The sequence below is a fragment of the Dendrobates tinctorius genome, unplaced genomic scaffold (genome assembly GCF_039654945.1).
Source record: "Dendrobates tinctorius isolate UK_male_01 unplaced genomic scaffold, ASM3965494v1 ptg000017l, whole genome shotgun sequence".
In the NCBI taxonomy this organism is placed as follows: domain Eukaryota; kingdom Metazoa; phylum Chordata; class Amphibia; order Anura; family Dendrobatidae; genus Dendrobates; species Dendrobates tinctorius.
Window position 1 is genome coordinate 1664381 of NW_027361685.1, and position 72089 is coordinate 1736469.

General features: G+C 47.0%; 1 long non-coding RNA gene and 2 other non-coding genes across 3 annotated transcripts; 1 reads left to right on the top strand and 2 right to left on the bottom strand.

Annotated features, from left to right (window-relative positions):
- The first annotated feature begins 11484 nt into the window (after positions 1–11484).
- Positions 11485–32288, top strand: LOC141082206 (uncharacterized). Its single transcript, XR_012230457.1, has 3 exons — positions 11485–11908; positions 22441–22591; positions 32144–32288. It is a non-coding gene; the product is annotated as an uncharacterized lncRNA (long non-coding RNA).
- TRNAL-CAG (transfer RNA leucine (anticodon CAG)) lies at positions 24683–24765 on the bottom strand. The gene has a single exon. It is a non-coding gene; the product is annotated as a tRNA-Leu (tRNA).
- A 1782-nt stretch (positions 32289–34070) lies between the features above and the next one.
- TRNAL-CAG (transfer RNA leucine (anticodon CAG)) lies at positions 34071–34153 on the bottom strand. The gene has a single exon. It is a non-coding gene; the product is annotated as a tRNA-Leu (tRNA).
- Positions 34154–72089: the final 37936 nt, after the last annotated feature.

Genomic DNA, 72089 nt, shown 5'->3' on the forward strand with positions numbered 1-72089 from the left:
TAGTGCCCGGAAGAAAAGAGACCACAAAATCAAAACGTGTGAAAAACAAGGCCCACCTAGCCTGTCTAGGGTTCAAGCACTTGGCCGATTCAAGATAAATCAAATTCTTGTGGTCGGTGAGGACCACAACTTGATGTCTAGCTCCCTCCAACCAATGTCTCCACTCTTCAAATGCCCATTTCATGGCCAACAATTCCCGATTCCCCACGACATAGTTACGTTCAGATGGGGAGAACTTTCGAGAAAAGAAGGCACAAGGATTAATTTTAGAAGTCACCGGATCTTTTTGGGACAAAACAGCTCCTGCACCAATCTCAGAAGCATCTACCTCCACCTAAAATGGAAGTGAGACATCAGGTTGCCGTAGAACCGGAGCAGAAGTGAATCTCCGCTTAAGCTCCTGAAATGCCGAGACAGCCTCTGGAGACCATTTCAGCACATCAGCGCCCTTCTTGGTCAGATCAGTCAGTGGTTTGACAATACCAGAAAAATTACCTATAAATTTACGATAAAAATTAGCAAACCCCAAAAACTTCTGGAGAGCCTTCAAAGAAGTGGGCTGAACCCAATCATAAATGGCCTGTAGCTTGGCCGGGTCCATTTCAATAGTCGACGAAGACAAAATAAATCCCAAAAATGAAATCCTCTGTACACCAAAGAGGCATTTCGATTCCTTAACATACAGGGAATTTTCCCTCAAAATCCGGAACACAGTCCGGACATGTTCCACATGAGAATCCCAATCACTGGAAAAGATCAAAATATCATCCAGATAGATGATCAAAAACTTATCCACAAAGTCCAGAAAAATATCATTCATAAAGGATTGGAAGACAGAAGGGGCATTAGTGAGCCCAAAAGGCATCACCAGGTACTCAAAATGTCCCTCAGGAGTATTAAACGCTGTCTTCCATTCATCCCCGTGCTTGATGTGAACAAGATTATACGCCCTCCTGAGGTCAAGCTTGGTAAACCAGCAGGCACTTTTAACTCTGGAAAATAAATCAGAAATCAGGGGTAACGGGTACTGATATTTAACTGTAACTTTGTTAAGGGAACGATAGTCAATACAAGGTCTTAATGAACCATCTTTCTTGGTAACAAAAAAACCCCAGCACCTAAGGGTGAAGAGGATGGTCTAATATGACCCTTCTCCAACGACTCCTTGATATAAGATCGCATAGCCTCATGTTCGGGTACAGATAAGTTGAAAAGCCGACCCTTGGGAAAATTACACCCGAGCATCAACTCAATTGCACAGTCAGAACTCCTATGAGGAGGCAAAAATGCAGACTTACTCTCACTAAATACATCAGAAAAATCAGCCAAATAATCAGGAATATCATGAGACTGAGGAGAGGTGGAGAAAACATGAGTGTCACTAAGAACACACTGACAACGCCAACTCACCACAGACACAGATGTCCAATCCAAAACTGGATTATGAGTTTGCAACCAGGGAAAACCCAGAACAATAGTATCATGCAAATTGTGCAGCACCAAAAATTTACAATTTTCTTGGTGTTCTGGGGCGACCCGCATTATCACCTTGGTCCAAAACTGAGGTTTATTCTCCGCCAAAGGAGTAGCATCAATACCCCTCAAAGGAATAGGCGTCCGCAGAGGTATCATGGGAAAACCATAACGTTTAGCAAAGTCCAAATCCATCAGATTCAAAGCTGCTCCTGAATCTACAAAAGCCTTAGCGGAAAATGTGGATAAGGAGCAGATCAGAGTAGTTGCCAAAAGGAACTTAGGTTGTACACTGCCCACAGCAAATGTGTGTGCAAAATGTTTCTCTCGTTTAGGGCAGACAGAAATAGTATGAGAGGCATCTCCACAGAAAAAACACAGCTTATTACGCCTTCTAAACTCCTGATGTTGCGCCCTAGACAAAACCCTATCACATTGCACAGGTTCAGACGTTTGTTCAAAAGGCTGCAATGCCTCTCGTGTAGTTTTATGTTCACGTAAACGCCGATCAACTTGAATGGCCAATGACATAGAATCATCTAGACCAGAGGGAACAGGAAATCGCACCATAACATCTTTTACGGTTTCTGATAAACCCTTCCGAAAGAGAACTGCCAAGGCACCATCATTCCATGTAGTAAGGACCACCCACTTTTGGAATTTTTGACAGTATAACTCTGCAGAATCCTGACCTTGGTTCAATGCCAATAGGGTTTTCTCAGCTTGATGAATAGCATTAGGTTCATCATACAACAACCCCAAGGCTTGAAAAAATGCATCCACATTAGTCAGAATAGGATTTCCAGGTGTCAGAGAAAAAGCCCAATCCTGGGGATCACCGCACAGCAAGGAGATGACAATTTTAACCTGCTGCAAAGAGCTCCCCGATGAGTTAGGCTTCAAGGCAAGAAATAATTTACAATTATTCTTAAAATTCAAAAATATATACCGATCCCCAGAAAACACATCAGGAGTAGGGATTTTTGGTTCAACAGCATGTGATTGAGCGAGATAGGTGGAAATTCCCCGCACTTCAGCAGCGAGCTGCTCAACACGATCAGACAATTGCTTTATCTCCATTAAGGAAGAAATCCTCCCATGGCCCCAGAGAAAAAGAGGAAAAAATACATATAAAGAAAAAATTCTGACACTTTTTTTTTTTTCTACAATTCTTTCCTGCTTTTGAGTACCCTAGAATCTGCGGTTTAGGCTGGTGATTCTGTTAAGATTGGGTCACCGAGGAGGAAAACAAGCCCAGGCTAAGCCACAGAAAACCAGAGAGGTTGGTAACTAAGCAGATTGCAGACCCCTGATCCTACCCACACAACTAGCAGCAGCCGTGGAGCGTACCTACGATGATTCTAGATGCCTCGACACAGCCAGAGGACTAAATAAGCCTAAAGCAAGAAAAGGGGAAATGTAAACTGCCCCAGAGCAGACTCCAAAGGAATAGATAGCCCCCAAACATATATTGTCGGTGAGACAAGATGAAAACACAAGCACAGGCTGAGCAAACGATGGGGCCCACACTAACTAGAAAGGACAGGAAAGGAAAGATACTGTCTGCAATCATGCCAAAAAACCCTTCAAAAATGTCCAACACTTCAGATAGCAAAAAATACCCTGAAGTCACTAGACTTCTCCCACTATATCAGCACTCTGGCATATTCTGAAAACAGAGCAAAAAGAGGCCAATCTAATAAGGGACAAAAAGCAAACTGGCACAAACAGTAACATAAGAATGGAAATTCAGCACAGCCCCAGTCGGGGCTGACTGACCACACAAAACTGAATAGACAAAACCAAATCGATGTGAACAATAGCAAAGAACACTTAGCATGAGAATGCAGGGACTGAACTGGAAACTAAGACCTCAGGAGGCAGGAAAAATCACCAGCATGGAAAGAGGGAGTCGGCTGTCTTAAATCCAGTCAGAGACTCCAGATGTCTAATCGTCGTCCTCATTATCAGGCGCCAGGTCTCTGTTAATTAGATAAGCTTCATTACCTCCTGCAACCACCAGAGGGAGCCCAGAAAGAGAACTCATGACTCCTCTGTCAATACAACCAGCTCCACCACCCCCACCAGCAACCAGAGGCAGACCAGAAAGTGAATTCACAACACCGAGCCTTCCCTTATAATGGACTAAGGACTCATCCACGCAGATGTCCATTTTGGGCATGTACACTTCAGCAAATTTTTTGTTGAAGCGTTCGATGACCGGCCGAACTTTGAACACACGGTCAAAGTTGGGGTCATCTCGCGGGGGACACTGCATTATCAGTATAGTGAAACACAAGAGAACACAAAAAGACAAATTTGCAAAAATACTCTGCAGTAAAAAACATAACAGTGATCAGCAAGTGCTGTATAACAAATACAGGGTATTTAGTTGATACGTTTTTTGCAAAAAATGTATGCCAAGCCGCATACCGCTTCACCACGTCACAGTAACCCTTCATGAAGCAGTCCCTATTTAATGTATTTAAAACCTTATTATCAGTATAGTGCAGAAATTTGTGGATGGTCTCAAAACGCTTCCGGGCCATGACCATTCTGAACACTGAAGTGTTATATAAAATATCAACACTCTAATATTACCGAATTTCTGGCTTCTTCAGGATCCCCATGTGAAGGACCAGGCCCCAAAAATGCATCATTTCAACTGCGTCTACAGGAGACACTAAATGTGATTCCTGATTCTGCCACAAAATCAGGAATCAGTGGCTCGTAATTTTTCGGGGGGGCGAGGTCCATACGGGGTCCACAGTGGAGTGCGCTGGTTCATCTTCATCATCTGGAATGGTGGGCGCTGCCTTATCTTCTGTCCTGGGACATCTGCGTGGCGGTTCCGAGGACCTGAGGAGGAAGATGAAGAATCAGAAAAGTTTAGAAATGTGGGATCCTCTCCCTCGCTATCAGTGGCGGAGGCAAGAAAAACATATGCCTCCTCCAATGAATAGCACTGTTGGGACAAATGTGACAGGTGGGACATTTTTTTATGAGTATGGTGCTTGGGTGTACTTTATTTATAACTGTATGTGTATGTATGGGGGGATAGTGATTGGTGCAAACTATTCTGAAAAGAAAAAGCTAAAAGAAAAAAGCAAATAAGGAGAAAAAAATGCCTGTGAAAAGAAAAGTGTAAAACAGCAGGCCCTAGCTCTGATAAGTGAACTGTGTCACTTATCAAAGTTCGGTGGCTGCTGGATGTGCCCATGGAGGTCGCGAAAATAAAGTGTCTAAAACAGTAGGCATGTGCTCTGATAAGTGAACTGTTTCACTTATAGAAGTTCGGCAGCTGCCTTATGTGCGCACGGGGTGGCGCAAGGGGGGTGAAAAAAATGGAAAACGGCAGGAACGAGCTCTGATAAGTGAACTGCGTCACTAATCAAAGTTTGGCGGCTGCATGATATATGTACAGATTTGGCGCAAAGAGGGTTGAGAAAAAAGCGAGCACGAGTGTTGATTTGTGAACTACGTCACCAATCAACGCTCGGCAGCTGCTAAATGTGCGCACGGAGGTGGCGCAAAGGGGGTGGAGGGGGTAAAAAGAAGGGGATGGGGAATTGGGGTGGATGAAGAGAGATTGGGCAGGGGGCCGCTTCAGGGATCAACACTTAAGGTTGTAGTCTCTCTTCTTTCTTCTTTCTTCAGCAGGAATTGTGGTGTCACAGGTTTCAGTGGCACAACAAGACCCAGCACAGGAGGGGCTCTGGCAGTGTAATTGATCTGCAGGAATCCTCAGCTAGTATGAGGACCTGCAGTGCGGTCACAGACAAGTCAGAGACAGGTCACAGAGCGGTCATACCGCTGCTGTGAGCTGTCATTGGAGGGGTCGATGATAAAATCAATCCCACCAATCAGTGCTGGTCCTGGTGATGCCGGTGTTTCTAGGCACCGGCCTAGGATCGGAGCTTACAGCTTCAATTCTAGGCCAGGTCTCCGGCAGGTCACCAGCAGGGCACAACGCGGTCACACGGCAGCTGTGCCCTGTGATTGGCACGATCGATTACATTGATCGTGCTAAGCTTCAGCTGCAGGCCATACCAGACCTTTCCTAGGCACTGGCCTAGGATTGGTGCTATTACAGCACTGATCCAGGCAGATACCGGCAGGGTACAGCGCGGTAACACCGCTACTGTGCCCTGCGATTGGTGCTATTGATTGTGCCAATCTAAGCAGTTTTGGCCAATGCCTGGCGTTGCCAGGCACCGGCCTGGGATCTAATACATCAGCACTCGATCCTAGCCTGGGACCTCACTGTTTCAGCCAATCTGATTGGGGGAAACAATGAGAAAGGCTGTGATTGGCTATTCAGAATTGAACCGCCAATCACAGTGATCGGGAGGCCGGATGGAGGAGGACGCAGCCCAGGATGCCGACACCATCTTCCTACAGGTAAGATGACGTCGGAATTTTAGTATTGCATTAAAGTGCATGATGTACTATTCTGTCCATGGGAATTAAGTCCCAGGTCATATAGACGGAATAGTACATCTGAGGTCAGAGAGAGGTTAAACAGCTCTGGTGAAATGAAAGATGCTTAGTGTTTGGTTGCTATGTGGAGTGGGCATGGATATATATATATATATATATATATATATATACACATATACACACACACACACTCACTGGCCACTTTATTAGGTACACCTGTCCAACTGTGTGTTAAGACTTAATTTCTAATCAGCCAATCACATGGCGGCAACTCAGTGCATTTAGGCATGTAGACATGGTCAAGACAATCTCCTGCAGTTCAAACCGAGCATCAGTATGGGGAAGAAAGGTGATTTGAGTGCCTTTGAACGTGGCATGATTGTTGGTGCCAGAAGGGCTGGTCTGAGTATTTCAGAAACTGCTGATCTACTGGGATTTTCACGCACAACCATCTCTAGGGTTTACAGAGAATGGTCCGAAAAAGAAAAAAAATCCAGTGAGCGGCAGTTCTGTGGCCGGAAATGCCTTGTTGATGCCAGAGGTCAGAGGAGAATGGGCATACTGGTTCGAGCTGTTAGAAAGGCAACAGTGACTCAAATTGCCACCCGTTACAACCAAGGTAGGCAGAAGAGCATCTCTGAACGCACAGTGCGTCGAACTTTGAGGCAGATGGGCTACAGCAGCAGAAGACCACACTGGGTACCACTCCTCTCAGCTAAGAACAGGAAACTGAGGCTACAATTTGCACAAGCTCATCGAAATTGGACAGTAGAAGATTGGAAAAACGTTGCCTGGTCTGATGAGTCTCGATTTCTGCTGCGACATTCGGATGGTAGGGTCAGAATTTGGCGTAAACAACATGAAAGCATGGATCCATCCTGCCTTGTATCAACGGTTCAGGCTGGTGGTGGTGGTGTCATGGTGTGGGGAATTTTTTCTTGGCACTCTTTGGGCCCCTTGGTACCAATTGAGCATCGTTGCAACGCCACAGCCTACCTGAGTATTGTTGCTGACCATGTCCATCCCTTTATGACCACAATGTACCCAACATCTGATGGCTACTTTCAGCAGGATAATGCGCCATGTCATAAAGCTCGAATCATCTCAGATTGGTTTCTTGAACATGACAATGAGTTCACTGTACTCAAATGGCCTCCTCAGTCACCAGATCTCAATCCAATAGAGCATCTTTGGGATGTGGTGGAACGGGAGATTCGCATCAGGGATGTGCAGCCGACAAATCTGCGCCAACTGTGTGATGCCATCATGTCTATATGGTCCAAAATCTCTGAGGAATGCTTCCAGCACCTTGTTGAATCTCTGCCACGAAGAATTGAGGCAGTTCTGAAGGCAAAAGGGGGTCCAACCCCTTACTAGCATGGTGTACCTAATAAAGTGGCCAGTGAGTATATATATATATATATATATATATATATATATATATATATATATAGAGGTCTGTTGTCCCTGGAAGACAGCTCCTGCTGATGAACACTAATAATGGTCCCTCCTCTAGATACCATTGATAAGATACATGGTGCTTCACGTCCAGCAGTTATGGTGAATAGCATATATTATTATGGGCAGTTGTTCTTTGAGATCGGTAGATTTAACATATGTCAAACTAAAAAGCGGGTCTGTAATATCCAGAAGTTTCAAAGGTCCCGGTTACAATTGATAACTTCCTTGTCAATTCCTGAACCTTAATGGTGTGAAAATTATATTTCCTCCTTATTAAAACCAAGCCAGGTATATATTGAGCCTAATATGAAAAACATACCCCTTTTTCTTTCCGTCCCAATTTTTTCTTTTCTTTTTTCCATAAATTCCTTGATATTCGTGATTTCTAGTTTTTTAACAGGACTTTGGGGGCCGATATGTCCTGGAACCCATGTTTCTCTCTGTGGCCCTGTTACACTGTGGTTCTGGTCTCCTGTCAATACTGTTTGTGAGCAGAATGGATTCCCACAATATTGAACTATGTTCACTTTCTGAACTCAGTAGGAGCGGATTCCCAGCTCTAACGCAGAATTCGGCTCATTCTGGTGGATCAAGGAAATGCTGTAGATATAGTATATCTTGACTTCAGCAAAGCATTTGACAAAGTGTCTCATACAATCCTTATTGAAAAAATGACTAAGTATGGAATGGACAAGGCAACTGTTAGGTGGATTCATAACTGGCTTAGTGATCGGACCCAAAGAGTGGTCGTAAATGGCTGCACATCCAGTTGGAAGAATGTCTCAAGTGGGGTACCACAGGGCTCTGTCCTGGGCCCTGTATTGTTCAACATCTTTATCAACGATTTAGATGAAGGAATTGAGGGTAAACTGATTAAATTTGCTGATGACACAAAGCTAGGAGGGATAGCTAATACTAGAGAAGAGAGAGAGAGGACTCAAAAAGATTTAAATAAACTGGAGAAGTGGGCAGCAACTAACAGAATGGTTTTTAACAGGGAGAAATGCAAAGTACTACATCTGGGCAATAAAAATGAAAAAAGCATATATAGAATGGGAGGAATAGGGCTAAGTGACAGCACATGTGAAAAAGACTTGGGTATACTAATAGATCACAGACTGAATATGAGTCAACAGTGTGATGCAGCAGCAAAAAAGGCAAATGCAATTCTAGGATGTATTAACAGAAGCATACAGTCTAGATCACGTGAAGTCATTATTTCCCTCTACTCCTCTTTGGTCAGACCTCATCTGGAATATTGTGTCCAGTTTTGGGCACCACATTTTAAAAAAGACATCAACAAACTGGAGCAAGTTCAGAAAAGAGCGACCAGAATGGTGACCGGTCTGCAAACCCTGTCTTATGAGGAAAGGTTGCAGGATTTGGGAATGTTTAGTTTGCAAAAGAGAAGACTGAGAGGAGACTTAATAGCTGTCTACAAATATCTAAAGGGCTGTCACATTGTAGAAGGATCAACTTTATTCTCATTTGCACAAGGAAAGACTAGAAGCAATGGGATGAAACTGAATGGGAAGAGACACAGATTAGATATTAGAAAAAACTTTTTGACAGTTAGAGTGATCAATGAGTGGAACAGGCTGCCACGAGAAGTGGTGAGTTCTCCTTCAATGGAAGTCTTCAAACAGAGGCTGGACAGACATCTGACTGGGATGATTTAGCGAATCCTGCTTTGAGCAGGGGGTTGGACCAGATGGCCCAGGAGGTCCCTTCCAACTCTACGATTCTATGATTCTATATTGCTGTAAAGTCACCGATTTTGTGACGTTGCAGCGATATTGCTAGCGATATCCCTGCATGTGATACTTACCTCCGACCGGCTCCCCCGCTGGTTATCACTGATCGCGCGAGAAGCTCCTGGTCCATTCCTCGTCGGCCACTTCCTGCTGGGCTTCCTGTGGCGCCCAGGGCGGGAGGACGCAGGATCGCCGCGTCTGACAGGTAAGTAGCGATCCCCGTCCCCAGCAATGTCGCTGGTGAGATCTGCCTGTGTAGCAGCTCACTAGCGACCACCTAGCGATGCACCAGCGATCCTGACCGCGTCATATCGCTAGTCGGGATCGCTGGTGCATCGCTAGGTGTAACGGTACCCTAAGTGTTACAATGAGTCACTTCTAACTGGCTAGATAGAAAAGTTGCAGACTCTGTAATCTCAGGATAAATTACCGTATTTTTCGGACTATAAGATGCAACGGACCATAAGAACACCCCAATTTTCAGTAGGAAAATAGGGGGAAAAAAAAATAATGTGTCAAATGGGGGTCCGTCTTACAGTCCGAATTCAGCTTACCTGGGAAGGGATCTGGCACAGGTGAAGTAGTCACAGGGGTCATTCAGTGGTCCAGGCTCGTGCGATGGCGGCTCTGTGCTAGGGCAGGTTGGTTGTGCTGGGGCAGCTGCGCTGGGGGGAGAGGCAGCTGCGCTGAGGCAGGGGCAGCAGCAGCGCTGAGGCAGGGGCAGCAGCAGCGCTGAGGCAGGGGCAGCAGCAGCGCTGAGGCAGGGGCAGCAGCAGCGCTGAGGCAGGGGCAGCAGCAGCGCTGAGGCAGGGGCAGCAGCAGCGCTGAGGCAGGGGCAGCAGCAGCGCTGAGGCAGGGGCAGCTGTGCTGGGGCAGGGGCAGCTGTGCTGGGGCAGGTGGGATCTGTGGTGGTGGCAGCGGGCGGCGCTCTGCGGTGCGGTGATGGCAGCGGGCTGTGCTCCGGTACAGGGACGGCGGCTCCTCCGCGATTTCTTCGCAGCCCGGAGGCCCCCGCACTTCCCTTGCTGGCCGCCGCCATGTTGCAGTGGCCTCCGGGAGCATGGACGCCGGAAAGAATCTGCCGCAGACCTCAAAATTTGAAATCTCATTTTCAAAAGTGAGAGCCGGCTAATGGTGCCAAAAATGAGAGCAATAGCTTTAACAACCGGTTCCACCGAACCGGGGAGAACCCGCTGAATCCCACCCCTGGCTGCGCCCCGAGGGCTCATAGTGCTGCGCTGTGTGGAGTGGGATTCGAACCCACGCCTCCACGTGGTGACTGCAGACGCTGAACACGCTCCCTGGTGCACAACAGCTTGCACCTCCAGGGACCAGTACTGCTGCTGTCAGGAGTGGGATTCGAACCCACGCCTCTACGGGAGACTGCCCCGAGGGCTCATAGTGCTGCGCTGTGTGGTGCGGGGTGGGCAGGGTCAGCGCTGCGCCCCCAGGGCTCATAGTGCTCCGCTGTGTGGTGCGGGGTGGGGTCAGCGCTGCGCCCCCCAGGGCTTATAGCGCTGCGCTGTGTGGTGCGGCGTGGGCGGGGTCAGCGCTGCACCCCCAGGGCTCATAGTGCTCCGCTGTGTGGTGCGGGGTCATCTCCCATCTCCTCCCTGGCTCTGTGCTGCTGTGTAAGATCGCTTAGTGGTGGGGGAGGGGCGGCAGTGACTGGCCGGTGGGCAGGGTCACTGTGCTATGGGAACCAAGATCCGGCCTGCATAGAAGGTGGAAGAGGGAGGAGTCGTGTGACACGCCGAGCTGCCTGTGACTCATCCCCTGGCTCGGGGGGCGGAGTCAGCGCCGTGCAGCACACAAACAGTCTCTCCCTGGCTTGCAGTACAGTGAGGCTGGGGGATGGGCGGCCGGGCTCTGTGTCACGTGGCTCCGAGCCCACCCCCTGCTTTCTCGGTCTAACTGCAGCAACAATGACGTCACCTGAGCGCCAGATTTGAACCTTGGAGCTGCCGGCCGGTAACTGTATGCCTGTATGGGGTCAGCTGTGGGGGGAGGCAGGGGGTCCCTGCAGAGTGTATGGGGTCAGCTGTGGGGGGCACTGCGGGTAGACAGGGGGTCCCTGCAGAGTGTATGGGGTCAGCTGTGGGGGGCACTACGGGTAGACAGGGGGTCCCTGCAGAGTGTATGGGGTCAGCTGTGGGGGGCACTACGGGGGAGACAGGGGGTCCCTGCAGAGTGTATGGGGTCAGCTGTGGGGGGCACTGCGTGGGAGACAGGGGGTCCCTGCAGAGTGTTTGGGGTCAGCTGTGGGGGGCACTGCGTGGGAGACAGGGGGTCCCTGCAGGGGGAGGTGAGGACAGTGTATGGGCACAGCTGTGGGGGGCATGGCGGGGTACAGGCGTTCCCTGTGGGGTAGGGGAGGGTTAGGGGGGCTGTGTTGTCACTCTGCTGTGAACACTAATTATGAATGCAATATTTCCCTTATTAATTATTGTTTTTTTATTTCTCTGTCTCTCAGTAGGTAACACTTGGGGCAGTCGCCCGCTCTCTGTGTGTCTGCTGGCAATATACGCTCGTAGAAAAAGGGGTTAATGTACCAGTACAATTCATAGGACTTAATTTTTATTCTATGTCAAAATTCAATAATTTCCTTTTCCCTTTTTTTTTCCAATAGGTAACAAGGCATCGTGGACACTAAACTGGCTCAAGAACTGGCGGGACAAGGACACCAAGTTTGCCTAATGGACGACATCGCTATGGAGGAACACAGCTCTCCGGCCACCATCATCATGTGGAGCAGCTAAGCCTCTTCATCCTCGGTTTGGGTAAGTGACAATCCATGTATGTATGGTCTAAGGAGCGGTCATGGCACATGTACATACATGTATGTGTAAACATGTATATACAGTCAGCTGTCATGGCACTCGGGAAGTCACACCAGGGGGCTGTGTGGCCCTGTAGGCCTCTACACCACCACACAGCCTCCCGCAACCCGCTCTACAGCACCACACAGCCTCCCGCAGCCCCGTCTACACCACCACACTTCCTCCTCCAGCCTCTGTCTCCCCCCTCCAGTCCCTGACGCCCCCCCCCCTCCAGCCTCCTTCCTAATTTAGAGCTTTTGGTTTTTTTTATCAGCATAAATTGTCATTTAAGAAACGATTGTCCATTCAAGAAGAGATTTGTGTTGGCAGATTATCCTAGGAAAGCGTGTTAGATGATAATAATCGTGCTGCCCATCTCACCCGACGAGCAAGCAGCACCAGGGTGGATAAAAATCTTGAATTTTTTAAAAAAATCAAAAAAATCAGATTTTTTTGATTTAAATCATTTGATTGCAGTTTTCATAATGTGATTTCAAACGGCAAACAAGTCCTTGGATATCCTTTTGACAGTATTTGCACTTTGCTCTTGCACCTTTCTTTCCAAGATCTGCTGCTGGCATCTCAACAAAATGAACCCAAATAGGGTCTCTCTTACGACCTGCTGCCATGGCTCACACAGATCACTTATGAAGTTTGATTGTTACTACAGCCTGAGCCAAGCACTGCTGATGTTACTACAGCCTGAGCCAAGTACTGCTGACTATCCAACAAGTTTGGGCATGTCAACTGAATGCAGGGAAAAAGAAACTAAACCAAAACTGAAACCAAGCTAGAAGTGTGGAATTAAAGGGGCAGTATGAACAAAATGTGGAGGCTATTAATAGTTTATACAATTAAGACATGCTGCTTTTAAACACCTACCTATTGCCATATAGTAAAACAAAAAAGATTTTTACTTACTTTGGGGTCCCCCCCTCACCCTGGCGTTAGATCGTTGCCCCTACTTTCGTCCGTGTAACTATGGGCGCACATGCACACTGCTCTCACTTCTCATTTTAATCGTGATTTATATTAAAAAAAACCTTTTGATTTAAATCAGTGATTTAAATCATGATTAAAATCATGATTTAGGCTGGTTTCACATTAGCGCTTTTGTGCGCAGCGCATCGGGCGCACCAGTGCGCATGCGAACTGCGCACCTATATTTTACATGATGTGCGCATGGTCTTGCGCATATTTGCGCTTTCGTGCGCATGCGTTTTTTTGTCTTTTGCGCCAGGAGCTTCAGACGCAACATGTTGCATTTTTGGTTCCGCCCTGTCTCGTTAAAACAACGCATGCGCACGGAATGCGCACGGAATGCGCAAAAACACCACATTGGAGCCTATGGGAGCGCAATACTTGCGCATGGTCTTGCGTTTTTATGCGCATGCGTTTTTTACATAAACATGACTGAAATTTGGTCTAGACAGTAAAAAAAAAAAATTGAACCAAGGTGATAAAATGGTGTGGGCACTGGGATTCCACAATACTTTAAGGATTGCTCACGAGTGGACACACAGCACAAGCTGCACCAATGTAAGTATGAAAAACCTAATGTCTGGCTGAAATTTCAATACATTTCTATGTACTTATGTCTTTTTTTTTTTTATTGCAGCATGTCTTCATCTGGTGAAGAATATGTCCCCGGGACAGGGCAAGAGGCAGAAGAAGTGAGTACTATGCTTCCGTATGGATTTGAAAAAATAAACACATGTGATTAATTTTTTTGGTTTAATTTTCAGAGCTCATCCTCCATCACGCCACCACCACCGGAGGAACGGCAGGAGCAGCAAGGCCAAGTGCGGGCGGGTAGACGTGATGTAAGTACAGACGGACTGTTTTTTTTTTTTTTTTACTTATTTTCTAGTCTGGTTTTTTTTTTTTGGTATTTTTTAGTTTTTTTTTTTTAAATTTTCATGGTTGTTTTTTTCGATGTTTGTTGTTTTTTTTCCATTTATTTCCATTTAAAACAAATAATTTTTTCATGGATTGTTTATCAATATCTAGGGCTCAAAGTGTGTATGTGTGTGTGTGTGTGTTTTTGTGTGTGTGTGTGTGTGTGTGTGTGTATGTTTGGGTATATGGGCACGGGACTATGGGATGGAGGATATATATGATGGGTATATGGGCACGGGATAGAGGATATGTATGATGGTATATGGGCACGGGACTATGGGATGGCGAACATGTATCATGTGTATATGGGCACAGGCATATGAGATGGCGAATATGTATGATGGGTACATGGGCACAGGACTATGGGATGGAGGATATGTATGATGGAATATGGGCACGGGACTATGGGATGGAGGATATATATGATGGGTATATGGGCATGGGATGGAGGATATGTATGATGGTATATGGGCACGGGACTATGGGATGGCGAATATGTATGATGGGTATATGGGCACAGGCATATGGGATGGCGAATATCTATGATGGGTATATGGGCACAGGACTATGGGATGGAGGATATGTATGATGGAATATGGGCACGGGACTATGGGATGGAGGATAATTTTAAATTTATATAACTAACCACAGTTAGTTACTATGCCCGGGCAGCGCCGGGCTCTTCAGCTAGTTATCGATATTTTTTTTTTTTAAATCTTTCAAAGATTAATGTTTGTCTTTCTTTTCTAGGCTCCACAGCGGGAGGAGGACCTCGCCCTGGACAACGACGAGCTCATCCGTCTAGTCCAGGAGCGAGTCCCGTTGTGGGACACCCGTCACCAACTGCACTCGGACAACGTGGTGATCCGGCGGCTCTGGAACGAGGTGGCCGCATCGCTGATGGATGGCTGGGACAACGCCTCTCCCCGGGTCCGCAAGGATTTTCGTAAGTATTTAAATGCAGTGTGATGCAGCAGTGATCTTGGCCGGGATCACCCAACTGTGTGTGATGCTATTAACTCCATGGAGTTTCTATCATCACACACAGTTGGATGATCACAGCCTCCAGTGCATAGTCTTACTTTTTTTCTTTTTTTTTTTTTTTCCATCACAGTGAACAAAGTCAGAACCCGTTGGCGCTCGATGAAGGACCGCTTCAACAGGGATATCCGTCAGGAGAATAAGGTTCGCAGTGGTGCTGCGGCAAGGACCGGCACGAAGTACCGATACCATTGTGCCTTGGCATTTTTAAGACCGGTCCTTGCCTCCCGAACGTAAGTATTTTCTAGTTGTATTGTGTTTTATTCTGTGCTTTTCTATTCCACAGGAGTTGGCGATTGTTAATTTATGGTAGTAATTTCTTTCTTTTCTTTTCACAGCACCTGGAGCAGCACCCTGCAACCTGGTCCCGAAGCGGTCCTTCATCAAGCTGCCCCGGACCCCTCCCAGCCATCCATCAGCGAGGAAGCACCTTGCAGGTCTGCACCACAGTCATCTGGAGACCAGGAAGCTGGTCGCTCAGGTGTTCCCCTGTCCCAGGTCTCTGCCACTGGTTTTGCGGGCACTTCCCGCCAGCAGCGGCAGAGGACCTTGGACAGGCCTCTCATGCCCGAGTTCGTTGAATTGAGCTCGGTCTTTCAGAGTAGCCTCAAGGCACTCTCCGATAGACTTGAGAGTGGTTTCCTCCTTTTGGACCAACGCTACAAGTCTATCGAGGGTCGCCTTGAGCGCCTGGAAGTCGACCTCGCCAGACCAGCGCATCATTTTTATACCCAAATAGCTCGGGACACGGCGGAACACCTTACCCCTGACCTCCAGTTGACTGTCATGCAGGCCTGCAACAATGCTTTTATGCAGGCTATGCAGCAGAGTAGGATTATGCAGCAGTCAGTGGTGGCATTTCCACCGGTGCCACCACTGACTCGTTTTACAGCATTACCTACTTCTGCTGCATATCACTGCACAGCCACCACACTTCCAAGCCTCGCCGGACACCAATATACCGCCCCAAGTCCGAGTGCAGCTGGACACTTACCCGCCAACACCATGCCAAGCGCTGCTCCTGCCTGGCCCACCACTGCTGCCGCCACCACCACTGGATGGCCCGTCGTCACCACCCCTGCCTTGAGCGCCGCAACCACCACCACCAGCGGGAGGACCACCCCGGTATGGACCGCCACAGCCACCACGTCTGCATGGACCGCCACCACCACCACCACCACCACCTCGGAGCAGCATCAGCTGGGGGACCCGCATTCAATATTTACGGCCCCTGCCAGGACATCCACCACCTCCAGCATGCCACAGCTGGAACAAGATCCTGGCAGGCGGTCAACAAGTGCCAGGCGGTCCCCCAGCTCCAGCCAGTCCCCAGCCTCCAGGCGTTCCAGAGGCTCAAGGCAGTCCAGAGGCTCAAGGCGGTCCAGAGGCTCAAGGCGGTCCCCGGGGTCTAGCCAGTCCTCAGGCTCAAGCGAGGACAGCAGGAAGACGACGGGCCACCGTCCTAAAAAAACAAAGAGGAGGACTCTTACCCTCCCTCCTCCCTCACCTCCCACTTCACAACTTTCCTTGCCTCAGCTCCCTTCCCCCACTTCTTTGGTTCCTCCTTCCCCTAGAACCCCTTACTCCACCCAAAGCCGTTCCTCATCCCTCCACACCCCCCAGTTTCCAGCAACTAAAAAATAATTTAAATAAATGTTATATTTTTTTTTCAAAATAATGTTTGGTTATTGTGTCTTTCGCCGCCTGCACACACTGCGCCCTACACTATGGTTTGTTTTTCTTTACTTACTACCGGATGGTCAGCCATCCAACTCTGAAAGGGATACTATATTTATTTTTTTTTTTTTTATATATATATATATATATATATATATATATATATATATATATATATATATATATATATATATATAAAACAAAAATGAAATATAGTATCCCTTTCAGAGTTGGATGGCTGACCATCCGGTAGAAAGTAAAGAAAGGGAAACCACCAAAAAAAAAAAAAATTATATATATATATATATATATATATATATATATATATATATATATATATATATATATATATATATATATATTATATATAAATATTTTTTTTTTTTTTTTTTATGGTGGTTTCCCTTTCTTCAATTTAACCTGGGCAGATGAGTAGTGGAGTTTATTAAGACACAGTACACTGGGTACAGGTATAAAAAACCATGTATTTTATTTTTAACAAACAACAAAACTATTAAACCATTTGATCCTGCCATGCTACACGACCAACATCGGATAAAAAGTAGTCCGCAAATTGGTCCCTCATTTGGGCAACTTCGACTGAGGACCGAAGAGGGTGCTGAGTAAAATCTGGCAAAGGGTTGGCAGCAGGCTCATCCATGTCAAAGTTCGGCCGCTCCTTTGCCATAACAAAATTGTGGAGAACCACGCATGCCTTCACGACCTCATCAACTGTTTCCATTTTGAGATTGATGGCGGTGCTGAGAATTCGCCATCTGGACACTAGAATGCCAAAGGCGCACTCTACAGTCCTGCGAGCCCTCGTAAGCCTGTAGTTGAAAATTTTCTTGCGGTGGTCCAAGTCACGGCTGGAGTACGGCTTCAGCAGGTTTGGGCACATCTGAAATGCCTCATCCCCAACCACTACAAATGGCAGTGGTGGAGTTTGGGTTTGGGGAAGAGGCCGTGCCAGTGGAAAATTGAAATGGTTGCCGTACAACCTCCAGCCCATATCAGAGTTCTTAAAAGTCTGTGAATCGTTGCCCCGTCCGAATGCCCCTATGTCCACCGCCACAAACCGGCAGTCTGCATCCGCAATGGCCATTAGGACTGTGGAAAAGTACTTCTTGTAGTTGTAGTACTCGGAGCCACTTCTTGCGGGTTTTGTGATGCGGATGTGCTTCCCGTCCACCGCTCCTAGGCAGTTCGGGAAATTGCAGACTGCCCAGAATTTCTCCGATATTTGAAGCCACTTTTCGGCAGTGGGCAATGGCAGAAACTCCGGACACAGAACATCCCACAGAGCCCTGCAGGTGTAGGCAACAATCCCAGATAAAGTTGAGATTCCCAGCCGGTACTGGAAATGCAGGGATGAAAGACTCTCTCCAGTTGCCAGGAACCTGCCAAACATAAAAAGAAAAAATAATTATATTTCTGTCTTGGGTATTACTAAAAACACTGAAAATAAAAAAGTACATGGCCTAACTATTTTGCATGTTTTTTTAATACAACATAGCAAAAAAACATTTTATAAAGGCTTGGGATTAGTACATGCCAGAAGAAAAACCATTATGCAAAAAAGCAATTTCACAAAAATAATGTTAAAAATCAATAGCCAAAAAAAACCTAATTTTTTGGACCAAAAAAAAAAAAAAATAAAAAGCCAAAAAAATTATGCAAACATAACAACATACATACCGTAAGGTGACAAGGAGCCTTTCTTCGGGAGGAATGGCACGCCGGAGCTGAGTGTCCCTTCTCCGGATGTTTCCTTCAACCATACCCAGCAAGTCAAGGAAGCTTTCCTGGGACATCCGTGTATAGTCAGCAAATTTCTCCGGGTTTTCCTGTAGCTCGCTGTACAGCGTGTGATATGCTCCACGGCTTGGCCGGAGTTCGATGATTGGATGCCTCCAAAACCTACGCCGCTGCCGTCTCTGCTGTCTCTCCCTCTCCCTTTCTTGCTGGCAACAAAAGACATACGCCTGAGACAGCGCAATGTCAAGATCCAGCTTGAAGCAGAAATTATCCAGACGCAAGTCCATCTTGACACCGGAAACAGCAGCAAAATCTGATGAATTCAGCAGTACAGGGTCTATAAAACATTCCAATGAAACACGCCCACTGGTGACCCATTGGTGGTCAAAGATTTTGCTATTGTGAAATGTCACACCTAAAAACGCATGCGCATAAAAAACGCAACCGCATGCAAAAACGCATGTAAAACGCAAGTAACACTGCGTTATTTTGACGCATCAGCGTGCGCATGAAGAAAAAAAAACGCACATTTGTTTTGCGTTTTTCTTCGCGTTTTTTATGCGCACGATGCGCTGCGCAAAAAAACGCTAATGTGAAACTAGCCTTAAATCGATCCGATTTAAATAGAAAAAAATCTTTTGATTTAAATCATGATTTAAATCGGCGTGATTTAAATCAATCCACCCTGAGCAGCACCCTTGTTCGTTGGGTGAATTGACCTTTTAAGGGAGCCCGACGTACTCACTAAATTGTCCCTATCCCTAAGTTTTTTTGGATGCAGATTGCTCTCACACAAGTGTTTTTTTGATTTGGAAAAGAAAGAAATGAGGATGGAGAATCAAAACTTTAAGGCTAAAAAATATACTCACACATATATACACCAACTGTATAGACACACATATAAATATTTATGGTGTATACATTAGGCTATAAGACCTGGAGACTGTTATTACACATGCTGCCACTAGGTTTATTTTCTTTTCTTTAAAAAAAAAACAAAAAAAAAAAACTGTCGCTGTCAGGAGTGGGATTCGAACCCACGCCTCCACGTGGTGACTGCAGACGCTGAACACGCTCCCTGGTGCACAACAGCTTGCACCTCCAGGGACCAGTACTGCTGCTGTCAAGGAGTGGGATTTGAACCCACGCCTCCACATGTGGTGACTGCAGAATGGTGACCGGTCTGCAAACCCTGTCTTATGAGGAAAGGTTGCAGGATTTGGGAATGTTTAGTTTGCAAAAGAGAAGACTGAGAGGAGACTTAATAGCGGTCTACAAATATCTAAAGGGCTGTCACATTGTAGAAGGATCAACTTTATTCTCATTTGCACAAAGAAAGACTAGAAGCAATGGGATGAAACTGAATGGGAAGAGACACAGATTAGATATTAGAAAAAACTTTTTGACAGTTAGAGTGATCAATGAGTGGAACAGGCTGCCACGAGAAGTGGTGAGTTCTCCTTCAATGGAAGTCTTCAAACAGAGGCTGGACAGACATCTGACTGGGATGATTTAGCGAATCCTGCTTTGAGCAGGGGGTTGGACCAGATGGCCCAGGAGGTCCCTTCCAACTCTACGATTCTATGATTCTATATTGCTGTAAAGTCACCGATTTTGTGACGTTGCAGCGATATTGCTAGCGATATCCCTGCATGTGATACTTACCTCCGACCGGCTCCCCCGCTGGTTATCACTGATCGCGCGAGAAGCTCCTGGTCCATTCCTCGTCGGCCACTTCCTGCTGGGCTTCCTGTGGCGCCCAGGGCGGGAGGACGCAGGATCGCCGCGTCTGACAGGTAAGTAGCGATCCCCGTCCCCAGCAATGTCGCTGGTGAGATCTGCCTGTGTAGCAGCTCACTAGCGACCACCTAGCGATGCACCAGCGATCCTGACCGCGTCATATCGCTAGTCGGGATCGCTGGTGCATCGCTAGGTGTAACGGTACCCTAAGTGTTACAATGAGTCACTTCTAACTGGCTAGATAGAAAAGTTGCAGACTCTGTAATCTCAGGATAAATTACCGTATTTTTCGGACTATAAGATGCAACGGACCATAAGAACACCCCAATTTTCAGTAGGAAAATAGGGGGAAAAAAAATAATGTGTCAAATGGGGGTCCGTCTTACAGTCCGAATTCAGCTTACCTGGGAAGGGATCTGGCACAGGTGAAGTAGTCACAGGGGTCATTCAGTGGTCCAGGCTCGTGCGGTGGCGGCTCTGTGCTAGGGCAGGTTGGTTGTGCTGGGGCAGCAGCGCTGAGGCAGGGGCAGCAGCAGCGCTGAGGCAGGGGCAGCAGCAGCGCTGAGGCAGGGGCAGCAGCAGCGCTGAGGCAGGGGCAGCAGCAGCGCTGAGGCAGGGGCAGCAGCAGCGCTGAGGCAGGGGCAGCAGCAGCGCTGAGGCAGGGGCAGCTGTGCTGGGGCAGGGGCAGCTGTGCTGGGGCAGGTGGGCTCTGTGGTGGTGGCAGCGGGCGGCGCTCTGCGGTGCGGTGGTGGCAGCGGGCTGTGCTCCGGTACAGGGACGGCGGCTCCGCCGCGATTTCTTCGCAGCCCGGAGGCCCCCACACTTCCCTTGCTGGCCGCCGCCATGTTGCAGTGGCCTCCGGGAGCATGGACGCCGGAAAGAATCTGCCGCAGACCTCAAAATTTGAAATCTCATTTTCAAAAGTGAGAGCCGGCTAATGGTGCCAAAAATGAGAGCAATAGCTTTAACAACCGGTTCCACCGAACCGGGGAGAACCCGCTGAATCCCACCCCTGGCTGCGCCCCGAGGGCTCATAGTGCTGCGCTGTGTGGAGTGGGATTCGAACCCACGCCTCCACGTGGTGACTGCAGACGCTGAACACGCTCCCTGGTGCACAACAGCTTGCACCTCCAGGGACCAGTACTGCTGCTGTCAGGAGTGGGATTCGAACCCACGCCTCTACGGGAGACTGCCCCGAGGGCTCATAGTGCTGCGCTGTGTGGTGCGGGGTGGGCAGGGTCAGCGCTGCGCCCCCAGGGCTCATAGTGCTCCGCTGTGTGGTGCGGGGTGGGGTCAGCGCTGCGCCCCCAGGGCTTATAGCGCTGCGCTGTGTGGTGCGGCGTGGGCGGGGTCAGCGCTGCACCCCCAGGGCTCATAGTGCTCCGCTGTGTGGTGCGGGGTCATCTCCCATCTCCTCCCTGGCTCTGTGCTGCTGTGTAAGATCGCTTAGTGGTGGGGGAGGGGCGGCAGTGACTGGCCGGTGGGCAGGGTCACTGTGCTATGGGAACCAAGATCCGGCCTGCATAGAAGGTGGAAGAGGGAGGAGTCGTGTGACACGCCGAGCTGCCTGTGACTCATCCCCTGGCTCGGGGGGCGGAGTCAGCGCCGTGCAGCACACAAACAGTCTCTCCCTGGCTTGCAGTACAGTGAGGCTGGGGGATGGGCGGCCGGGCTCTGTGTCACGTGGCTCCGAGCCCACCCCCTGCTTTCTCGGTCTAACTGCAGCAACAATGACGTCACCTGAGCGCCAGATTTGAACCTTGGAGCTGCCGGCCGGTAACTGTATGCCTGTATGGGGTCAGCTGTGGGGGGAGGCAGGGGGTCCCTGCAGAGTGTATGGGGTCAGCTGTGGGGGGCACTGCGGGTAGACAGGGGGTCCCTGCAGAGTGTATGGGGTCAGCTGTGGGGGGCACTGCGGGTAGACAGGGGGTCCCTGCAGAGTGTATGGGGTCAGCTGTGGGGGGCACTACGGGGGAGACAGGGGGTCCCTGCAGAGTGTATGGGGTCAACTGTGGGGGGCACTGCGTGGGAGACAGGTGGTCCCTGCAGGGGGAGGTGAGGACAGTGTATGGGCACAGCTGTGGGGGGCATGGCGGGGTACAGGCGTTCCCTGTGGGGTAGGGGAGGGTTAGGGGGGCTGTGTTGTCACTCTGCTGTGAACACTAATTATGAATGCAATATTTCCCTTATTAATTATTGTTTTTTTATTTCTCTGTCTCTCAGTAGGTAACACTTGGGGCAGTCGCCCGCTCTCTGTGTGTCTGCTGGCAATATACGCTCGTAGAAAAAGGGGTTAATGTACCAGTACAATTCATAGGACTTAATTTTTATTCTATGTCAAAATTCAATAATTTCCTTTTCCCTTTTTTTTCCAATAGGTAACAAGGCATCGTGGACACTAAACTGGCTCAAGAACTGGCGGGACAAGAACACCAAGTTTGCCTAATGGACGACATCGCTATGGAGGAACACAGCTCTCCGGCCACCATCATCATGTGGAGCAGCTAAGCCTCTTCATCCTCGGTTTGGGTAAGTGACAATCCATGTATGTATGGTCTAAGGAGCGGTCATGGCACATGTACATACATGTATGTGTAAACATGTATATACAGTCAGCTGTCATGGCACTCGGGAAGTCACACCAGGGGGCTGTGTGGCCCTGTAGGCCTCTACACCACCACACAGCCTCCCGCAACCCGCTCTACAGCACCACACAGCCTCCCGCAGCCCCGTCTACACCACCACACTTCCTCCTCCAGCCTCTGTCTCCCCCCTCCAGTCCCTGACGCCCCCCCCTCCAGCCTCCTTCCTAATTTAGAGCTTTTGGGTTTTTTTATCAGCATAAATTGTCATTTAAGAAACGATTGTCCATTCAAGAAGAGATTTGTGTTGGCAGATTATCCTAGGAAAGCGTGTTAGATGATAATAATCGTGCTGCCCATCTCACCCGACGAGCAAGCAGCACCAGGGTGGATAAAAATCTTGAATTTTTTAAAAAAAATCAAAAAAATCAGATTTTTTTGATTTAAATCAGATTTTTTTGATTTAAAATCATTTGATTGCAGTTTTCATAATGTGATTTCAAACGGCAAACAAGTCCTTGGATATCCTTTTGACAGTATTTGCACTTTGCTCTTGCACCTTTCTTTCCAAGATCTGCTGCTGGCATCTCAACAAAATGAACCCAAATAGGGTCTCTCTTACGACCTGCTGCCATGGCTCACACAGATCACTTATGAAGTTTGATTGTTACTACAGCCTGAGCCAAGCACTGCTGATGTTACTACAGCCTGAGCCAAGTACTGCTGACTATCCAACAAGTTTGGGCATGTCAACTGAATGCAGGGAAAAAGAAACTAAACCAAAACTGAAACCAAGCTAGAAGTGTGGAATTAAAGGGGCAGTATGAACAAAATGTGGAGGCTATTAATAGTTTATACAATTAAGACATGCTGCTTTTAAACACCTACCTATTGCCATATAGTAAAACAAAAAAGATTTTTACTTACTTTGGGGTCCCCCCCTCACCCTGGCGTTAGATCGTTGCCCCTACTTTCGTCCGTGTAACTATGGGCGCACATGCACACTGCTCTCACTTCTCATTTTAATCGTGATTTATATTAAAAAAAAACCTTTTGATTTAAATCAGTGATTTAAATCATGATTTAAATCGATCCGATTTAAATAGAAAAAAATCTTTTGATTTAAATCGTGATTTAAATCATGATTTAAATCGGCGTGATTTAAATCAATCCACCCTGAGCAGCACCCTTGTTCGTTGGGTGAATTGACCTTTTAAGGGAGCCCGACGTACTCACTAAATTGTCCCTATCCCTAAGTTTTTTTGGATGCAGATTGCTCTCACACGAGTGTTTTTTTGATTTGGAAAAGAAAGAAATGAGGATGGAGAATCAAAACTTTAAGGCTAAAAAATATACTCACACATATATACACCAACTGTATAGACACACATATAAATATTTATGGTGTATACATTAGGCTATAAGACCTGGAGACTGTTATTACACATGCTGCCACTAGGTTTATTTTCTTTTCTTTAAAAAAAAACAAAAAAAAAAAAACTGTCGCTGTCAGGATTGGGATTCGAACCCACGCCTCCACGTGGTGACTGCAGACGCTGAACACGCTCCCTGGTGCACAACAGCTTGCACCTCCAGGGACCAGTACTGCTGCTGTCAAGGAGTGGGATTTGAACCCACGCCTCCACATGTGGTGACTGCAGACGGTTAACACGCTCCCTGGAGCGCAACAGCTTGCACCTCCAGGGACCAGTACTGCTGCTGTCAGGAGTGGGATTCGAACCCACGCCTCCACGGGAGACTGTTATTACACATGCTGCCACTAGGTTTATTTTCTTTTCTTTAAAAAAAAAAAAAAAACTGTCGCTGTCAGGAGTGGGATTCGAACCCACGCCTCCACGTGGTGACTGCAGACGCTGAACACGCTCCCTGGTGCACAACAGCTTGCACCTCCAGGGACCAGTACTGCTGCTGTCAAGGAGTGGGATTTGAACCCACGCCTCCACATGTGGTGACTGCAGACGCTTAACACGCTCCCTGGTGCACAACAGCTTGCACCTCCAGGGACCAGTACTGCTGCTGTCAGGAGTGGGATTCGAACCCACGCCTCCACGGGAGACTGCAACCTGAACACAGTGCCTTAGACCACTAGGCCATCCTGACTGCTGACATTGACATGCTCCCTGGTGACACAAGAGTTTGCACCACCAGGGACTTCAGTACAGATCTGCTGTCCAAATCAGACATTGGGGCCCGTGGTGGGACTTCTGGCAAAGCCAGAGGGGACATTGGGATGTCATTTGAAAGCTAATTACCAGACTGAGGTGAGGGAGCAGTTCTTGGGGCTGTGTGATGCTCTGTTGGGCATTTGTGCACCCTCAAGCCTGCACCACAAGGACCACTTTTATCCATGGACAGCCAGGCTCTGACCCCCTGAATTCAAATTCCATTTGGAGCAGGGGGACAAGTGATGTTGCTGTATGTAGGTGGCCTCCTGGATGATGTTCCTGCCAAGCTTGATTTGCCTGACCCCTTCTGCAGAGTAGTTAAGGGGATTGAGAACCCCCAAGACTGCCCCAGACTGAAAATGTCTTTTCAAATCTGCTGTCCAAATCAGACATTGGGGCCTCTGGTAAAGCCAGAGGGGACATTGGGATGTTATTTGAAAGCTAATTACCAGCTTCTTTTTCATTACTTTAGTTCTGCAGACAGATGGTAAACGCCATTGTCTGTAAAGACCCCGTTACACACTGCGATATCGCTAGCAATATTTTTGAACCCCTCTCCATAATCTTTGAAAATTCTTGGGAGAACAGGAGAAGTGCCAGAAGACTGGAGAAGAGCAAATGTTGTTCCTATCTTCAAAAAGGGGAAGAAGGTGGACCCAGGCAACTATAGGCCGGTGAGTCTGACTTCTATACCAGGAAAGATCTTTGAACAAATTATTAAACAACATGTATGTCAATACCTGGATAAGAATGAAGTGATTAAACAGAGTCAGCATGGGTTTCTAACTAATAAGTCATGTCAGACTAACTTAATTTCCTTCTATGACGGTATCACTGATTGGGTGGATCAAGGAAATGCTGTAGATATAGTATATCTTGACTTCAGCAAAGCATTTGACAAAGTCTCTCATACAATCCTTATTGAAAAAATGACTAAGTATGGAATGGACAAGGCAACTGTTAGGTGGATTCATAACTGGCTTAGTGATCGGACCCAAAGAGTGGTCGTAAATGGCTGCACATCCAGTTGGAAGAATGTCTCAAGTGGGGTACCACAGGGCTCTGTCCTGGGCCCTGTATTGTTCAACATCTTTATCAACGATTTAGATGAAGGAATTGAGGGTAAACTGATTAAATTTGCTGATGACACAAAGCTAGGAGGGATAGCTAATACTAGAGAAGAGAGAGAGAGGATTCAAAAAGATTTAAATAAACTGGAGAAGTGGGCAGCAACTAACAGAATGGTTTTTAACAGGGAGAAATGCAAAGTACTACATCTGGGCAATAAAAATGAAAAAAGCATATATAGAATGGGAGGAATAGGGCTAAGTGACAGCACATGTGAAAAAGACTTGGGTATACTAATAGATCACAGACTGAATATGAGTCAACAGTGTGATGCAGCAGCAAAAAAGGCAAATGCAATTCTAGGATGTATTAACAGAAGCATACAGTCTAGATCACGTGAAGTCATTATTTCCCTCTACTCCTCTTTGGTCAGACCTCATCTGGAATATTGTGTCCAGTTTTGGGCACCACATTTTAAAAAAAGACATCAACAAACTGGAGCAAGTTCAGAAAAGAGCGACCAGAATGGTGACCGGTCTGCAAACCCTGTCTTATGAGGAAAGGTTGCAGGATTTGGGAATGTTTAGTTTGCAAAAGAGAAGACTGAGAGGAGACTTAATAGCTGTCTACAAATATCTAAAGGGCTGTCACATTGTAGAAGGATCAACTTTATTCTCATTTGCACAAGGAAAGACTAGAAGCAATGGGATGAAACTGAATGGGAAGAGACACAGATTAGATATTAGAAAAAACTTTTTGACAGTTAGAGTGATCAATGAGTGGAACAGGCTGCCACGAGAAGTGGTGAGTTCTCCTTCAATGGAAGTCTTCAAACAGAGGCTGGACAGACATCTGACTGGGATGATTTAGCGAATCCTGCTTTGAGCAGGGGGTTGGACCAGATGGCCCAGGAGGTCCCTTCCAACTCTACGATTCTATGATTCTATATTGCTGTAAAGTCACCGATTTTGTGACGTTGCAGCGATATTGCTAGCGATATCCCTGCATGTGATACTTACTTCCGACCGGCTCCCCCGCTGGTTATCACTGATCGCGCGAGAAGCTCCTGGTCCATTCCTCGTCGGCCACTTCCTGCTGGGCTTCCTGTGGCGCCCAGGGCGGGAGGACGCAGGATCGCCGCGTCTGACAGGTAAGTAGCGATCCCCGTCTCCAGCAATGTCGCTGGTGAGATCTGCCTGTGTAGCAGCTCACTAGCGACCACCTAGCGATGCACCAGCGATCCTGACCGCGTCATATCGCTAGTCGGGATCGCTGGTGCATCGCTAGGTGTAACGGTACCCTAAGTGTTACAATGAGTCACTTCTAACTGGCTAGATAGAAAAGTTGCAGACTCTGTAATCTCAGGATAAATTACCGTATTTTTCGGACTATAAGATGCAACGGACCATAAGAACACCCCAATTTTCAGTAGGAAAATAGGGGGAAAAAAAATAATGTGTCAAATGGGGGTCCGTCTTACAGTCCGAATTCAGCTTACCTGGGAAGGGATCTGGCACAGGTGAAGTAGTCACAGGGGTCATTCAGTGGTCCAGGCTCGTGCGGTGGCGGCTCTGTGCTAGGGCAGGTTGGTTGTGCTGGGGCAGCAGCGCTGAGGCAGGGGCAGCAGCAGCGCTGAGGCAGGGGCAGCAGCAGCGCTGAGGCAGGGGCAGCAGCAGCGCTGAGGCAGGAGCAGCAGCGCTGAGGCAGGGGCAGCAGCAGCGCTGAGGCAGGGGCAGCAGCAGCGCTGAGGCAGGGGCAGCAGCAGCGCTGAGGCAGGGGCAGCAGCAGCGCTGAGGCAGGGGCAGCAGCAGCGCTGAGGCAGGGGCAGCAGCAGCGCTGAGGCAGGGGCAGCTGTGCTGGGGCAGGTGGGCTCTGTGGTGGTGGCAGCGGGCGGCGCTCTGCGGTGCGGTGGTGGCAGCGGGCTGTGCTCCGGTACAGGGACGGCGGCTCCGCCGCGATTTCTTCGCAGCCCGGAGGCCCCCGCACTTCCCTTGCTGGCCGCCGCCATGTTGCAGTGGCCTCCGGGAGCATGGACGCCGGAAAGAATCTGCCGCAGACCTCAAAATTTGAAATCTCATTTTCAAAAGTGAGAGCCGGCTAATGGTGCCAAAAATGAGAGCAATAGCTTTAACAACCGGTTCCACCGAACCGGGGAGAACCCGCTGAATCCCACCCCTGGCTGCGCCCTGAGGGCTCATAGTGCTGCGCTGTGTGGAGTGGGATTCGAACCCACGCCTCCATGTGGTGACTGCAGACGCTGAACACGCTCCCTGGTGCACAACAGCTTGCACCTCCAGGGACCAGTACTGCTGCTGTCAGGAGTGGGATTCGAACCCACGCCTCTACGGGAGACTGCCCCGAGGGCTCATAGTGCTGCGCTGTGTGGTGCGGGGTGGGCAGGGTCAGCGCTGCGCCCCCAGGGCTCATAGTGCTCCGCTGTGTGGTGCGGGGTGGGTGGGGTCAGCGCTGCGCCCCCAGGGCTTATAGCGCTGCGCTGTGTGGTGCGGCGTGGGCGGGGTCAGCGCTGCACCCCCAGGGCTCATAGTGCTCCGCTGTGTGGTGCGGGGTCATCTCCCATCTCCTCCCTGGCTCTGTGCTGCTGTGTAAGATCGCTTAGTGGTGGGGGAGGGGCGGCAGTGACTGGCCGGTGGGCAGGGTCACTGTGCTATGGGAACCAAGATCCGGCCTGCATAGAAGGTGGAAGAGGGAGGAGTCGTGTGACACGCCGAGCTGCCTGTGACTCATCCCCTGGCTCGGGGGGCGGAGTCAGCGCCGTGCAGCACACAAACAGTCTCTCCCTGGCTTGCAGTACAGTGAGGCTGGGGGATGGGCGGCCGGGCTCTGTGTCACGTGGCTCCGAGCCCACCCCCTGCTTTCTCGGTCTAACTGCAGCAACAATGACGTCACCTGAGCGCCAGATTTGAACCTTGGAGCTGCCGGCCGGTAACTGTATGCCTGTATGGGGTCAGCTGTGGGGGGAGGCAGGGGGTCACTGCAGAGTGTATGGGGTCAGCTGTGGGGGGCACTGCGGGTAGACAGGGGGTCCCTGCAGAGTGTATGGGGTCAGCTGTGGGGGGCACTACGGGGGAGACAGGGGGTCCCTGCAGAGTGTATGGGGTCAGCTGTGGGGGGCACTGCGTGGGAGACAGGGGGTCCCTGCAGAGTGTTTGGGGTCAGCTGTGGGGGGCACTGTGTGGGAGACAGGTGGTCCCTGCAGGGGGAGGTGAGGACAGTGTATGGGCACAGCTGTGGGGGGCATGGCGGGGTACAGGCGTTCCCTGTGGGGTAGGGGAGGGTTAGGGGGGCTGTGTTGTCACTCTGCTGTGAACACTAATTATGAATGCAATATTTCCCTTATTAATTATTGTTTTTTTATTTCTCTGTCTCTCAGTAAGTAACACTTGGGGCAGTCGCCCGCTCTCTGTGTGTCTGCTGGCAATATACGCTCGTAGAAAAAGGGGTTAATGTACCAGTACAATTCATAGGACTTAATTTTTATGGTGACAGGACAATTGTGTACAAGATAATTGTGTACGGACTATTGTGTACAGGCCAATTGTGTACAGGCCGATTGTGTACAAGGCCGATTGTGTACAAGGGCGATTGTGTACAAGGGCGATTGTGTACAAGGCGATTGTGTACAAGGCGATTGTGTACAAGGCGATTGTGTACAAGGCGATTGTGTACAAGGCGATTGTGTACAAGGCGATTGTGTACAAGGCGATTGTGTACAAGGCGATTGTGTACAAGGCGATTGTGTACAAGGCGATTGTGTACAAGGCGATTGTGTACAAGGCGATTGTGTACAAGGCGATTGTGTACAAGGCGATTGTGTACAAGGCGATTGTGTACAAGGCAAATGTGTACAAGGCAAATGTGTACAAGGCAAATGTGTACAAGGCGATTGTGTACAAGGCAATTGTGTACGGACAATTGTGTACAAGGCAATTGTGTACGGGCAATTGTGTACGGACAATTGTGTACAAGGCAATTGTGTACGGGCAATTGTGTACAAGGTCATGGAACCGTGTACGGGCAATTGTGTACAAGGTCATGGAACCGTGTACAAGAGGCAATTGTGTACGGACAATTGTGTACAAGGCAATTATTTGTGTACAGGCCACTTGTACAGGCCACTTTCACACTGACGCTTACTTTCGGTTTCAGTACTCACCCCTTGCAACTTTCACCATGACTTTTACTTGTTGTGTACAGGCCACTTGTACAGGCCACTTTCACAATGACGCTTACTTTCACTTTCATTACTCACCCCTTGCAACTTTCACCATGACTTTTACTATGAGCAAGTCTGAAAAAGACAAAGATAATTGTACAGGCCACTTTCACACTGACGCTTACTTTCGGTTTCATTACTCACCCCTTGCAACTTTCACCATGACTTTTACTATGAGCAAGTCTGAAAAAGACAAAGATGTCCTTAGGCTTGGGGGACACGAGTATATCCTGCACAGGACACGTGATGACAGCATCAAAGAATGGCGGTGCAGGCAAGTCAACAAATTCAAGTGTCCCGCACGCATGCACACATCTGGAGCCGCGATTGTTAAACAGCCGACTGAGCACAGTCACTCTGCAGATCCAGTTCAAGCTGAAGCCAGAGCTACAATGGCTGCTCTGAGGCAAGAAGCAATCAGCTCTCAAGCATCTACTAGAAGCATTGTTGGACAGGTTCTTCGAGACAGGTCTGATGACGTGTTGTCTCGAATGCCCAAGCGAAGTGACGTTGAGCGAAATACACGTCGGGTCAGGCAGCGAGCAAACACCATGCTGGCTCCTCCTCAAAGCATCAATTTTGCTATCCCCCAGGAATACAGCGACATCATTTTATATGACTCTGCAAGAGATGACCCCCAAAGGATTCTTGTCATTGGTAGCAATGAACTGTTGCCTTATTTCGAAAGAGGAGACACATGGTTTGGCGATGGAACGTTCAAGGTGGTGCCAACCATGTTCTTTCAGCTGTATTCTCTCCATGCAAAAGTCGGCAACTCCTATCCTCCCCTGATCTACTGCCTGCTGCCAAACAAGACTGGTCCAACCTATCGTCGAATGATCACGGCGCTCAAAGGGTTGATGCCAGGTGCAAATCCCCAGAAAATTCTTCCTGACTTTGAGATGGCAGCAATGTCAGCTTTCCAAGATGAGTTTCCAGCTGCAGCGATTTCTGGCTGCTTCTTTCATCTGAGCCAGTCCATTATTCGAAAGGTCAATGAGCTGGGCCTAAAGGCTGAATTTGAGGCTGAGGATGGAGAGTTCAATCTCAAGGTAAAATCTTTGGCCTCCTTGGCGTTTGTCCCAACCAGCCGAAGTAAGTGCAAGGTATGACGAACTAGCCCAAATCTTCCCTGATGATGATGCTACCAATCAGCTCCTCTCCTACTTTGAGCATACCTACGTTAGGGGGCCAGGAGTAGATGGACGCTTTGGAAAGGCAAGGTTTACTCCAGAGGTCTGGAATCATTATGCTGACGCTTTGGCCTCTGCCCCCCAAGACCACGAATTGCTGCGAGGGGTTTCATAACGCCTTACAAGCACTCTTTCTTTGTGCTCATCCTACCGTGTGGAAACTGTTCAATGGACTCATTAGTGACATGGCAATTCATAGACTTACAGCCCAGAATGCTGAGGTACTGAATGTTGAGCATCCACGAAGCAAGTATGTCCAGCTAGCTGAACGACTGCGTGTGAAAGTGGCTGATTATCACAATCAAGGAGACAAGCTGCGGTATCTACGAGCGATCAGCAACATGCAGGCACGATAGACAAGACCAGCAATATTTGTAGAATAAGAATAGAAGAAGCTTTGAAACTGTTATTCAATAAGCAATCTTACGTTAAAATCAATGATGAATATAGTATTTTCTTTTTTTGGACGTTTAATTTTTTGTTTTCCCAATACTTGTCTGTAAATAATCGTCCGTACACAATTGTCCGTACACAATTGTCCTTGTACACAATTGCCCTGTACACAATTGTCCTTGTACACAATTGCCATGTACACAATTGCCATGTACACAATTGTCCTTGTACACAATTGCCCTGTACACAATTGTCTGTACACAATTGTCCTTGTACACAATTGCCCTGTACACAATTGTCCTTGGACACAATTGTCCTTGGACACAATTGTCCGTACACAATTATCTTGTACACAATTGTCATGGAACCAATTTTTATTCTATGTCAAAATTCAATAATTTCCTTTTCCCTTTTTTTTCCAATAGGTAACAAGGCATCGTGGACACTAAACTGGCTCAAGAACTGGCGGGACAAGGACACCAAGTTTGCCTAATGGACGACATCGCTATGGAGGAACACAGCTCTCCGGCCACCATCATCATGTGGAGCAGCTAAGCCTCTTCATCCTCGGTTTGGGTAAGTGACAATCCATGTATGTATGGTCTAAGGAGCGGTCATGGCACATGTACATACATGTATGTGTAAACATGTATATACAGTCAGCTGTCATGGCACTCGGGAAGTCACACCAGGGGGCTGTGTGGCCCTGTAGGCCTCTACACCACCACACAGCCTCCCGCAACCCGCTCTACAGCACCACACAGCCTCCCGCAGCCCCGTCTACACCACCACACTTCCTCCTCCAGCCTCTGTCTCCCCCCTCCAGTCCCTGACGCCCCCCCCTCCAGCCTCCTTCCTAATTTAGAGCTTTTGGGTTTTTTTATCAGCATAAATTGTCATTTAAGAAACGATTGTCCATTCAAGAAGAGATTTGTGTTGGCAGATTATCCTAGGAAAGCGTGTTAGATGATAATAATCGTGCTGCCCATCTCACCCGACGAGCAAGCAGCACCAGGGTGGATAAAAATCTTGAATTTTTTAAAAAAAATCAAAAAAATCAGATTTTTTTGATTTAAATCAGATTTTTTTGATTTAAATCATTTGATTGCAGTTTTCATAATGTGATTTCAAACGGCAAACAAGTCCTTGGATATCCTTTTGACAGTATTTGCACTTTGCTCTTGCACCTTTCTTTCCAAGATCTGCTGCTGGCATCTCAACAAAATGAACCCAAATAGGGTCTCTCTTACGACCTGCTGCCATGGCTCACACAGATCACTTATGAAGTTTGATTGTTACTACAGCCTGAGCCAAGCACTGCTGATGTTACTACAGCCTGAGCCAAGTACTGCTGACTATCCAACAAGTTTGGGCATGTCAACTGAATGCAGGGAAAAAGAAACTAAACCAAAACTGAAACCAAGCTAGAAGTGTGGAATTAAAGGGGCAGTATGAACAAAATGTGGAGGCTATTAATAGTTTATACAATTAAGACATGCTGCTTTTAAACACCTACCTATTGCCATATAGTAAAACAAAAAAGATTTTTACTTACTTTGGGGTCCCCCCCTCACCCTGGCGTTAGATCGTTGCCCCTAGTTTCGTCCGTGTAACTATGGGCGCACATGCACACTGCTCTCACTTCTCATTTTAATTGTGATTTATATTAAAAAAAAACCTTTTGATTTAAATCAGTGATTTAAATCATGATTAAAATCATGATTTAAATCGATCCGATTTAAATAGAAAAAAATCTTTTGATTTAAATCGTGATTTAAATCATGATTTAAATCGGCGTGATTTAAATCAGTCCACCCTGAGCAGCACCCTTGTTCGTTGGGTGAATTGACCTTTTAAGGGAGCCCGACGTACTCACTAAATTGTCCCTATCCCTAAGTTTTTTTGGATGCAGATTGCTCTCACACAAGTGTTTTTTTGATTTGGAAAAGAAAAGAAATGAGGATGGAGAATCAAAACTTTAAGGCTAAAAAATATACTCACACATATATACACCAACTGTATAGACACACATATAAATATTTATGGTGTATACATTAGGCTATAAGACCTGGAGACTTATTACACATGCTGCCACTAGGTTTATTTTCTTTTCTTAAAAAAAAAACAAAAAACTGTCGCTGTCAGGAGTGGGATTCGAACCCACGCCTCCACGTGGTGACTGCAGACGCTGAACACGCTCCCTGGTGCACAACAGCTTGCACCTCCAGGGACCAGTACTGCTGCTGTCAAGGAGTGGGATTTGAACCCACGCCTCCACATGTGGTGACTGCAGACGCTTAACACGCTCCCTGGTGCACAACAGCTTGCACCTCCAGGGACCAGTACTGCTGCTGTCAGGAGTGGGATTCGAACCCACGCCTCCACGGGAGACTGCAACCTGAACACAGTGCCTTAGACCACTAGGCCATCCTGACTGCTGACATTGACATGCTCCCTGGTGACACAAGAGTTTGCACCACCAGGGACTTCAGTACAGATCTGCTGTCCAAATCAGACATTGGGGCCCCTGGTGGGACTTCTGGCAAAGCCAGAGGGGACATTGGGATGTCATTTGAAAGCTAATTACCAGACTGAGGTGAGGGAGCAGTTCTTGGGGCTGTGTGGTGCTCTGTTGGGCATTTGTGCACCCTCAAGCCTGCACCACAAGGACCACTTTTATCCATGGACAGCCAGGCTCTGACCCCCTGAATTCAAATTCCATTTGAATTCAAATACAACACAAAAAACACAAAAAGTTGTGCATACAACTTATACCACAATGAACAGATTACTAATAAAACAATCCACCAGGAGTTAACAGTGGACATGTGGAGCTTTCATGTAGCCTCACTGTGCCCAGTAACATTGGCTGGTCACCCTACATGAGAAAAAATTGTAATATTCCAATATTCTAAACTCTGTCCCTGTCTAATTTCTTTGTAACAAGACATCAGATGATCGTAGATAAAGGCATTTTATTCAACTTTTCACAAAGTTAACAGAGAGGCTGTAAAAACATCAAGAGACATTTTTTGGCTTAAAAAAAAAAAAAAAAAATGTAAACTGATGAATCAGCTGGTAAGTGTTTTTGGATGTACAGTGGTCAGATGGATTTGAGAAGGACGTTCTCTCGGCAGACGGGTGCCCGTTATACCCTATAGAATATATTCAGTGTACACGTCCTGGTGTGAAAAGAACCTAATATATATATTTTTTTTTTTAATCCAAAAACAGAAAAAAAAACAGAGTGAAGGCAATCAGTTTCCACCAGACACAAACAAACCTAAGTTTGCTTCGGCCAGAAATCACTCGAAATAAAAGGGTTTCCAGGACCTTCAGGCCCCTGAAGATTAAAACTAGCGAAGAGACTGGGGGGGTGAAAACTAAATTATATATATACACACACCACCTGCCCAGACTGGACTGATGACGACCCGATCAGAACCCATGTGAGGCCTAGTCGGCCCCGGTAACTGAAAAGGCCACTACTGTTATGCTTTTAATCCTTTCCCAGTCATATAAAAGAATTTTAAAAAAAATGGCCGGAGAGTTGCTATATGGCGCAAGTTCCCCACCCAAAAAAAGTTTCTAACACATTCAGTTACAAATGTGTAATTTTCCTACATCTGAGGGGGAAAAGGCCACCATGGAGGTGTGTGTAAGAAGGTATGGCCGCTCCCAGGGTCCTCCATCACATACAGAGGCCTAGAGACATCACCGGCCTCACACGGCCCGAACTACGCGCACAGACTGAAGAAGAAGGGGCTCCGCCATTACCGGAGGAGATTGTGCGCCTCCATGCTGCGGTTCTGGAGCACACCACGGCCACACGGAGCGGGGTGGACGGCATTATGGTATCAGGCCGCCGAGATCTCCCCCTCACGAAAACCTCCTGACTCGGCGGAGACACGGTGAGGAGGACCGCAGCCGCTGCTACAGATGGCGGCACTTCCGCCTGTGCTCCGCCACCACAGGAACTAAAATGGCGGCCGGGCGGGGAAGTGACGTGTGGTGAGGAGACGTGGGAGGCCGGACTGAGTCATGGAGGAGGCGACGGTGGTGTCGTAATGTTTGCTGTGGAGAGAGCGCAGCAGAGGAGCGGAGCTGTCAGCGGGGAAGAGCGCGGCACAACACAAAGCCCGGAGGAGGGGGCGGCGACACCCCGCAGAGGACAGAAGGGAGACGGTGTGTGGGGGGAGAGTGGGGGGAGCAGAGGCTGAGCATGGGGGGGAGCAGAGGCTGAGCATGGGGGGGAGCAGAGGCTGAGCATGGGGGGGGGAGCAGAGGCTGAGCATGGGGGGGAGCAGAGGCTGAGCATGGGGGGGGAGCAGAGGCTGAGCATGGGAGGGGGGGAGCAGAGGCTGAGCATGGGAGGGGAGCAGAGGCTGAGCATGGGGGGGGAGCAGAGGCTGAGCATGGGGGGGGAGCAGAGGCTGAGCATGGGAGGGGGGGAGCAGAGGCTGAGCATGGGGGGAGGAGCAGAGGCTGAGCATGGGGGGGAGCAGAGGCTGAGCATGGGGGGGGGAGCAGAGGCTGAGCATGGGGGGGAGCAGAGGCTGAGCATGGGGGTGAGCAGAGGCTGAGCATGGGGGGGGAGCAGAGGCTGAGCATGGGGGGGGGGAGCAGAGGCTGAGCATGGGGGGGAGCAGAGGCTGAGCATGGGAGGGAGCAGAGGCTGAGCATGGGGGGGGGAGCAGAGGCTGAGCATGGGGGGGAGCAGAGGCTGAGCATGGGGGGGAGCAGAGGCTGAGCATGGGGGTGGAGCAGAGGCTGAGCATGGGGGGGGAGCAGAGGCTGAGCATGGGGGGGGGAGCAGAGGCTGAGCATGGGGGGGGGGGAGCAGAGGCTGAGCATGGGGGTGAGCAGAGGCTGAGCATGGGGGGGGAGCAGAGGCTGAGCATGGGGGGGGGGAGCAGAGGCTGAGCATGGGGGGGAGCAGAGGCTGAGCATGGGGGGGAGCAGAGGCTGAGCATGGGGGGGGAGCAGAGGCTGAGCATGGGGGGGGAGCAGAGGCTGAGCATGGGGGGGGGAGCAGAGGCTGAGCATGGGGGGGGGGGAGGCTGAGCATGGGGGGGGAGCAGAGGCTGAGCATGGGGGGGGGGAGCAGAGGCTGAGCATGGGGGGGGGGGAGCAGAGGCTGAGCATGGGGGGGAGGAGAGGCTGAGCATGGGGGGGGAGCAGAGGCTGAGCATGGGGGGGGGAGCAGAGGCTGAGCATGGGGGGGGAGCAGAGGCTGAGCATGGGGGGGGAGCAGAGGCTGAGCATGGGGGGGGAGCAGAGGCTGAGCATGGGGGGGAGCAGAGGCTGAGCATGGGGGGGGAGCAGAGGCTGAGCATGGGGGGGGGAGCAGAGGCTGAGCATGGGGGGGGGAGCAGAGGCTGAGCATGGGGGGGGAGCAGAGGCTGAGCATGGGGGGGGGAGCAGAGGCTGAGCATGGGGGGGGAGCAGAGGCTGAGCATGGGGGGGGAGCAGAGGCTGAGCATGGGGGGGGGAGCAGAGGCTGAGCATGGGGGGGGAGCAGAGGCTGAGCATGGGGGGGAGCAGAGGCTGAGCATGGGGGGGGGAGCAGAGGCTGAGCATGGGGGGGGGAGCAGAGGCTGAGCATGGGGGGGGAGCAGAGGCTGAGCATGGGGGGGGGGAGCAGAGGCTGAGCATGGGGTCGGGGAGCAGAGGCTGAGCATGGGGGGGGGAGCAGAGGCTGAGCATGGGGGGGGAGCAGAGGCTGGGCATGGGGGGGGAGCAGAGGCTGAGCATGGGGGGGAGCAGAGGCTGAGCATGGGGGGGGAGCAGAGGCTGAGCATGGGGGGGGGAGCAGAGGCTGAGCATGGGGGGGGAGCAGAGGCTGAGCATGGGGGGGAGCAGAGGCTGAGCATGGGGGGGAGCATGGGGAGGAGCAGAGGCTGAGCATGGGGGGGGAGCAGAGGCTGAGCATGGGGGGGGAGCAGAGGCTGAGCATGGGGGGGGAGCAGAGGCTGAGCATGGGGGGGGGGAGCAGAGGCTGAGCATGGGGGGGGAGCAGAGGCTGAGCATGGGGGGGGAGCAGAGGATGGTGCATGGGGGGCGGAGCCGGAGCTGGAGTGTGGTGGACGGGAGATAAAACACAACCTTAGTATGTAGGGCTGTGGAGTCGGAGTCGGAGCTCATTTTGGTGGAGTCGGAGTTGGTATAAAATGGACCGATTCCGACTCCTAAAATATATAATAAATTGGGTACAGTAGTTCAATGTAGAATGTGCTGAATATTTTTTCATAGGAATTTGGGAAAGTTATGAAATGTCCTATAAATGGCTGTTCTATTCCTGATCTAAGGCTACATTCACACACAGCGTTTTTGCTGCGTTTTTTGAGGATACGTTTTTCAGTTGCAAAAGCAGATCAGCTTTTTAAAAACTGCATCACCTGAAAGGTTTTTGAGCTCATAGATAATGTTTTCAATATCAGAGCAGATTTCTAATCTGCTTTTATTTATATATCTGTCTATCCATATCATATCTGTACCAAAAAGAATGAAAGCCGGATAGCACACAGACTAACACTCCTTTTTTTTAGCACCAGTCAGGTCCACCTCATAGCTGCCCAAAAGGACGCCCAGGACAGGCATTGCTCGTCTTCAGTAACATCAACTGATAGTTGGAATAAATATACTGCATTCACCACCACATCTTCTTAAGGTGCAGGCTTTATTTTCAAGTGTAGGGGTGTGCAGTATGAGGTTCTGCCCCCCCCAGGTTTGATCCTGGCTACGCCCATGATGTGGATGTAGCCTGAGGATCTAGGCTTTGTCTTAGCCGAGATAAGTCATAGTGTGTGTGTGTGTGTGTGTGTGTGTATATATATATATATACACACACACACTACAGACCAAAGGTTTGGACACACCTCAATCAAAGCGTATTCTTTATTTTCATGACTATGGTTTAATAAGTGGGATTTCTTGCCTTATAAATGGGGTTGGGACCATCAGTTGTGCAGAGGTCTGGTGGATACACAGCTGATAGTCCTACTGAATAGACTATTAGAATTTGTATTATGGCAAGAAAAAAGCAGCTGAGTAAAGAAAAACGAGTGGCCATTATTACTTTAAGAAATGAAGGTCAGTCAGTCCGAAAAATTGGGAAAACTTTGAAAGTGTCCCCACGTGCAGTGGCAAAAACCATCAAGCGCTACAAAGAAACTGGCTCACATGAGGACCGCTCCAGGAAAGGAAGACCAAGAGTCACCTCTGCTGCGGAGGATAAGTTCATCCGAGTCACCAGCCTCAGAAATCGCAGGTTAACAGCAGCTCAGATCAGAGACCAGGTCAATGCCACACAGAGTTCTAGCAGCAGACACATCTCTACAACAACTGCTAAGAGGAGACTTTGTGCAGCAGGCCTTCATGGTAAAATAGCTGCTAGGAAACCACTGCTAAGGACAGGCAACAAGCAGAAGAGACTTGTTTGGGCTAAAGAACTCAAGGAATGGACATTAGACCAGTGGAAATCTGTGCTTTGGTCTGATGAGTCCAAATTTGAGATCTTTGGTTCCAACCACCTTGTCTTTGTGCGACGCAGAAAAGGTGAACGGATGGACTCTACATACCTGGTTCCCACCGTGAAGCATGGAGGAGGAGGTGTGATGGTGTGGGGGTGCTTTACTGGTGACACTGTTGGGGATTTATTCAAAATTGAAGGCATACTGAACCAGCATGGCCACCACAGCATCTTGCAGCGGCATGCTATTCCATCCGGTTTGTGTTTAGCTGGACCATCATTTATTTTTCAACAGGACAATGACCTCAAACACACCTCCAGGCTGTGTAAGGGCTATTTGACCAAGAAGGAGAGTGATCGGGTGCTACGCCAGATGACCTGGCCTCCACAGTCACCAGACCTGAACCCAATCGAGATGGTTTGGGGTGAGCTGGACCGCAGAGTGAAGGCCAAAGGGCCAACAAGTGCTAAGCATCTCTGGGAACTCCTTCAAGACTGTTGGAAGACCATTTCCAGTGACTACCTCTTGAAGCTCATCAACAGAATGCCAAGAGTGTGCAAAGCAGTAATCAAAGCAAAAGGTGGCTACTTTGAAGAACCTAGAATATAAGACACATTTTCAGTTGTTTCACACTTTTTTGTTAATTATATAATTCCACATGTGTTAATTCATAGCTTTGATGCCTTCAGAGTGAATCTACAATTTTCATAGTCATGAAAATAAAGCAAACTCTTTGAATGAGAAGGTGTGTCCAAACTTTGGTCTGTACAGCCATGGCTAAAAATTTTGAGAATGACACAAATAATAATTTTTACAAAGTCTACTGCTTCATTTTTTCTAATGGCAATTTGCATATACTCCAGAATGTTATAAAGAGTGATCAGCTTAACAGCAATTACTTGCAAAGTCAATATTTGCCTAGAAAATTAACTTTATCCCCCAAAACACATTTCAACATCATTGCAGCCCTGCCTTAAAAAGGACCAGCTAACATTGTTTCAGTGATTGCTCCATTAACACAGGTGTGGGTGTTGATGAGGACAGGGCTGGAGATCAATCTGTCATGATTAAGTAAGAATGACACCACTGGACACTTTAAAAGGAGGCTGGTGCTTGGCATCATTGTTTCTCTTCTGTTAACCATGGTTATCTCTAAAGAAACACGTGCAGTCATCATTGCACTGCACAAAAATGGCCTAACAGGGAAGAGTATCGCAGCTAGAAAGAATGCACCTCAGTCAACAATCTATCGCATCATCAAGAACTTCAAGGAGAGAGGTTCCCTTGTTGCCAAAAAGGCTCCAGGGCGCCCAAGAAAGACCAGCAAGCGCCAGGACCGTCTCTGAAAAGTGCTTCAGCTGTGGGATCGGACTACCAGCAGTGCAGAGCTTGCTCAGGAATGGCAGCAGGCAGGTGTGAGTGCTTCTGCACACGCTGTGAGGCGGAGACTCTTGGAGCAAGGCCTGGTCTCAAGGAGGACAGCAAAGAAGCCACTTCTCTCCAGAAAAAACATCATGGACAGACTGATATTCTGCAAGAGGTACAGGGAGTGGACTGCTGAGGACTGGGGTAAAGTCATTTTCTCTGATGAATCCCCTTTTCGATTGTTTGGGACATCTGGAAAACGGCTTATTCGGAGAAGACCAGGTGAGCGCTACCACCAGTCTTGTCTCATGCCAACTGTCAAGCATCCTGAAACCAGGGCCGCCATCAGGGCATGACAGGCCTTACATGTGTATGGGGCCCGGTGATTAGGGGGGCCCGACCATGCTGGCAGCCCGATCCGCGCTGGGGCCCCCCTACATTTTATACAGGCTTCTGCAGCTATATTTTAAATTCAGACTCAGCGCCTGCCGGGCCCCTCGGGCAGGCCCCCCCCCCCGCACCATGGTCCAGCCAGTGCCGAAATCCCCCCCTGCACAATGGTCCAGCCACAGCTCCGCCCTCACCTGACGTCACACACTGCTCTGCTCCTCCACTTCCTCATTCAGTCAGTGTGCCACGTGGGACTGGGAGAGGGAGGGAGCCTCGCCGCTGGAGCACAGCCAGATAACAAGGTAAGAATTTTTTTTTTTGAGAGCGGCTATCCAGGGAGCCTGGGGCATAATGCTGGACACTGGGGGCAGAATGCTGGACACTGGGGGCAGAATGCTGGACGCTGGGGACAGAATGCTGGACGCTGGTGGCAGAATGCTGGATATGAGGGCAGACTGTGAGACGGGGCAGAATGCTGGACATGGGGCAGAAGAATGCTGGACGCTGGGGCAGAATTCTGGACATGGGGCAGAAGAATGCTGGACGCTGGGGCAGAATTCTGGACATGGGGCAGAATGCTGGAGACTGAGGCAGAATGCTGGACATGGGGGCAGGCTGTGAGCTGGGGCAGAATGTTGGATACAGATACTGCACAGTACCACTCATCCTGTATATATATACACTGCACAGTACCACTCCTGTATATGTATATACTGCACAGTACCACTCCTGTATATATACACTGCACAGTACCACTCCTGTATATGTATATACTGCACAGTACCACTCCTGTATATGTATATACTGCACAGTACCACTCCTGTATATGTATATACTGCACAGTACCACTCCTCCTATATATACACTGCACAGTACCCCTCCTCCTGTATATATACACTGCACAGTACCCCTCCTCCTGTATATATACACTGCACAGTATCCCTCCTGTATATATACACTGCACAGTACCCCTCCTGTATATATACCCTGCACAGCACCACTCCTATATATACACTGCACAGTACCCCTCCTCCTGCATATATGCACTGCACAGTACTACTCCTGTCCTGTATATATACACTGCACAGTACCACTCCTGTTCTGCATATATGCACTGCACAGTACCACTCCTGTCCTGTATATACACTGCACAGTACCACTCCTGTCTATATACACTGCACAGTCCCACTCCTGTATATATACACTGCACAGTACCACTCCTGTATATGTATATACACAGCACCACTCCTGTCTATATACACTGCACAGTCCCACTCCTGTATATATACACTGCACAGTACCACTCCTGTCCTGCATATGCACAGTAACACTCCTGTACATATACACTGCACAGTACCACTCCTGTATATACACTGCACAGTACCACTCCTGTCCTGTATATATACACTGCACAGCACCACTCCTCCTGTCCTGTATATATGCACTGCACAGTACCACTCCTGTCCTGTATATATGCACAGCACCACTCCTGTCCTGTATATATGCACTGCACAGCACCACTCCTGTCCTGTATATATACACTGCACAGCACCACTCCTCCTGTCCTGTATATATACACTGCACAGTACCACTCCTATATATACACTGCACAGTAACCCTCCTCCTGCATATATGCACTGCACAGTACCACTCCTGTCCTGTATATATACACTGCACAGTACCACTCCTCCTTTCCTGTATATATACACTGCACAGTACCACTCCTCCTGTCCTGTATATATACCCTGCACAGCACCACTCCTGTCCTGTATATATACACTGCACAGTACCACTCCTCCTGCATATATGCACTGCACAGTACCACTCCTGTCCTGTATATATACACTGCACAGTACCACTCCTGTCCTGAATATATCCACTGCACAGTACCACTCCTGTCCTGTATATATACACACTGCACAGTACCACTCCTGTCTATATACACTGCACAGTTCCACTCCTGTATATATACAATGCACAGTACCACTCCTGTCCTGCATATACACACTGCACAGTACCACTCCTCCTGTATATATACACTGCACAGTACCACTCCTGTATATAGAAAGTACCAAACAAAGAAGCAGTCAAAAAATCCATAAAACTATGATATTTATTAAAGATAATTTAAAACATTAATAGATATGGACACACAGTGTTTGGACAGGGAAAAGGAACAGCATATAAATGAACACAATGGTCATGAAGGGCCAACGAAGCTGCAAACACCCCGCCAGGATAGTAAAATGCAGAGCTAGATGGTATTGCTAATAAGAGTTAAGGGGTTATATAAAGTATAATAAGACAAATCATACAGCAAGTGCTACAATCCTTCATAAGAAGTATACCCTGACAAAGTGCAAATGCGCACATGCAAAATTGATGTATAATACACGTCATACTAATGACCTAATAAACTGCATTACTATACCTGAAGTACGGGGGGAAGCAGCAAGGTCGGTCCTATCCCCGACGCGCGTTTCGGAGCTAGAAAAACAACTTCCTCAGGGAAGCACCACTCCTCCTGTCCTGTATATATACACTGCACAGTACCACTCCTGTCCTGTATATATAAACTGCACAGCACCACTCCTCCTGTCCTGTATATATGCACTGCACAGTACCACTCCTCCTGTATATATAAACTGCACAGTACCACTCCTGTCCTGCATATACACACAGCACAGTACCACTCCTCCTGTATATATACACTGCACAGTACCACTCCTCCTGTCCTGTATATATGCACTGCACAGTACCACTCCTGTCCTGCATATACACACAGCACAGTACCACTCCTGTATATATACACTGCACAGTACCACTCCTCCTGTCCTGTATATATGCACTGCACAGTACCACTCCTCCTGTATATATACACTGCACAGTACCACTCCTGTCTATACACACTGCACAGTCCCACTCCTGTATATATACACTGCACAGTACCACTCCTGTCCTGTATATATACACTGCACAGTACCACTCCTCCTGTATATATACACTGCACAGCACCACTCCTCCTATATACACTGCACAGTACCCCTCCTCCTGTATATATACACTGCACAGTACCACTCGTGTCTTGTATATATACACTGCACAGCACCACTCCTCCTGTCCTGCATATATGCACTGCACAGTACCACTCATGCCATGTATATATATACACTGCACAGTACCACTCCTGTCTATATACACTGCACAGTCCCACTCCTGTCCTGCATATACACACTGCACAGTACCACTCCTGCATATATACATTGCACAGCACCACTCCTGTATATACACTGCACAGTACCACTCCTGTCCTGTATATATACACTGCACAGTACCACTCCTGTCCTGTATATATACACTGCACAGCACCACTCCTCCTGTCCTGCATATATGCACTGCACACTACCACTCATGTCCTGTCTATATACACTGCACAGTACCACTCTTGTCTATATACACTGCACAGTCCCACTCCTGTATATATACACTGCACAGTACCACTCCTGTCCTGCATATATACACTGCACAGCACCACTCCTCCTGTGATGTATATATACACTGCACAGCACCACTCCTGTATATATACACTCCACAGTACCACTCCTCCTGCATATATGCACTGCACAGTACCACTCCTGTCCTGTATATATACACTGCACAGTACCACTCCTGTCCTGAATATATCCACTGCACAGTACCACTCCTGTCCTGTATATATACACACTGCACAGTACCACTCCTGTCTATATACACTGCACAGTTCCACTCCTGTATATATACAATGCACAGTACCACTCCTGTATATATACACTGCACAGCACCACTCCTGTATATATACACTCCACAGTACCACTCCTCCTGCATATATGCACTGCACAGTACCACTCCTGTCCTGTATATATACACTGCACAGTACCACTCCTGTCCTGAATATATCCACTGCACAGTACCACTCCTGTCCTGTATATATACACACTGCACAGTACCACTCCTGCCTATATACACTGCACAGTTCCACTCCTGTATATATACACTGCACAGTACCACTCCTGTCCTGCATATACACACTGCACAGTACCACTCCTCCTGTATATATACACTGCACAGTACCACTCCTGTATATAGAAAGTACCAAACAAAGAAGCAGTCAAAAAATCCATAAAACTATGATATTTATTAAAGATAATTTAAAACATTAATAGATATGGACACACAGTGTTTGGACAGGGAAAAGGAACAGCATATAAATGAACACAATGGTCATGAAGGGCCAACGAAGCTGCAAACACCCCGCCAGGATAGTAAAATGCAGAGCTAGATGGTATAGCTAATAAGAGTTAAGGGGTTATATAAAGTATAATAAGACAAATCATACAGCAAGTGCTACAATCATTCATAAGAAGTATACCCTGACAAAGTGCAAATGCGCACATGCAAAATTGATGTATAATACACGTCATACTAATGACCTAATAAACTGCATTACTATACCTGAAGTACGGGGGGAAGCAGCAAGGTCGGTCCTATCCCCGACGCGCGTTTCGGAGCTAGAAAAACAACTTCCTCAGGGAAGCACCACTCCTCCTGTCCTGTATATATACACTGCACAGTACCACTCCTGTCCTGTATATATAAACTGCACAGCACCACTCCTCCTGTCCTGTATATATGCACTGCACAGTACCACTCCTCCTGTATATATAAACTGCACAGTACCACTCCTGTCCTGCATATACACACAGCACAGTACCACTCCTCCTGTATATATACACTGCACAGTACCACTCCTCCTGTCCTGTATATATGCACTGCACAGTACCACTCCTGTATATATACACTGCACAGTACCACTCCTGTCCTGCATATACACACAGCACAGTACCACTCCTCCTGTATATATACACTGCACAGTACCACTCCTCCTGTCCTGTATATATGCACTGCACAGTACCACTCCTCCTGTATATATACACTGCACAGTACCACTCCTGTCTATACACACTGCACAGTCCCACTCCTGTATATATACACTGCACAGTACCACTCCTGTCCTGTATATATACACTGCACAGTACCACTCCTCCTGTATATATACACTGCACAGCACCACTCCTCCTATATACACTGCACAGTACCCCTCCTCCTGTATATATACACTGCACAGTACCACTCGTGTCTTGTATATATACACTGCACAGCACCACTCCTCCTGTCCTGCATATATGCACTGCACAGTACCACTCATGCCATGTATATATATACACTGCACAGTACCACTCCTGTCTATATACACTGCACAGTCCCACTCCTGTCCTGCATATACACACTGCACAGTACCACTCCTGCATATATACATTGCACAGCACCACTCCTGTATATACACTGCACAGTACCACTCCTGTCCTGTATATATACACTGCACACTACCACTCCTGTCCTGTATATATACACTGCACAGCACCACTCCTCCTGTCCTGCATATATGCACTGCACAGTACCACTCATGTCCTGTCTATATACACTGCACAGTACCACTCTTGTCTATATACACTGCACAGTCCCACTCCTGTATATATACACTGCACAGTACCACTCCTGTCCTGCATATATACACTGCACAGCACCACTCCTCCTGTGATGTATATATACACTGCACAGCACCACTCCTGTCCTGTATATATACACTGCACAGTACCACTCCTCCTGTATATATACACTGCACAGTACCACTCCTCCTGTATATATACACTGCACAGTACCACTCCTGTATATATACACTGCACAGTACCACTCCTGTCCTGTATATATGCACTGCACAGTACCACTCCTGTCCTGTATATATACACTGCACAGTACCACTCCTGTCCTGCATATATGCATTGCACAGTACCACTCCTGTCCTGTATATATACACACTGCACAGTACCACTCCTGTCTATATACACTGCACAGTTCCACTCCTGTATATATACACTGCACAGTACCACTCCTGTCCTGCATATACACACTGCACAGTACCACTCCTCCTGTATTTATACACTGCACAGTACCACTCCTGTATATACACTGCACAGTACCACTCCTGTCTTGTATATATACACTCCACAGCACCACTCCTCCTGTCCTGTATATATACACTGCACAGCACCACTCCTCCTGTCCTGTATATATACACTGCACAGCACCACTCCTCCTGTCCTGTATATATACACTGCACAGCACCACTCCTCCTGTCCTGTATATATACACTGCACAGCACCACTCCTCCTGTCCTGTATATATGCACTGCACAGTACCACTCCTCCTGTCTATACACACTGCACAGTCCCACTCCTGTATATATGCACTGCACAGTCCCACTCCTGTATATACACTGCACAGTACCACTCCTGTCCTGTATATATACACTCCACAGCACCACTCCTCCTGTCCTGTATATATACACTGCACAGTACCACTCCTCCTGTCCTGTATATATGCACTGCACAGTACCACTCCTCCTGTCTATACACACTGCACAGTCCCACTCCTGTATATATGCACTGCACAGTACCACTCCTGTCCTGTATATATACACTGCACAGTACCACTCCTCCTGTATATATACACTGCACAGCACCACTCCTCCTGTATATACACTGCACAGTACCCCTCCTGTATATATACACTGCACAGTACCACTCGTGTCCTGTATATATACACTGCACAGCACCACTCCTCCTGTCCTGCATATATGCACTGCACTATCCACTCATGCCCTGTCTATATACACTGCACAGTACCACTCCTGTCTATATACACTGCACAGTCCCACTCCTGTATATATACACTGCACAGTCCCACTCCTGTCCTGCATATACACACTGCACAGTACCACTCCTGCATATATACATTGCACAGCACCACTCCTGTATATAAACTGCACAGTACCACTCCTGTCCTGTATATATACACACTGCACAGTACCACTCCTGTCCTGTATATATACACTGGACAGCACCACTCCTCCTGTCCTGCATATATGCACTGCACAGTACCACTCCTGTCTATATACACTGCACAGTCCCACTCCTGTATATATACACTGCACAGTCCCACTCCTGTCCTGCATATACACACTGCACAGTACCACTCCTGCATATATACATTGCACATCACCACTCCTGTATATACACTGCACAGTACCACTCCTGTCCTGTATATATACACTGCACAGTACCACTCCTGTCCTGTATATATACACTGCACAGCACCACTCCTCCTGTCCTGCATATATGCACTGCACAGTACCACTCATGTCCTGTCTATATACACTGCACAGTACCACTCCTGTCTATATACACTGCACAGTCCCACTCCTGTATATATACACTGCACAGTACCACTCCTGTCCTGCATATATACACTGCACAGCACCACTCCTCCTGTGATGTATATATACTGCACAGCACCACTCCTGTCCTGTATATATACACTCCACAGTACCACTCCTCCTGTATATATACACTGCACAGTACCACTCCTCCTGTATATATACACTGCACAGTACCACTCCTCCTGTCCTGTATATATGCACTGCACAGTACCACTCCTCCTGGCCTGTAAATATGTACTGCACAGTACCACTCCTGTCCTGCATATATACACTGCACAGCACCACTCCTCCTGTGATGTATATATACACTGCACAGCACCACTCCTGTCCTGTATATATACACTCCACAGTACCACTCCTCCTGTATATATACACTGCACAGTACCACTCCTCCTGTATATATACACTGCACAGTACCACTCCTGTCCTGTATATATGCACTGCACAGTACCACTCCTGTCCTGTATATATGCACTGCACAGTACCACTCCTGTATATATACACTGCACAGTACCACTCCTCCTGTCCTGTATATATACACTGCACAGCACCACTCCTCCTGGCCTGTAAATATGCACTGCACAGTACCACTCCTGTCCTGTATATTTACACTGCACAGCACCACTCCTGTCCTGTATATATACACTGCACAGTACCACTCCTGTCCTGCATATACACTCTGCACAGTACCACTCCTCCTGTCCTGTATATATATGCACTGCACAGTACCACTCCTCCTGTATATATACACTGCACAGTACCACTCCTGTATATACACTGCACAGTACCACTCCTGTCCTGTATATATACACTCCACAGCACCACTCCTCCTGTCCTGTATACATACACTGCACAGCACCACTCCTTCTGTCCTGTATATATACACTGCACAGTACCACTCCTGTCCTGTATATATACACTGCACAGCACTACTCCTCCTGTCCTGTATATACACACTGCACAGCACTAATCCTCCTGTCCTGTATATATACACTGCACAGCACCACTCCTGTCCTGTATATACACACTGCACAGTACCACTCCTGTCCTGCATATACATACAGCACAGTACCACTCCTCCTGTATATATACACTGCACAGTACCACTCCTCCTGTCCTGTATATATGCACTGCACAGTACCACTCCTCCTGTATATATACACTGCACAGTACCACTCCTGTATATATACACTGCACAGTACCACTCCTGTCCTGTATATATACACTGCACAGTACCACTCCTCCTGTATATATACACTGCACAGCACCACTCCTATATACACACTGCACAGTACCCCTCCTCCTGTATACACTGCACAGTACCACTCGTGTCCTGTATATATACACTGCACAGCACCACTCCTCCTGTGATGTATATATACACTGCACAGCACCACTCCTGTCCTGTATATATACACTCCACAGTACCACTCCTCCTGTATATATACACTCCACAGTACCACTCCTCCTGTATATATACACTGCACAGTACCACTCCTCCTGTATATATACACTGCACAGTACCACTCCTCCTGTCCTGTATATATGCACTGCACAGTACCACTCCTCCTGTATATATACACTGCACAGTACCACTCCTCCTGTCCTGTATATATACACTGCACAGCACCACTCCTCCTGGCCTGTAAATATGCACTGCACAGTACCACTCCTGTCCTGTATATTTACACTGCACAGCACCACTCCTGTCCTGTATATATACACTGCACAGTACCACTCCTGTCCTGCATATACACACTGCACAGTACCACTCCTCCTGTCCTGTATATATATGCACTGCACTGTACCACTCCTCCTGTATATATACACTGCACAGTACCACTCCTGTATATACACTGCACAGTACCACTCCTGTCCTGTATATATACACTCCACAGCACCACTCCTCCTGTCCTGTATACATACACTGCACAGCACCACTCCTCCTGTCCTGTATATTTACACTGCACAGTACCACTCCTGTCCTGTATATATACACTGCACAGCACTACTCCTCCTGTCCTGTATATATACACTGCACAGCACCACTCCTGTCCTGTATATACACACTGCACAGTACCACTCCTGTCCTGCATATACATACAGCACAGTACCACTCCTCCTGTATATATACACTGCACAGTACCACTCCTCCTGTCCTGTATATATGCACTGCACAGTACCACTCCTCCTGTATATATACACTGCACAGTACCACTCCTGTCTTTACACACTGCACAGTCCCACTCCTGTATATATACACTGCACAGTACCACTCCTGTCCTGTATATATACACTGCACAGTACCACTCCTCCTGTATATATACACTGCACAGCACCACTCCTATATATACACTGCACAGTACCCCTCCTCCTGTATACACTGCACAGTACCACTCGTGTCCTGTATATATACACTGCACAGCACCACTCCTCCTGTCCTGCATATATGCACTGCACAGTACCACTCCTGTCCTGTATATATACACTGCACAGTACCACTCCTCCTGTGATGTATATATACACTGCACAGTACCACTCCTGTCTATATACACTGCACAGTCCCACTCCTGTATATATACACTGCACAGTCCCACTCCTGTCCTGCATATACACACTGCACAGTACCACTCCTGCATATATACATTGCACAGCACCACTCCTGTATATACACTGCACAGTACCACTCCTGTCCTGTATATATACACTGCACAGTACCACTCCTGTCCTGTATATATACACTGAACAGCACCACTCCTCCTGTCCTGCATATATGCACTGCACAGTACCACTCATGTCCTGTATATATACACTGCACAGTACCACTCCTGTCTATATACACTGCACAGTCCCACTCCTGTCCTGCATATATACACTGCACAGCACCACTCCTCCTGTGATCTATATATACACTGCACAGCACCACTCCTGTCCTGTCTATATACACTGCACAGTACCACTCCTGTCCTGTATATATGCACTGCACAGTACCACTCCTGTCCTGTATATATGCACTGCACAGTACCACTCATGTCCTGTATATATACACTGCACAGTACCACTCCTGTCTATATACACTGCACAGTCCCACTCCTGTATATATACACTGCACAGTACCACTCCTGTCCTGCATATATACACTGCACAGCACCACTCCTCCTGTGATGTATATATACACTGCACAGCACCACTCCTGTCCTGTATATATACACTCCACAGTACCACTCCTCCTGTATATATACACTGCACAGTACAACTCCTGTCCTGTATATATACACTGCACAGCACCACTCCTGTCCTGTATATATGCACTGCACAATACCACTCCTGTCCTGTATATATACACTGCACAGTACCACTCCTGTCCTGCATATGTACACTGCACAGTACCACTCCTCCTTTATCTATACACTGCACAGCGCCACTCCTGTATATATACACTGCACAGTACCACTCCAGTCCTGTATATATGCACTGCACAGTACCTCTCCTCCTGTCCCGTTTATATGCACCGCACAGTACCACTCCTATATATATACACTGCACAGTACCACTACTCCTGTCCTGTGTATATACGCTGCACAGTACCAATCCTGTATATATACACTGCACAGTACCACTCCTGTATATATACACTCCACAGTACCACTCCAGTCCTGTATATATGCACTGCACAGTACCAATCCTGTATATATACACTGCACGACATCACTCCTCCTTTCCTGTATATATACACTGCACAGTACCACTCCTATATATACACTGCACAGTACCCATCCTCCTGCATATATGCACTGCACAGTACCACTCCTGTCCTGCATATATGCACTGCACAGTACCACTCCTGTCCTGTATATATACACACTGCACAGTACCACTCCTGTCTATATACACGGCACAGTCCCACTCCTGTATATATACACTGCACAGCACCACTCCTCCTGTCCTGTATATATACACTGCACAGCACCACTCCTGTCCTGTATATATACACTGCACAGTACCACTCGTGTCCTGTATATACACACTGCATAGTACCACTCCTATCCTGCATATACACACTGCACAGTACAACTCCTCCTGTATATATACACTGCACAGTACCACTCCTCCTGTCCTGTATATATGCACTGCACAGTACCACTCCTCCTGTATATATACACTGCACATTACCACTCCTCCTGTCCTGTATATATACACTGCACAGCACCACTCCTCCTGTATATATACACTGCACATTACCACTCCTCCTGTCCTGTATATATACACTGCACAGCACCACTCCTCCTGGCCTGTATATATGCACTGCACAGTACCACTCCTGTCCTGTATATTTACACTGCACAGCACCACTCCTGTCCTGTATACATACACTGCACAGTACCACTCCTGTCCTGCATATACACACTGCACAGTACCACTCCTCCTGCCCTGTATATATATGCACTGCACAGTACCACTCCTCCTGTATATATACACTGCACAGTACCACTCCTCCTGTATATATACACTGCACAGTACCACTCCTCCTGTATATATACACTGCACAGTACCACTCCTCCTGTATATATACACTGCACATTACCGCTCCTCCTGTATATATACACTGCACAGTACCACTCCTGTATATATACATTGCACAGTACCACTACTCCTGTCCTGTATATATACGCTTCACAGTACCACTCCTCCTGTCCTGTATATATACGCTGCACAGTACCACTCCAGTCCTGTATATATTCACTGCACAGTACCACTCCTCCTGTATATACACACTGCACAGTACCACTCCTCCTGTATATATACACTGCACATTACCACTCCTCCTGTATATATACACTGCACAGTACCACTCCTCCTGTCCTGTATATATACACTGCACAGTACCGCTCCTCCTGTATATATACACTGCACAGTACCACTCCTCCTGTATATATATACTCTGCACAGTACCACTCCTGTATATATACATTGCACAGTACCACTACTCCTGTCCTGTATATATACGCTGCACAGTACCACTCCTCCTGTCCTGTATATATACACTGCACAGTACCACTCCAGTCCTGTATATATTCACTGCACAGTACCACTCCTCCTGTATATACACACTGCACAGTACCACTCCTCCTGTGTATATATATACTCTGCACAGTACCACTCCTGTATATATACATTGCACAGTACCACTACTCCTGTCCTGTATATATACGCTGCACAGTACCACTCCTCCTGTCCTGTATATATACGCTGCACAGTACCACTCCAGTCCTGTATATATACTCTGCACAGTACCACTCCTGTGTATATACACTGCACAGTACCACTCCTGTATATGTATATACTGCACAGTACCACTCCTCCTGTATATATACACTGCACAGTACCACTCCTGTATATATACACTGCACAGTACCACTCCTCCTGTATATATATACTGCGCAGTACCACTCCTTCTGTCCTGTATATATACACTGCACAGTACCACTCCTCCTGTATATACACACTGCACAGTACCACTCCTCCTGTATATATATATATATATATATACACTTCACAGTACCACTCCTCCTGTCCTGTATATATACACTGCACAGTACCACTCCAGTCCTGTATATATTCACTGCACAGTACCACTCCTCCTGTATATACACACTGCACAGTACCACTCCTCCTGTATATATACACACTGCACAGTACAACTCCTCCTGTCCTGTATATATACACTGCACAGTACCACTTCTGTATATGTATATACCGCACAGTACCACTCCTCCTTTATATATACTCTGCACAGTACCACTCCTCCTGTGTATATACACTGCACAGTACCACTCCTGTATATGTATATACTGTACAGTACCACTCCACCTGTATATATACACACTGCAGAGTACCACTCCTGTATATGTATGTACTGCACAGTACCACTCCTCCTGTATATATACACTGCACAGTACCACTCCTATATATGTATATACTGCACAGTACCACTCATCCTGTATATATACACTGCACAGTACCACTCCTGTATATGTATATACTGCACAGTACCACTCCTCCTGTATATATACACTGCACAGTACCACTCCTATATATGTGTATACTGCACAGTACCACTCATCCTGTATATATACACTGCACAGTACCACTCCTGTATATGTATATACTGCACAGTACCACTCCTGTATATATACACTGCACAGTACCACTCCTGTATATGTATATACTGCACAGTACCACTCCTCCTGTATATATACACTGCACAGTACCACTCCTGTATATGTATATACTGCACAGTACCACTCCTGTATATATATACACTGCACAGTACCACTCCTGTATATGTATATACTGCACAGTACCTCTCCTCCTGTATGACTGTGTTGACATAGGGCTAAACAACCCCTTGGCGCATTTCCTCAGCCCCACTTAACCATACAAATCAAAACTCAGAGACCAAGTGATGGGTGAAGGTCAGTCACAGCTTTATTAAATGTTTTCTTACCAACCATTTGAAAAGGCACTTAGCTTTCTTAAAAACGCGCTCGCTGCCTAATGCCCTACTCCATATTCGCAGGCAAGTCAGCCAGCAAGCCGTAACTTATGTGCCATTACTTCTCCACCGCCACGGAGGATCCTGTTTCTCAAACAGGACTCCGACCCCCACCCATCAGTAGCAATGCCTGCTCTATGCCATCTTGGAGACCGGATAAGATATCGAGCCCGATATTGTTCAAGTGCACCCCGTCAGGTCTCAATAAAGCAGCATTATCCCCTTCCAGTTGTCTGTGTCTAACAACCAAACCTCTCACGCACCATCTTAGAAATACAGGCGTGTATGGTCCTCCTAGTGCGCTCAACGGCAATACCATCCCTAGCTCCTTGCCACACCGCCCTCGGGACAATCTCAGACCAGACTAGCACCAATTCCTGAAAAAAAAACCATGGAAACGTTCCATATCAGCCCGCATCATTGTGAGAAGCTCTGCCACCTGTACGATCATAGATCATTCCCCCCGCGTGCAGAATCCAAAATTATAGGACCCCTGGCTCCTCTTGCAATCGATACCACTTCCGGTAGAACTTGCGGCCATTGCAAGCCCCTGATGCCTCTCCACATGAAGGCCACGTCACGGAAACCTAGATGCCTCCCCCCAGGGCGGCACTCAGCTCGCTGTGCTGCTCAAAATATGTAGGAGTGTCCTAGTAACCAGACAGTCGGTCTAACGGCATCATAGGCTTGCCACGTAGACGAAGTCACCGACGAACGAACCAGCGACATCAAATGCTCGCGACCATCTCCTACAGATGCACCCGGGTCCGCTGATGGAGGAGGGACTCCATCCCCAGCATATTTATCGGGCAACGGGAGGCGGGTAACTGTCGGCGCAAGGGTGGACATGGACATACGCCCTACCGCGTCCGTAAGTGCCTGGACGGCAGCATCTGTGGCCTGCGCAGCTGCGAGAGACCTCTCAAGGGTAGCAAGACGAGCCTCGAGCTGACGCACAAGCTGTAACAGCTGCTTCTGATCTGCCATCTCTAGCCAGACCCTGGCGCTAGTATTATGTTACGGCGGCGGTACACGCTTAAAAAAATATAAATAAACGTGTTCGCCGCCCGGGGTCCACCGTGCGCCAGGTGATATAACCGCTGCTAGAGAGGCAGAGCACTATGGCGGTAATGTGCACGGGGTTAACTGCACTCTAAGTGCACAGAAGAGAGCTCTGTTATGCTCACAGAGCTGCAGGGAAAAGAATAAAGTGACACGCTACGTCTGTTCGGGGACACAGAATAACAGCGAAACTGTCACGGTAAAAATAGTCACAGAAGTAGCCTTAGGCAGCAGGACTACTCCCTCTAGACCTACCGTGAAATCAGACAGGAGGCGTCGCAACTGCACAGTACCACTCCTGTCCTGTATATATACACTGCACAGTACCACTCCTGTCCTGCATATATGCACTGCACAGCACCACTCCTGTTCTGCATATATGCACTGCACAGTACCACTCCTGACGTAGTATGCAACCATCCGCCCCAAGTCAGTCCCCAATAAAACATCAGTGGGCAGGTTTTCAGACACTCCCACCTCCCTCAACCCGCTCCCAGCACCCCAATCGAGATAAACTCGTGCCACTGGCAAAGGACAACGGGTGCCTCCAATCCCGGTGACAGTCAGGGTTTTCCCCTCAACAAACTCTTCAGGGGCCGCCAGTCCAGGACGGATGAGGGTTCGTTCAGCCCCGGTGTCCTTGAGGCCTGTAGCAAGATGGGCCCCCACCTGAACAAGTTGAACGTTGTCGTCAGCCCTCCCAACCACACCTCCCACCAAAAGAACAGAGGCGTTGGGCCCGGGGGCCTTGGCTGGGGGGTTCTTCGGCCTGTTCGGACAGGCGTAAAAGAAGTGACCAGGCCGCTGGCAGTGGTGACACAGGCGACTGTCAGTAGCCGGCCTGTTGTTGGCAACAGGGACAGGGCCTCCGGAGGGACGGCTAGCTGGGGCATTGGGGTTGGTTGCTGGCTTACCCCCTTTCCAGCTGGTGGCGACTGGCCTCCGCGTCTCGGGCTTCCGGTTGGCCTCGTGGTTGTCGGCGATCTGCGCCGCTTTGTCCGCGTTCGTTGGTTCGCGGTCCAGGATGAACTGTCGGACCTCAGCTGGGCAGAGATGCAGGAACTGGTCTTTGATCATCAGGTCCCGTAGCTGCTCAAAGGTTTCAACGGACAGTCCATGGATCCACTGGTCAAAGTGGGTCCTGAGTCCTTGCACCACATCACTGTAGCTATCATGTGGGCCACGTTGGAGGTGTCGGAACTTCTTTCGGTATACCTCAGGTGTCAGCCGATATTTGGCGATCAGCGCCTCTTTTATGGCGCGATAGGCATCATCATGCGCTTGCGGAAGAGAAGCAAACGCCTCCAGAGCTTTGCCTTTTAGCCCTGGGGTCAAGTACCTGGCCCATTGGTCTTCAGGCAGTCGGTACTGTCTGCAGGCTTTCTCAAAGGCTCGCAGAAACGTGTCCAAGTCCCCGTCCTTTTCCATCACGGGAAAATGCTCTGTCCGGGGTTTAGGAGTCTGGACGCTGCTGGGCTCACTGGTTCGGGCTGTGGGGGCATTCCACCCCCGCTGGAGCATCTACAGCTCATGGGCCCTCTGAGCTTCTGCATGGCGCTCAGCTCTCTCAGCCTGGGATTGACGCTCACGTTCGGCTCTCTCAGCCTGGGCTTGACGCTCGGCCTGGGCCTCCTGCCGATATTGCCGGATCAGTGTCAGACGACCCTCACTGTCTTCGGCAGGGAGTTCGTCCAAGGCCATTTGCAGATAGGGGTCCACCCCGTTATGGTTGAATGTGGGGCCAGCGCTCATGAGTGGAGCCTCTGCTGCAGCCCCATTGTTACTTGAGCCCGCTTCTGCGTTCGCTGGGCTCTGGTCGTTTTCCCGTTGCACCAGAGCCGCGATCATTTGGGCTTTGTTTTTTGTTCGTGGTGTCGATCCGCCACACCCCGCAGAGGGCAATAAGAGATGCCTTGTTATGCTGCTTATACCACTCTGCTCCCATCGTAGCCATGGTTGCCAAATAAAAGACAGAAAAGAAAAACGGAGAAAAAGGGAGGGAATACTTGCAAGTACACACTAATGTCTCAGGACTAGTAACCACTGAGTCTGTTCTCCAAAACCTATGATGCAGGATTCCCGCAGGAACCGTGCAGGTCTTTAGTGAGAGGAATGATTGCTCAAACCAAATCACTAATGCTCTAGGATTATCCCACCGCTCTGCCACCAATATGTGACGAACAGCCCACCGCCGTTCATCCACTTACGGGCGACACTAACGGGGGTCCCGCTGCCACCAAAACGCGACGGACAGCGGACCCTGTGTCACCACTGTCACAATCCCACCACTGACACCGGTGTATCAGCGGACGGAGGGGCGTGACACAATGCCGGCACACGGCTATCACAGGCGCAGTGGGGCTTATCTTAGTTATCCCAACACTGGCACCATGTGACCAAAAATATCCAGCAAGCTAATCTCGCTCTACAATTTGCCGCAGGGGGAGTTTAATTTGGATGCCCCACCACTGCTATCAATCTTCCAAGTACTGCGGGGATTTATGTATATCCCACTTTCTCAGTTCCACTTTTGAACTTGCAGCTCTCCGGCACCCCCCTTACCCTCAGGTCAGTCAGGGAACTGCACCTAGGATAATTGGTCGCCGGACGGGCTGCCTGTTGTGAACCGGCAATTAGGCTTCTGCAGTAAGGGAATTATGAATGCTGGTGCCGCAGACCCTTATTCAGCTCTATAAGACCCTTCTAGACTGCCAGCAAGCCGCAATAGCCGTGCACAACGCGCTGCCACCAGTCACGGTTACTTAATTCACAGTGTTAAATTAAGAGGGTCCGTGGCACACCCCTTGAATTAGTAGCCATTATCTATCAAAGGCGTATAGTTCGAGTCTTAGAGCATAGAGACAGATCTAAATAATTATTTCATTTATTTTCCGAAAGAGGACAGTGATTACAGATAAAAGTTGCTATAAAATTGAGACATAAAATATGTACAGTACAGGTATAAAATAAAAGTGGAGAAAACAAAGAGATTATACTCACGGTTCCATATTGTTGTTAGGCAGACCATGCGGCTAAGGTGGGTGGAGGCGGAGCTGCACTTCTCCGCTCATCTGGGTCTTTCTAGCACGACGACTTGAGCTGTTCTGCTCTGGTTTTGTCCAGGAAATGCTTTAAAGACTTGCTATGTGACATCACGGAGAGATGCATGCTGGGTTAATCCCACCTCTCTCTTTTGGATGTAGAATTACACTATAAAACTTATACTAATCATAACTCCGTGGGGGCAGCCCGCACAGACACATATAGGGCATCATTGGTTGTGATTTGTTGAGTACAATAATTCAAGACCAAATATGCAGTAGTTCTGATACACCGTTTAGCTGGAACACATATCTCAGGTTCTGAAAGGATTACGCTTCGCCAGAACCACGGTAGCGACGCTGTGACCGTCCGGATTACAAAAATGTGATTTTCATATCTCTAGGGTATTTGGTTCTTATGGTATAGTCTCTCATAGTTTTATTCGTTTCAAACAAAGAAGTTTTTCCCGCTCTGAAGAGGAGAGAAGGAAACAAATGGTTGTAACAGCAGGGGGGTCTCCTATTACTAGTGCGAACACAGGCTGTAGAGGAGGGGGGGTGGCACTGCTCTGTGTGTGTGTGAAGGGAGGAGGAATGAAGCTGCAGAGCTAGCAGCCTGGATTGTCATATCTGCCGGATCTTTCTGGAAAGTTACAACAGAAAACATCATATTTTGTGGACAAAACCCCATACCTCACAGACATTGTACATCACATGCCTTATCTGTTTTTCCATTGACAGATGATGGACCTGAGTGGGGACTTGTTTTTTGTGAGATGAAAATTGGTATTATTTTCGCCTACATATCATTGATTGATTTCTTTTTATTTGATATTTGGGAGGCAGAATGAACAAACAGTTGAACACCACACACTACTGGCTCATCCAACAAGGTTACTATTAGACTGTGAACTGTCATTGTCTTGGTAAATAATTAAAGTTTTTTACATAGCTTGCCATTTTTATGTACAGTTTAAGTAGAAATGATCAAAAATATAAAACTCAAGGATATTTTATTTAAAAAAAATGTTTTTTTTTATCTTAGATGACTGTACCAGGAGATCAGAGGGACAGCTGACATCTTCAATTTTTAAATTTGATGATCTTAAGATCCTACAAGATACAACTGAAGTGATTGCTGTTACTCCAGATATAGCATCATCCATTCACAGCAAAGATCTGTCATCTGATCCTATGAAACAGGTCCCATCTTCTGATTCATTACTGACTACTAAGGAAAATCAAAGTCACAAAAGAGGCATTACAAAACAAACTGCTCCTAAAGCAAAGAAGTCATTCTCATGTTCAGAATGTGGGAAATGTTTTAACAAGAAATCACTTTGTGCTACACACCATAGAACGCACACAGGGCAGAAGCCTTTTTCATGTTCAGAATGTGGAAAATGTTTTAACCAGAAAGGGAATCTTGTTAAGCACCAAAGAACTCACACAGGGGAGAAGCCTTTTTCCTGTTCAGAATGTGGAAAATGTTTTAACCAGAAAGGGAATCTTGTTCAACACCAAAAAACTCACGCAGGGGAAAAGCCTTTTTCCTGTCCAGAATGTGGAAAATGTTTTAACCAAAAAGGGAGTCTTGTTGCACACCAAATAACTCACGCAGGAGAGAAACCTTTTTCATGTTCACAATGTGGGAAATGTTTTGCACATAAATCACTGCTTGTTTCTCACCATAGAACTCACACAGTGGAGAAGCTTTTTCATGTTCAGAATGTGGAAAATGTTTTCAAGGGAAAACACGTCTTGATCGCCATCAAAGAACCCACACAGGGGAGAAGCCTTTTTCCTGTTCAGAATGTGGGAAATGTTTTAACGAGAAATCAAATTTTGTTACTCACTATAGAACCCACACAGGGGAGAAGCCTTTTTCTTGTACAGAATGTGGGAAATGTTTTAACAAGAAATCAGATTTAGTTAATCACCAGAGAATTCACACAGGGGAGAAGCCTTTTTCCTGTTCAGAATGTGGGAAATGTTTTAACCGGAAATTAAATTTGGTTATTCACCATAGAACCCACACAGGGGAGAAACCTTTTTCCTGTTCAGAATGTGGGAAATATTTTGCGCACAAATCATATTTTGTTAAGCATCACAGCAGTCACACAGGGGAGAAACCTTTTTCATTTTCTTAATGTAGGAAATATTTTACTTGGAAATCAACTGTTAATAAACATCAGAGATGTCACATAGGGGAGAAGCCTTTTTTTTGTTCATAATGTTGGAATAGTTTTAACCAAAATTGAATCTTCTTAAATAGGTTGTCTCTTGTCATTCCTCATGTTTGCTGACAAAAGGATAAAACTAAACTTTATTAATTTCAAATGTAAAATTATACAAATAATTCACCCCTTGAAGGTTAGTCAGAAGGTGATTGAGGCTATGTGCACATGGTGCGAATTCTGCTGCAGATCCACAGCGCATTTGGCCCTGCGGATTCGCAGCAGAACTGCATGTGATGTACAGTAGCATTAAAGGCTATGTAAAACAAAATCCGCAGTGCACATGCTGCGTTTTTTTCCGTGCAGATTTGGTGTGGAATGAAAAATGCAGCATGTCACTTCTTTTGTGCCGGTTTGCTGCAGTTTTCCACCTGCTCCATTCTAGAAATCTGCAGGTGGAAAACCGCAGGGGAAAACCGCACAAAATATGCAGTAAAATCGCACAAAAAATGCACTAAATCTGCAGGAAAAATGCAGGTCATTTGACCTGCGGATTTAGTAAATTTTGCGTGGAAAATTCCAAAGCAGAATACGCACCGTGTGCACATAGCTTAATAGACAAAACATATATCCCACATTTCCAAGCCTCTCATTTCTACGGGTTTCATCGTCCTCACCAAAGGCGACTCATCAGGAGACTATTTAATATTGACCTATATTCAAGAGAGACTAGACAAAAAACTAAAATCATGTATCATGTTATCCGAAACAGTCAGAAAACTAGCCCCATATTGGCAGATCCCAGACCTCAGACTATATACTGTGTAAGTTTATAACCCACTCCAGTGTCAGGAATAGATAGTATGTGACAATACAGTATAATTCTTGTGATTTTCTCCTATAGGGACTGCCCTAGTTTGGTAATGTAACTGCTGTTAATTAGTAGTGCAGACAAATTGTCCTAGACTAAACTCAGTCTTCAGACGGCCCAATATGTACCACTCAGGGAAAACTTACCTGCTCCAAAGATCATTAGCAGCTTCTAACTAATGGCCATGCTGCGGTCTGGAAGGGAATGAGTGCAATATCGTTATAAAGACTAGGGATATGTGCAGTCATAATGTCTGGGAGATCTGTGCCATTATTTAGTATGAATATGGAAATTATCTCTGAATGGTAAGTGTTCCCTGAGCGGTATATACGGTATTATCACATACTATCTATTCCTGACACTGGAGGGGCTTATAAACTTATACAGTATATAGTTTGAGGTCTGGGATCTGACAATATGTGGCTAGCTTTCTGACTGTTTCAGATAACATGATTTTAGGGTTTTCTTCATCTAGTCCTGCTTGAATATAGATCAATAATAAATAATCTCCTGATGAGTCGCCTTTGGTGAGGACGATGAAACCCGTAGAAATGTGAGGCTTGGAGAGTGAGTGTGTATACGTCACCTTACCCTATATGCTGAGATGTGGGGTACATGTTTTTTCTAATAGTCACCTTCTGACTAACCTTCAGGGAGTGAATTATAGTTTTACATTTGGAATTAATAAAGTTTAGTTTTATCATTTCGTCAGTGAATCTTCTAATCAAGGGATAATTACGTGTGTGTGTATATATATGTATATACACTACCGTTCAAAAGTTTGGGGTCACCCAGACAACTGTGTTTTCTATGAAAACTCATACTTTTATTAATCAAATGAGTTGCCAAATTAATTTAAAATCTCGTCCAGACATTGACAAGGTTGGAAAAAAAGATTTTTATTTGAAATAATAATTTTCTCCTTCAAATTTTTCTTTCGTCAAAGAATGCTCCCTTTGCAGCAAGTCCAGCATTGCAGACCATTGGCATGCGTACCATACGGTCAAGCTGCTCCCACAACAGCTCAATGGGGTTGAGATCTGGTGACTGCGCTGGCCACTCCATTACAGATAGAATACCAGCTATCTGCTTCTTCCCTAAATAGTTCTTGCATAATTTGGAGGTGTGCTTTGGATCATTGACCCGTTGTAGGATGAAATTGGCTCCAATCAAGCACTGTCCACAGGGTATGGCGATGCAAAATGGAGTGATAGCCTTCCTTATTCAAAATCCCTTTTACCTTGTGCAAATCTCCCACTTTAGCAGCACCAAAGCAACCCCAGACATCACATTACCTCCACCATGCTTGACAGATGGCGTCAGGCACTCTTCCAGCATCTTTTCAGTTGTTCTGCGTCTCACAAATGTTCTTCTGTGTGATCCAAACACCTCACACTTGGATTCGTCTGTTCATAACACTTTTTTCCAATCTTCCTCTGTCCAATGTCTGTGTTCTTTTGCCCATATTAATCTTTTCCTTTTATTAGCCAGTCTCAGATATGGCTTTTTCTTTACCACTCTGCCCTGAAGGCCAGCATCCCGGAGTCGCCTCTTCACTGTAGACGTTGATACTGGCGTTTTGCGTGTACTATTTAATGAAGCTGCCAGTTGAGGACCTGTGAGGTGACAATTTCTCAAACTACAGACTCTAATGTACTTGTCTTGTTGCTCAGTTGTGCAGCGGGGCCTCCCACTTCTCTTTCTACTCTGGTTAGAGCCTGTTTGTGCTCTCCTCTGAAGGGAGTAGTACACACCGTTGTAGGAAATCTTCAATTTCTTGTCAATTTCTCGCATGGAATAGTCTTCGTTTCTAAGAACAAGAATAGACTGTAGAGTTTCACATGAAAGTTCTTTTTTTCTGGCCATTTTGAGAGTTTAATGGAACCAACAAATGTAATGCTTCAGATTCTCAACTAGCTCAAAGGAAGGTCAGTTTTATAGCTTCTCTAATCAGCCAAACTGTTTTCAGCTGTGCTAACATACTTGCACAAGGGTTTTCAAGGGTATTCTAACCATCCATTAGCCTTCTTACACAGTTAGCAAACAAAGTGCCATAAGAACACTGGAGTGATGGTTGTTGGAAATGGGCCTCTATACACCTATGACGATATTGCATTACAAACCAGACGTTTGCAGCTAGAAAAGTCATTTACCACATTAACAATGTATAGAATGTATTTCTGAATCATTTAATGTTAGCGTCATTGTAAAAAACTGCTTTTCTTTCAAAAATATGGAAATTTCTCAGTGACCCTAAACTTTTGAATGGTAGTGCATGTGTGTGTGTGTGTGTGTGTGTGTATGTATATATATATATATATATATATATATATATATATACACACTCACTGGCCACTTTATTAGGTACACCATGCTAGTAACGGGTTGGACCCCCTTTTGCCTTCAGAACTGCCTCAATTCTTCGTGGCAGAGATTCAACAAGGTGCTGGAAGCATTCCTCAGAGATTTTGGACCATATTGACATGATGGCATCACACAGTTGGCGCAGATTTGTCGGCTGCACATCCCTGGTGCGAATCTCCCGTTCCACCACATCCCAAAGATGCTCTATTGGATTGAGATCTGGTGACTGAGGAGGCCATTTGAGTACAGTGAACTCATTGTCATGTTCAAGAAACCAATCTGAGATGATTCGAGCTTTATGACATGGCGCATTATCCTGCTGAAAGTAGCCATCAGATGTTGGGTACATTGTGGTCATAAAGGGATGGACATGGTCAGCAACAATACTCAGGTAGGCTGTGGCGTTGCAACGATGCTCAATTGGTACCAAGGGGCCCAAAGAGTGCCTAGAAAAAATTCCCCACACCATGACACCACCACCACCAGCCTGAACCGTTGATACAAGGCAGGATGGATCCATGCTTTCATGTTGTTTACGCCAAATTCTGACCCTACCATCCGAATGTCGCAGCAGAAATCGAGACTCATCAGACCAGGCAACGTTTTTCCAATCTTCTACTGTCCAATTTCGATGAGCTTGTGCAAATTGTAGCCTCAGTTTCCTGTTCTTAGCTGAGAGGAGTGGTACCCGGTGTGGTCTTCTGCTGCTGTAGCCCATCTGCCTCAAAGTTCGACGCACTGTGCGTTCAGAGATGCTCTTCTGCCTACCTTGGTTGTAACGGGTGGCAATTTGAGTCACTGTTGCCTTTCTATCAGCTCGAACCAGTCTGCCCATTCTCCTCTGACCTCTGGCATCAACAAGGCATTTCCGGCCACAGAACTGCCGCTCACTGGATTTTTTTTCTTTTTCGGACCATTCTCTGTAAACCCTAGAGATGGTTGTGCGTGAAAATCCCAGTAGATCAGCAGTTTCTGAAATACTCAGACCAGCCCTTCTGGCACCAACAATCATGCCACGTTCAAAGGCACTCAAATCACCTTTCTTCCCCATACTGATGCTCGGTTTGAACTGCAGGAGATTGTCTTGACCATGTCTACATGCCTAAATGCACTGAGTTGCCGCCATGTGATTGGCAGATTAGAAATTAAGTCTTAACACACAGTTGGACAGGTGTACCTAATAAAGTGGCCAGTGAGTGTGTGTATATATATATATATATATATATATATATATATATATATATATACCATCAAGTAAATGTCCAGAAGAGACAATAAAGATATATGGCCCTTCAGCATAAATATTTAACTCCAATCCTTCCTTATGATAACGTAAGGACAAAAGAAGAGATCCATAAAAATAACATTTTTGTTTCAAATATTAAAAACAACAATTTATGTAAAATTAAGCAGAATGCCTCAAAAATCAGGACGGAACAACTCGTGCAAAAATCAGTGGAAAATACAAAGGTAATGAATGCCCATATATCCAAAGTTTAATGCCAAAAATATGCAAATAATTGTTTATCATAAAATGCACAGTGCCAGATATATGAAAACATATATTATTCTTCGACTAAAACGAAATTAAGGCATTATTTTCCATTGATTGTGCCACATCATATAAGGTCAAAAGACCAAACAGCCACTTAGCATAGACAGTATTCAATACAATGAACAGCTGAATAGACGACTGCTAAGTAATCCCAAAAGTCAATAGCAAGAGGTGTGAATAGTAAAGGGAAAGCAGTGCATCTAATTCACTGATTATACCATGCCATGTAAGGTAATAGACCAAAATGTCACTAATTCTAAACAGTATGCATACTATAATCAGCTGACTGAACGCTAAATAATCCCAAATGTCAATAATAAAAGTTATAAGTAGTAAAGGGAATTGCCGTGATTCCGCACCCATAGGAATGCATGAGAATCGCTGACTTCCCGCATGTGGCTATGTCCACCATGCGGGAAGTTAAGAGTCTCATGTGCGGTTGGTACCCACGGTGTGGAGGAGAGGAGACTGTCCTCCAGGCCCTGGGTACCATACCCCTGTAAAAAAAAAGAATAAAAAATAAAAAATCGGGGTATATTTACCTTCCGATGTCCCGCGCTGCATTCCCGGCCTAAGCGTTCCCAGTAATGCTTTGCGGCAAGGTCCTGTGATGACATGGTCTCGTGAGATCGCTATAGTAACGCGAGACCAACGTCATCACAGGTCTCGCAAGGCATTACTGGGAACGCTGAGGCCCGGGATGGCAGCGCAGGACGCCGGAAGGTAAATATACCCCGATTTTTTATTTTTTTATCATTTTTAACATTCTGTCTTTTACTATTGATGCTGCATAGGCGGCCTCAATAGTAAAAAGCTGCTCACACTTGTCAAACACTATGTGTGACCAACCTGTCAATCACTTTCCAAGCGATGCTTCAAATCGCTTGGAAAGTGCTTGAGAAAATCGCACGCGAAAATCGCGGCAGAATCGCGGTGAAATCGCGCTGAAAAAAAACGTGCGATTTCTGGGAAGGAGTCCGATTTTCACTGTGCGTTTTAAAACGCTACGTGGGCACATAGCCTTAGTTAATTTGTGTTGCAAATCTGTAGTGTTGAATATATGATGTGAAATGTTTTTATGTGCAATATAATCATTATAATTTGTGATAACTAACCACAGTTGGTTACTATGCCCGGGCAGCGCCGAGCCCTTCAGCTAGTGGTAAATAAAGACACAGCCAGAATAAAGTCTGTTATTAGAAATAAAACAAAACAGTTTTCCTTTTTTATTTAAAAATAACAAACACAGTTATACTCACCTAACGCCTATTTCCACCGAAGACCTCGTTCTCCTGTAATAAAAATAAAAATCAACACTATACCATACCTAATAACCAACAAACCAGACGAATACACATATTTACCAATAAATCTCATGGGTCATGTGCATATGGATTAAATACGCCCATCATCAAAATACAGATGAAGCTCAACAAAAAGATGATTTATAGGCAATAATTGTATATAGCAAAGTAAGTTTATTATAAAACCATTTAAAACCACATGCCAAGATATGGGGAAAGAAGGGAGTGGGTTATAGGCTCACCGCCATGATCATAAATAAACGTGCATAGCCAGTCAACAGACGGTACAATAATATATAATATATAAGAGAGATAATGTGTCTGCCATAAATAATTAAATCAACATCATACCATAATAACATGGACAATTTCAAATGAGACCCTCATCTCCTTATGATAGTAACACCTGTGCACCCTAGGTAACATATAGCCAAACGGCATAACAGAAAAAAATTCCTTTCCTAATGATAAAATTACCTCCAAGGGATAACACAGCAGTACCGCTGTCGGCTGGGGGCTGCATCGCGCGAATGACCGCGAGACTTCGCAATCCCGCGAGAACGAACACCATCGCGGGCATTTTCGCAAAGGAGTACTGGGAACGGATGCGTGGAGAGGCGGGAAGGCTGCGCGGGACGTCGGAGGGTGAGAATAACAATATTTTTTATTTTTAAATTCTATTTTTTACAGGGATATGGTGCCCAAAGCCCGGAGGACAGTCTCCTCTCCTCCGGACCGTGGGTACCATCCGCAATTGTTCTGCTTACTTCCCGCATGGTGTGCACAGCCACATGCGGGAAGTAAGCGGAACAAAAAAGATGGCAGCACAGGAATCGCTGCAATACTCGCATCCCCATTCATTAACATTGGACTCGCTAGACTCGCATCGAGTAGCAAGTTTCCGAGTCAGACTCGTTAGAGTCTAGCGATTCCAAGTATTTCAGGATTCGCCCATCCCTAGCGGTGACATCATCGAGGTTTCCAGCCAGGCTGAACTGCAGTGACCTCAGGACCGAAGGAAAAAGGCAGTGATGAGGTCACCACAGTTCAAGCTAAGTGACTTCACAGCAGATCACCGTGAGAATTCTCTGTGTTATTTTTAAATAAAAAATGAAAACTGCGTTTTGTTTTATTTCTAATAAAAGACTTTATTCTGGCTGTGTCTTTATTTACCATATAACTATAGGATTAGTAATGGAGAGGTGTCTTCTAGACACCTCTCCATTACTAAGCCGTGGGCTTGATATCACCTGACAATACAAGGGTAACATCAACCCCATAAATATGAACCCCACTTGCCACCACTACAGGGCAAGTGGGAAGAGTCAGGCAAAATGCCAGAATTGGCGCATCTCATAGATGTGCCTTTTCTGGGCAGCTGCAAGCTGCTTTTTTATCCTGGGAGGGTCAATATCCATGGCCCCTTACAAGCCTGAGAATACCAGCCCCCAGTTGTCAGCTTTAGCAATGCTAGTTGTCAAAAATGGGTGGGACCCCATGCTGTTTTTTTAAATTATTATTTAAATAATTAAAAAAACAGTGTTGGGACCCCTCTATTCTTGATAACCAGCCTTGCTGAAGCTGACAGTTGAGGGTTACAGCCCCCAGTTGTGAGTTTTGTCAGACTGGTTATAGAAAATACAGGGGAATCCACACTGTTTTTTTCATTCATTTATTTAGTTATAGTGCAGGCAGTGGGTGAGGAATACTCCCTTCATCCGCTCCTGCTGTCACTGGTCTTAGCAGCAGCAGGTGTAGGTTGATGGGAGTAATAGTCCCAAAAGCCCCCACCTGCTGTCATCATTCTGACTTTAATATAACTCTCATCATTCTCCCTGCCGGCAGAGCAGAGGAGGATGATGAGAGCGTCTTCAGCACCCGCCACCGGGGAACAGCGCTTACTGTACCGCTTCTTCCATGTGGCCATCCATGTGGTACTGATGCTGCACACGGATGTCACAAGTGTTACACACATGTGCCACAATTGTTACACACATGGACATCTCCGGTACCAGAAATATCAGGACGAGTGAAACCGGCCTTATACACAGTTCTCTTTAATTGCCTAATATTTCTTTTTGAAACTCATCTGACAGAAATATTGGAGCTTAGGATAGTATAGATTGTGAAGTCTCCGAGACCCATACTCTAATTACCCCAGAGAGGTTTCACCACTAGTTACTCATTTATTACTGATGAAGACTGTTGAGTTTGATCATTTCAGTAGTTCCTAATCAGGCGCCATTATTAATATCTGACGTGTGTCACTTTATGTGGTGGTAAGTTTGGAATTCTTCACAAACAATAATAGGAAACAAATGGATCTTACAAATTATTTTCCAGCTTCGCACTATACCCTACATACGGTTGTACACTACTGTCTGGGCACATGGCAGTGTTCAGAAGGGAAGGAGCGCCATTTAGCTATTTGAATGCAGATCTAGCTGGAATAGTTTGCAGGCATAATGTATCGGGAGCACTGTTCATGGTCACCTGGCAGCTCAAAAGATGTCCACCATGAACATGCTTGGCACTTTCTTCTCTGCTTTCCATATCCCAAGGATTGCCTTGCTCATCGCCCTTTAACACCATTACGTGGATCTGGACTTACACTGGGACCCCTAGGCTTGGACCATGGTGTTACCTGCTATTCTGTGGTGTTAGATGCCAAGAAGAATAGACAGGTAGCCGGGTCAGAACCAGAAGGACAGAATCAGAAGACACAAGAGTAGTCAGTAAACGGGCCACGGTCACAACAGGGGATAAATACACAAGCCGCAAGCTGAGCACAGAGGACTGAACCAGAGGAGAACAGCGCTGTATCTGGCAGATTCCGGCCATGTGCTTTGCGCTTTAGTAGGGTGTGGTACTTTCCAATTGGCTGAAGTAGTGAGCAAATTACTCCAGCTGGACAGCAGGAACAGATCCCAGATGAGATTGGGCACACCATATGCAGAAGCCCTAATATAACTAAATGACAGAAAACCAGAATAGTAGAAATCCCCATAAAGTGATTCCATGTTATAAATTAATTCACTGAGGGTTATAATCTATAGGAGGAGTGAATATTTTGACTCCACAGTCACTTTCTGGAAATTAACACACAGTGGATGTTGGAGAGTGAAAATTACACATTTGCCATTTTATTACCCAGCACATAGTGCCCAGATTGTGCTCCAGGAGACACACACCAAAAATTAAGTGGATTCTTCTCACTATAATATTGCTAAATACAGGGATCCTAAATGTTGTTTGCGCACACTGCAAGACTCCGAAGTGAGAGCGGATTTTGCCGGATTGGTTTATAGAAACCTTGTTGCTTTTCAACAGCCTTTGAGCCACTAATAGTGTGGGAACCTCTGTTTTTCCATTGACAGATGATGGACCTGAGTGGGGACTTGTTTTTGTGAGATGAGAATTGGTATTATTTTCACCTACATAACATTGATTGGTTTCTTTTTATTTGATATTTGGGAGGCAGAATGAACCAACAGTTGAACACCACACACTACTGGTTCATCCAACAAGGTTTTCTATTAGACTGTGAACTGTCATTGTCTTGGTAAATAATGAAAGTTTTTTACATAGCTTGCCGTTTTTATGGACAGTTTAAGTAGAAATGTTCAAAAATATAAAACTCAAGGATATTTTATTAAAAAATAATTGTTTTTTATCTTAGCAGATGACTGTACCAGGAGATCAGAGGGACAGCTGACATCTTCAGTTTTTAAATTTGATGATCTTGAAATCCTACAAGATATAACTGAAGGGATTGCTGTTAGTCCAGATATATCATCATCCATTCACAGCAAAGATCTGTTATCTGGTCTTATGAAACAGGTCCCGCCTTCTGATTCATTACTGACTACTAAGGGAAATCAAAGTCACAAAGGAGGCAATAAAAAACAAACTGCTCCTAAAGCAAAGAAGCCATTTTCATGTTCAGAATGTGGGAAATGCTTTAACAAGAAATCTAATTTTGTTATACACCAGAGAACTCACACAGGGGAGAAGCCTTTTTCCTGTTCAGAATGTGGGAAATATTTTGCACAGAAATCAAATTTTGTTACCCACCAGAGAACTCACACAGGGGAGAAGCCTTTTTCCTGTTCAGAATGTGGGAAATGTTTTGCACATAAATCAGATTTTGCTACCCACCAGAGAACTCACACAGGGGAGAAATCTTTTTCATGTTTGGAATGTGGGAAATGTTTTAACACTAAATCATATTGCGTTAAGCACCAGAGAACTCACACAGGGGAGAAGCCTTTTTTCTGTTCAGAATGTGGGAAATGTTTTAACAATAAATCAGATTGTGTAAAGCACCAGAGAACTCACACAGGGGAGAAGCCTTTTTCCTGTTCAGAATGTGGAAAATGTTTTACCAATAAATCAAATTGTGTTAAGCACCAGAGAACCCACACAGGGGAGAAACCTTTTTCCTGTTAATGTGGGAAATATTTAACCAGAAAGCGCTTCTTAATCGCCATCAGAGCAGTCACACAGAGGAGAAGCCTTTTACATTTTCTTAATGTGGGAAATATTTTACTTTTAAATCAACTGTTAATAAACATCAGAGACGTCACATAGGGGAGAAGACTTTTTTCTGTTCATAATGTTTGACTAGATTTAACCACAATTAAATCTTCTTAAATGGGTTGTCTCTTGTCATTCCTCATGATTGCTGACAAAAGGATAAAACTATATACAAAGAATGGTTGCACTCTATCATGCTAAGGCATGTCAATGTGGAATATATGTAATTAGATTTGCAATACAGCTTTAGAATTATAGAAAAAATATATGAGACTCTTAGCATAAAATTTGGCCAAATATCTG